This window comes from Pinus tabuliformis, chromosome 8 (genome assembly GCF_031772625.1).
Source record: "Pinus tabuliformis cultivar Carrire ecotype Pingquan chromosome 8, CPIR1, whole genome shotgun sequence".
In the NCBI taxonomy this organism is placed as follows: Eukaryota; Viridiplantae; Streptophyta; class Pinopsida; order Pinales; family Pinaceae; genus Pinus; species Pinus tabuliformis.
Window position 1 is genome coordinate 434,162,627 of NC_142294.1, and position 72,089 is coordinate 434,234,715.

The 72,089-nt window shown below is 37.1% G+C and overlaps 1 protein-coding gene across 1 annotated transcript; it reads right to left on the reverse strand.

The window, feature by feature from the left end:
• Positions 1-26,586: 26,586 nt before the first annotated feature.
• LOC149235918 (uncharacterized) lies at positions 26,587-57,926 on the reverse strand. Its single transcript, XM_089368712.1, has 2 exons — positions 56,819-57,926; positions 26,587-26,699 (listed from the first exon to the last, which is right to left on the reverse strand). Exons 1-2 carry the CDS (start codon positions 57,924-57,926, stop codon positions 26,587-26,589), a joined length of 1,221 nt encoding a protein of 406 aa, XP_089224838.1.
• Between the last annotated feature and the right edge of the window lie 14,163 nt (positions 57,927-72,089).

Below are 72,089 nucleotides of genomic sequence, written 5' to 3' on the forward strand. Positions count from 1 at the left end.
TACTTGCTTACAATTCAAACATCATAGAAATTGGAACGAGGAACGCTAGGTTTGTTGCTCTTGCTCTTGCATTTGAAGGAACGAGGAACGAGGCTGTGATATGGTTGAATGTTTTTAATAAAAAAAAATGTATGTGCGTTTCAGACTCACTGACTGATTTCTTGAACGTTGCCCATATATATTGAAGTCTGTTGTACATTGAATGCTACCCATATGTTGAATGTTGCCCATATACATTGAAGTATGTTGTACATTAAATGCTACCCATATGTTGAACGATGCCCATATATATTGAAGTTTGTTGTATTTATGCTGCCTTAATACACAGTCTTGTTGTATTACAGTGTTGGTGTTGTACATTTGCTATCCAGTTGAATTTTCTATCCAGTCATATCAGAATTATATTTTTTCCCATTAAGAGTAAAATTTTGCAGCAGAAGTTTTTGTTACAGTATGCATTTAATCATATCCATTGTGGGAATAGTTCTCACTGGCAAAGAGAACTATCCTGAGTGGTCCCAAATGATAAAACAAACCCTCATTTTCAATGATTTGTGGAAAGGAGTGTGCATTGGAGACAGAGACAAACAACCAGAACAGCCTACATTAGACAAAGAGATTGCCATTTGGGAAAACAAGAACAACAAATCCTATGCATTAATTGCAGCATCTGTAAGTGAAGAGGTGAGTTGCCATATTACACCATTTTCAACTACTTTCGAAGCCTTACAAAAGCTTAAAGAACTCTATGACTCACATTCTGCACTTGAAGTTGTTGAACTCATGATTAAACTCTTCACTCTTGAACTGCAAAATAATGATCCTCTTACTCTTACATCTGAAGTAAAGTCTATAATGCATGATATCCAAGCCACTAAAATTGATTTGTATATTCCTCTTATCACTTTTCTCAAGGCACTTTATCCTACTTACTCCAATTATCTTGAGTCATTGCAAGCAAATGGAAATATTAAAGACATTACCTTTGACTCTCTTGTGAAAAAAATTGTTGAAAGAGAGAAAGCTTTTGGAAAGAAGAAAACCCCTAAATCTTCTGAAGAGGTTGTGTGTCTTTCTCATAAAGAAAATCATCATAAAGAAAAGCATCCTACTCAAGATTCTTTCAGAGGAAGAGGTGGTCGAAGAGGAAGAGGAAGATATTTCAGAGGCAGGGGGGGCAGACACTCTCAAGGAGAAAAGGAAAATTTGCACTGCACACGCTGCAAAAGAAATGGATCACATGATTCCTCTACATGTAAGTTACCATGGGAAAAAATTGAGCAGCAAAGAAACCAACAGAAAGGTAAAACTGATGATACAGACAAAGGTAAAGCACCTGAATCCGCTCACTATGTTGTGGCACAATGTAATATTGGAGTAAATGAAGATTTATTTAATGCTTCACTTGCTTCTTGGAAAAATGATTGGTTGCTTGATTCAAGAGCAACCTGCCACATGACTCATAGAAAATATTTTTTTGAAGAATTTACTGACAATGTTGATGGAGTAGTATACTTTGCAAACCAATCAAAAATCAAGCCATCAGGGCTTGGCACAATCAAGGCTTAAACTACCTAGTCTTCCAGACTTTCTTCTACATCATGTTCTATATCTCCCATAGTTGAAGAGAAACTTGTTGTCCTTGGTCCACATCTGCTAGCAAGGTCACTCCATTCATATGTTTGATGGCAAGCTTGAGGTAAGAAAAGCATCTGACCACTCACTTGTCATGAGGGGAATAGAAGAAGAAAGGCTTGTCAAGCTGCAAGGTACCTTTGCTCATGCACAACATTTCTCATACAATTCTCATTATGAAGAAGGTACACTTCCATCAAGTTTATTATGGCATGCTAGATTTGGAAATTTGAACTATGACAGCCTCCGCTTGTTGAAGAAAAATGGTGTTGTTGGTTTGCCTACAATTCCTAGGAAGCTTAAGCAATGTGATGCTTGCATTCTAGGAAAGCATAGCAAACAGTCTTTTCATGATTCACATTCAAGAGCACATAGAAAACTTGAACTCATTCATTCAGATTTATGTGGTCCAATGCTTTTTCCTTCTACAAATGGAAATAAATATATGATGACATTTATTGATGACTACACCAAAATGTGTTGGGTTTATTTATTGAAGAACAAATCTGATGCTTTTCAAACATTCAAGAAATTTCATAAATGGATTGAAAATTATGCACAATATCATATTGGGTCTATTCACACTGATAATGGAAAAGAATACACATCAAATGAATTTGAAACTTATCTTCACCAACATGGGATAAAACATCAAACAACTGAACCTTATAATCCCCAACAGAATGGTGTAGCTGAAAGAATGAATGCGACAATCTTAAATATGGTACGATCCATGCTCTTCTTCAAAAATGTAAAGATAATTTTTTGGGTTGATGTTGTTCTATGTGTTGCATATATAAAGAATAGATGTCCTTCTAATGCTATTAGAAACAAGACTCCATATGAAATGTGGTATGGGCATATTCCTTCGGTAAAGCATCTCAGGGTCTTTGGTTCCACCTGTTATGACTTGATACCAAAGGTACATAGAAACAAACTTGGTGCAAGAAGTCGTAAGTATATCTTCCTGGGGTATTCAAACACCTCCAAAGCATACCATCTCTATGAGGAAGTCAATAAAAAGTTTTTTGTATCTAGAGATGTAATTTTTCTTGAATCATCCAAAACTGAAAATGTTGTTGAGCAGCAACTTGATCACTTGGATAGATTCACAAATGCAAAATCATTTCAAGAATTTGATAATCAGATTCCACATATTGAAGGGGGGATTCCTATACTAGATCAACATGTGGAATCTTCTTTTGAAGAACACTCTCCCCCACATGAAACTCCAACAACGGATGATGCTTTAAGTGATGTGATTGATAGAATTGGGAGACTCAATATTGATTCAATCCCAACTCAATCAACGAAGCATCCTGGACCATCTGAGAAAGGTTCCCCAAAGTGGCTGACAAAGACACTTGAAATTGTTCATCCTGATGAGGTTGGAAAGATAAGAACTAGAAATTAAAACTGGCAAAATGGAGGTGATGTAGATGACTCTAATTCACCTATTGATATGGATGTTTCTTATGATTTTGAATTGAATTTGTCTACATATTTTGAACCAACTTCCTTCAAAGAAGTTGCTTCTCATGATGAATTGAAAGAAGCGATGCAAAAGGAGTATGATGCCCTCATAAAGAAGGACACTTGGAAGCTGGTTGATCATCCATTAGGAACCAAACCAATTGGCTACAAGTGGGTCTACAAGAACAAGTATAAAGCTGATGGCTCACTTGACAAGCACAAATCTAGCTTGTGGAAAAAGGTTTTGAACAAAAAGAAGGGGTCGATTATGAGGAGACTTTTGTCCCCACAACAAATTGGGTTACCATCCGGACACTCTTTGCCCTAACAGCTCAGAACAGTTGGAAATTCCATCAAATGGATGTAAAAAATTCTTTCTTGAATGGAGATCTAAAAGATAATGCTTTTATGTCCCAGCCTGAAGGATTTGCTGTGAAAGGACATGAACATAAAGTATGCAAACTTGTGAAGTCCTTGTATGGCCTCAAACAAGCACCATGAGCCTGGTATGAAAAACTAACTGAGCATCTTTTGAAACTCAATTTCAAACATTATGATCTTGATGATGCAACTTTATTTGTCAAGAAAGTTGGAAAAACAGTTGTATATCTTGTGGTATATGTAGATGATCTTTTGATGATAGGGAACAATGAAAGCTACATTGCATCCATAAAGAAGGAAATGGGGAAATGTTTTGAAATGACTGATTTGGGCTATGTTCATTACTATCTTGGTATTGAAGTAACCCAACATCCGAAGTCCATATTTCTTTCTCAAAAGAAGTACATTGGAGATCTGTTGAACAGGTTTGGCATGATAGAATGCAATCCTCTTACTACTCCAATGGAACAAAACTTAAATCTCACATCTATTGAAGAAAAAGAATTTGAGGACGCAACAAAGTATAGACAGCTTGTAGGAAGTCTCAACTACCTAACTACTACTAGACCAGACATTTCGTTTGCTGTTGGAATCCTCTCCAGGTTTATGCAAAAGCCTTGTGAGGGACATTGGTCTGCTGCAAAAAGAGTTCTAAAGTACTTGAAGGGAACTCAAGACTTTGGAATCAAGTATACACAGGTGGACGACTTCAGCTTGATTGGATACTCTGATTCAAAATTTGATGGAGACAAATAAACTGGGGTATCTACTTCAAGATATGCTATGAGTCTTGGATCAGGAGTTGTCTCCTGGAGATCACGCAAACAATCAGTTCGAGTAGATTCCACAACAGAAGTAGAATACGTGGCAGCAGCTGAAGCAACAAAAGAAATTGTGTGGCTTAGGAAAATTCTTGAAGATTTGCAGGTAAAACAAGTACAATCAACTCCACTCATGATTGACAATACCTCTGCAATAAAGTTGGCCAAGAACCCAAAGTTTCATGATCGAACGAAGCACATCAATACTAAATATCATCTGATTCGACATCATGTTGAGGCCAAAACAATCCATCTCCGTCATTGTTCCACTAATGAGAAAATTGCAGACATCTTCACCAAAGCGCTTGGAAGAGAAAAGCTTGAATGATTCAAAATGATGCTTGGACTCACCAACATCCCTTCAGATTAAGGGGGGGAAAGTGGACACCTAATCATCAGGATTGGCTGAATATAATTAATGTAAATAAATAATAAGAAATATGAACAGCCATCGGGAGATGAAGTGAACAGTCTCTCCCTCATGTATATAATAAAGACCAACCTGAAGGAATAATATATGAATCAATTTTTTTTGAGGAGTTACTACCTGGCCTGATAGAGACAATCATATGATAAGACCAAGGAATTGTGCAATCCATTTCAAAGAAATTCCTAAATAATAGGGGCCTAATTTCTCAAGGAACAAGGCAAGGAAATAAGAGCTCAAGAAGAGGAAAAAATTTACTGATAATGGGTCAGAGATTCTCAATGAGCAGAGAGATAAGTTATTCAATTTCAGGTTGTGCTTAGTTGAGCAAGGATATTGTAATACATCTCTATTCATCATATTAATGCAAGCAAGAATTGGGTTTTTAGTAAATTTCTTTCCCTAAGAAAAATATTATTTTCATTTGTTTGATTTCTTATTACATGTCTACATTTTTTGTTCTAAATTGTGTTAATGTCCATAAAGCAGTAGAGTACATCTCTATCTTGTTATTTTGATTAAAATTTCATGAGAAATTACAAATCTACATCATAATTTCTACAGATTTTGTGTGGACACTTTGTGGCATAGTTCCTGAATTCATGACAATTGAAGCATTTTATTTTGGATAATTCTTTCTTCTGGCCCCCTCGGCTTGGTTTGGTTTGAGACTTCTTCCATTTTCCCTTCTTTACCTTTCAGACCAATAAAAATTTTCTTCATCCTCTCCCTTGGATGAAGTCCCATATCTGGTATTTCGCCTCAGCTCCTATTGTACCAAATCAGACCATAAGCATTACCAATTCAGAAATTTCTCCCTCTTGTTCATAAAGGCTTGGTAGTTATGCTGACTTTTCAGAAGGCCTAGAAGAGCTAGACTTACCAAGTCATATTCTGCAATATTTACACAAATCCCTCCAACCTCATCACGAACTTGTGAAAATATGCCTAGATACTGGAGAATAGTGTCATTCTTTTGCATTTTGATCTTTCGAAGTTTATCCTTGAGGGACACTTTCCTGTGATCACTACTATTCTTGAACAACTCTTTCACTGCCTTCCACATTGCGAAAGGAGTTTCTTTCTCATGGAGATTTGAGATAGTGTGATCCTGTACTCCCTCCAAGGTTATTCTTGTAGCCTTGGCTACATATTTCTTCCACTAAGCTAGGTTCTGGGCATCAAATGATCCTAGTTTTAGAATGTATAACTTGACATATTCCAACAATCCATTATCATCTAGCACTGCCTCCATGTGATCCTTCCATGCAATGAAATTAGAGTTTCCTTCCAAGGCATACTCTAGTCTCAGCCTGTTGAATGCCATCTTCCCAACTCTGAAGAGATCCTACTACACTGAATTGCAAATTTGAACCTCCTAAGAAAAAAATTCGAAATTATTATTCTAGTGTAATCCTCCTCTGATAATATGTAGAAATTATGGTGTAGAATTGTAACTGCTCATGAAATTTTAATCTAAATCACAAGATACAATCCTACTATACTTCTCTACGAATTTTAATTCACAATTTAGAACATTAATCACAAACATGCAATGAGAAATCACACACATGCACACAACATTCTTTAAGGGGAAAGAAACTGCTAAAAACCCCTTATTTATGCTTGCATTAATCTCATGAATAGATATGTATTACAATTGCTAACTCAATTTGAGCTCAACCTGCAAGTGAATAACCTCTCTCTCTGCTCACTCAGAAGCTCTAACCCATACTTTGTCAATTTATGCCTCTGATTGAGCCCCTATTTACTTGTGCAAATCCTAAGGAATTAGGACCCTATTATTTAGGAATTTTCCTCTAATTGATTGCACAATTCCCAAGGTTGATCATCTAACTGCATGCAACACCTATACACTCAAGACTAGTCTACAACTAATGTTACACTGCCTTGGAATCTCCACCATAGCTAGGGAGCTCAAATTCTCTACATGCACTAGCTATTTTGTGCTGACTGATCAGTTAATTGGATTATCACTAGTTCCTCCAATAGTTAGAACTAGTTTACCTAAAAACAACCTAAAATAATTGACCTTGATTGCTACAAATTAACAATCACACATGATTAACTGAACTCCAAGCCCTCTAACTTGAATTTGCTAAGCTAATTAAGTGAAAAGAGACATGTCACACAAGTTAATTGCATCGAAGTTGTTCTCTGATGTGGAAATTTGAATTTTCTCAATTTGACCAAGGCAAAATCAAATTGAGACTTTGTTGTTGCATTTTGCAATAGGGAATGAAACTCTCAGAGATGGTAGGTAGTTGAATACACCTGAAAAAAGGGTAATGACCATGGGTTCTATTCTATTTCTGGTTTAGAGAGATATCATCTTCATCACCACCACCATCCGTACAGGAGGAGTGAGAAGCAATACTTTCTAGAGGAGATCAAGAAAGAAAAGCCTCCTACATTTGGACAGAGAAATGAAGAAGTCATAAGATGAAAAAGCTTATTTACTTGCGATGAATAAGCTTTTCAGATTGCATGACTATTCCAAAAATATGAAATCCAAGATAGCTACTTTTAGTCTTAAACGAAAAGCAGACACTTCGTGGGAATATGTGAAGAATGTTAGAGGCATTGGAGAAAAGGAGTTGGCTTGGAGTTAGTTCAAGATACTTTTTAGGAAGAAGTATCTATCCGAAAGACACTATGATGACAAGGAAAGGGAGTTCTATGAGTTGAATATGGGATCTATGACCGATGAGGATTATACTAGCAGATTCTTGAAGGTGTTGAGATATGTGGCTTATCTTAAAGAGGAGAAAGAAATTATCCAGATATTCATCAGTGGGTTACCGGTATCACTCAAAGACAATATTGAGTTTTATGAGCCTAGAATGATGGAGGAAGCCACTAGAAATTTGAAGCACTGTTATGAGCAATAAAAAAAAAAGACTAAGTCTATGCAGGATTGGAAAGGTCATGAGAAGAATAAAGGAAAGTGGGCTAAGAAGAGAGGGGAACAAGACTAAATCTTGGATTTCAGAGATCTGTGGTTTGTGTTATTTGAATTTCTGATCGGAGAACCCACAGTAATGGAGTTTTTACACCAACGTTTCGAATCCCAAATGGGATCCATCATCAGGGAAAAGAGAAAGATGAAGAGAAAGATGATAAAAGAAGAGCCAGATGGAGGAAATAAATACTCATGAGGGTAGAATAATAGAGGCAAAGCACAGGTCGGCTGGAAATAAATAATGAAACCTAATTTTAATTTTAATTTTATTTATCGATTTTAATTTTAATAAATTAATCTTATTTATTTAATAACTTTAAGACAAAATCTTTAAACTAAACATTTTAAAATAATCTTAAAATAATATAATTATCTAGATACTAATATATATAATGATAATGATATCAAAAAATTTTAAAAAACCTGAAACCCTAATGGTAATAATATCTAAAAACTAGAATATATATTTTAATATTTTAATATTTAAATCATAAACCTAATAACATTAATATTTATATAACCTAAAGACATAACTAAATATTTATCTAACCTAAGTTCTATACAAATTCATATATATATATTAGAATTAATAACAATCAAGCCTACAACTTCATATATATATATTAGAAGAATTGAAAAGGTAATGAGAAGAATAAAGGAAAGTGGGCTAAGAAGAGAGGAAAAGCTTAGGATACAGATGACAATGAGAATGTAGTGTCGCATAAGACTTTCAATGCAACTAATAGAGGACATGGATTTTAGTCTGAGGGGAAGAATAAGGGTGATGGTAGGAAGCCTTTGCAATGTTGTACCTGTGGAAAAGATCATTCAAGGAGAGAGTTTCTACAACATTAGGGTGGAAAACCATAGATTTATAGTGCTCAGGAGACACATACAGTTGGGAATGTTGGACAAAATATCCCTCAAATTTATGCAAAATTGGATGATAGGCAAGTTGATCTTCATGCATATATTATCGAGATGGAAGGTAAGCTTTGTGATCAAGTTGTTTCTATTTTTATTGACCTTATATCTAAATTAGTTATATCAATCTTGACCTAGTGGATAAGCATTTCATGAATAAAGAAGTGCATGCAGAATCTTGGTTGCTGCAGTTGCCTACATGTATTAAGAAAAGATTTCATCATTGGGTAAGATCTTGTGCATTTGATTTGAAAGTTATGTCTACATCAACACATCTAAATGTGCTTCCACTGTGAGCATACAATATGTTTTTGGGCATTGATTAATTATACATTCACATGACTAAGATAGATTGCTATGATAAGGCTATTGAGTGTTTGGATGATGACATAGAGAAGAGAATCTTGTAGGGTAAGAAGAATCCTACATAACTGATAATGGTTACAACTATGAAGGAAAAGCGTAGTAGTATGAAAGGATGTGTATCATTTGCAGTTCATATTTCTAGTGACAAAGGGAAGAATGTTGAGGATGCTAAAGTCTTGAAGAGATATCCGGTTTTGTAGTAGTTTCGGGATGTATTTTGAGCAGATATCTCAGAGTTACCGCCAAATAGGGAAGTGGAATTTTCTATTGAGATGATGTTGGGAGCAAAACCAACATCGAAGTCACTTTATAGGATAAGCACTCCAGAGTTATTGGAATTGAAGTTGCAACTTAAGGAAATTCTTAACGAGGGAAAAATTAGGCCGAGTGTATCACCTTGGGGTGCACCACTAATGTTTGTGAAGAAGAAGGATGGCACTCTCAGGTTGTGTATTAACTACAAGTAGTTGAACAAGGTGACAATTAAGAACAGGTACCCTTTGACGTGAATTGATGACTTGTTTGACTTGTTAAAGGGGGAAACAATGTTGTAAAAGATTTATTTGAGATCAATGTATTATTAGATACACATCAAAGAAGAGGACATCTACAAAACCACATTCCATACCAGGTATGGTCATTATGAGTTTGTATTATTTCCTTTTGGTCTTACTAATGCTCTAGTGTCTTTCAAGTGTTTGATGAATAGTGTGTTGTGCCCTTATATGGAAAAGTTTGTGATAGTATTCATTGATGAGATATCGATATATTATAAGAATGAGGAAGATTCATACATAACACCTAGGATAAATGTTAATATTGTTGAGAGAACATTAGTTGTATTCCAAGCTTAGTAAGTGAAACTTCTTTCAGACAAAATCTCATTACTTGGGAAATGTGATTTCCGAGGAAGGTCTAGCAGTGGGCACGAAAAAGATGAGAGCTATCATGGAGTGGGAAACTCCTAGAAATGTGGATAAGGTCAGATCATTTATGGGACTAGTATGTTATTAAAGGAATTTCATGAGGAAATTCTCATGGATTTCATATCCTATTACATGTAGCAAAAATCAAAGAAGTTTGAATGGACTGAATAATGTTTAGCTAGTTTTGTGCAGTTGAAGAAGTTACTTACAAAATGCTCCTGTCTTGAAGATTGCAGATCTAGATAAAGAGTTTGTGGTGTGTACAGATGCTTGCAAGAGAGGACTTGGTGGAGTCCTGATGCAAGAAGGACATGTGGTATGATATGAGTCAAGGAAACTGAATGAGCATGAGCGAATTATGTGAGTCATAACCTTGACTTGGAAGTTATCATTCATGCATTGAGGATGTGGAGACACTATCTTCTTTGCGGGAGGTTTATTCTAATGAGTGATCTTAATGTACTGAGGTACTTGTTTGACTAACCTAATCTGAATTCAGGAAAGCTAGGTGGTTTTCATTTTCCAACGAGTTTGACTTTGATACCATGTACATTAAGGGTAAAGAGAACATGGTTGTAGATGCTCTTAGTAGAAGAGTACACGTAAATCATATTGCATCTGTGAGATCTTATGGGATATACTTGCAGTAGTATATCATACAGGCAGGACAATAGGATGAAAGGTACCAACAACTTAAGCACAGGTCGCATAAGCAAGGTATAGGTGATCGGGATGTGGATTATCATCTCATGACATATGGTTTGGTTATATTGAGGGACAAGATCTATGTGTAAGACAACATCGAGCTTAAGAAGCTTATATTGAGGGAATTTCATGTCAATCCATATTCAGGTCACGCGAGATATCATAATACATTGACATCGGTTAAGAAGTTATATCATTGTCCGAACTTGAAGAAAGAGTGGTTGAGTATGTTAAGAAATTTTTGGATTGTTAGTAGGTCAAAGTAGAGTGTAAGCATCTAGGTGGTTTATTGCAGCTGATTCTGATTCAATAGTGGAAATGGGAGGTCATTTCCATGGACTTTATTATAGGCTTGCCGAGGACATCCAGACAACATGATTCCATAACAGTTGTGGTTGACAGGTTAACCAAGGTAGCTCATTTCATTCCAGTGAAGTCTACTAATTTAGCTAGTGAGGTAGCTCAGGTCTTCATTAGGGATATAGTGAGGTTGTATGGTATTCCTAAGAAGATTGTGTTAGACAGAGATGCCAAATTCACTTCCAGGTTTTGGAAAGAGTTGTTTGTAGGTTTGGGTACAAAGTTGGATTTGAGTACAATTTATCATTTGTATACATATGGATAGAAAAATAGGATTAGCAGGAATCTTGAGGACATGTTGAGGATGTATGCCATGCATCAACAAAAAAAGTGGGAAGAATATATTCCATTGGTAGAGTTTGCATACAATAATGGGTATCAGGAGTCCTTGAAGATGATTCCAGTGAGGCACTTTATGGGAAGGGTTGTAATACTCCTATTAGTTGGAGTGATCCAATGAACATGGTACTGATTGGGATAGACATGTTGACAAAGATGTAACAGGAAATGAAGGTTATAAAAAATAATCTAAAGGAAATAGGATAGGTAGAAGTGTTATGCAAATCAGCACATGGTATTTAGTGAGTTTTAGCTTTGGGAGCATGTATACTTGCACATCAAGCCCGAGAGGATATCCTTGAGGATTGGATAATGTACCAATTTGGCACCTTAGTATTGTGGCCGTTTCGATATCCTTGAGAGGCTTGGACTAGTGGCCTACCAACTTCGAATGCCTTTGATTGTGAAATTCCAAGATGTTTTCCATGTTTCATTACTTAAGAAGTAAGTAAAGGATGTTGATGATGTGATTTACTGGCATGTATTACAAGTGCAACTAGAAGGAGAATTATAGTCAAAACCTCAATGCAGTTTGCAGTGAAAGACGCTCATGCTCTGGAATCGAGAAATCAAGCAAGTTGAAGTGTAGTGGAAGCACTTTGGGCCTAATGAAGCTACATGGGAGATGGATAATAAAATGTGGGCTATGTATCCTTCTCTATTCATCAAGTTGTCCTATAAAGCTCCAATAAGTGATATGGTGTTCATGGTATGATGGTCATTATCTCAGCAACATGATATGTTGTAAATGTTGCATCGAGCTATGTTATAAAGATCCATGGGAAGCATGTGTTTTTCTGGTTTATAAGTGTCATTAAAAAATGAGGACAGTGTTCCCCTAAGGGGGAGGGGTTTGTAACAACCACTGATTGATTTCCTATGTCACAAGACACATATTCCAAGCTGAATGTTAGGAAAAACATAGTAATGGGTATCACTGGTGATTAATTAATGGCTATGGAAACTGGAAAATACATAAGCAAAGGAAAAGTGGCATTAATTGACATTTATTTATTAAAATAAAGGAAAAGAGGAGAAAAGGGAGATGAAAGATCAAAAAATTGCATGAGAGGGAAATTGAAAGAAAAATGAAGAAAATAGAGGCCTCAATAATAAAAGGTCTTGTGAGGATCAATTCACAACGTTTTGTCAGTTCAATTTTGGAGCCCTCTTTTATTCACTCATTCTCTCATACTCTTGCACACTTAGAGAGTTCTTGGAGCATGCTTGGAGCACTTTAGTTTTCACTTGGATTGGAGAAATAAGGTAAAGGAAAGTAAGAAAGCACAAGGGAATAGGTGGATCAACAAATACGACTAGATTGCTCGGTAGGTAACAGGTTGGATTTGTGATTTCCTTACTAATTTCTAGATTCATGGTATATGCATGTGAGTTTCTGGTTATGTGTTGCCATTAGCATGAAGATTTGTGTAGATTGATTGTGGTTTTAGCCTTGCCTTTCCATTTCCTCAATAACCATGGTGTTGTGGGTGTTTCCATTTATTGATTTTCTGATTGGTGCTCATAATTCCTTATGGTTGTGGGTTGGAACAACCGCTCTAGAATCCCTAGAACAACTTGGGTTGAGTTACTAATCATGGAGCCTAGGTTGGAACAAGTGCTCTGGAACCCTTGATGGGTTGAGTTACTAGTCCCCAGATCCAGGTGTGACAAATGCTCTAGATTCCTGAAAGGTTGTGGGTTGAGTTACTAATTCCTTGAGCCCTAGAAAATTTGGGTAGAGACTGATCTGGTTGGTGTTAATGATGTTTGAGCATGGATTTCGAATCACTATGGATGAGGGTTGATGTGGTTTAGCCTTTGGAAGTCTCGCTTTGGTTTTGTTAGGTTTATACCATGAGATCCCACATTCATGCTTGGAATATGGTGTAGGGGTGATTGGCTGAAAGAAGGATTTGTCTCAACCCAATCTATAGTCGGGTGTTATGTGGAAGTCCCTTGGTTGGTATTTCATATGTTAATAAGAGTTATTATTTTATTATGATTCATGTATATTTGTAGCGATTATGTTGGCAATATTATAGATAAGTTGAGATGGTTTCTATGTTGTTTATGTGATGTATATTACTTATGGCTCTTGACATGTTTTCATGAGTGTATGAATGGTTGATGAATGCATGAACTAAAAAATGTTATTGCAGTTAATATTAGAGGGAATTAGACCTTATTGGTGATTCTCAGATAAGTTTCAGTCTCCTATGATTGGATATGCATTCATGACCTGTAGCTTACATGTTCGCCATATGTTTGATGAAATGACTGTCATGGTTAGGCCTGGTTAGGTCAATTTATTTTTCAATTTTTGCATGTTTAGTATTGTCCTTATGTCATTTATCATTCTGAGAAGTATTAGAATTTTTTTGGAAGTGATGGAGGCTAACCTAGAATTTTGGCTCAGATCTTGGGACCACACCCTATGAACTCAGAAAGTTTTGTCACAACTTCACTCAGGTAGTGTCGTGCATGTGATTGAATACCTTCAACTATACCTAGGCATCTTCATGCATGCAGTTGGGAGCCTAGGTCAATGAAAAAATCCCCAGCTTAGGGTTTGGTCACCTACGGTGGTTCTTTTGACCTTGAGTGTCTTGTATCCTTGAGGGATGTTTTGAGCCATCCGTTTTTGGTCAGTTGTAGGCCCCACTTCCTTAAATAGAGCTCGAGGGTGGATTCATGTCATAGTAAGTCTTCGTTCTAATGTTTACCCTGGCAAGCTGGTGAACTAGGGTAAATGTGGGAGGGGGTTGTTACAAGAACTGGGTTGTTGAAGTTGGGCTTTATTCTTGGAAATTTCTACAGGGCACTTACAAGAATGACTTGAATGCTGAGACAAAAGTCAACATTGTTACAATAAGTAGAATTTGTTGTTACTATGACATTGGTTGTGTTCTTAATTGATAAGATCCTCCATGCACTAGATATCAAAGACATGACAAGGAATTGTTGTGGTGCCCTTCTGTTCAAATCGATATTCCTCTTCAGGCTCCTTAAGGAGTTTCAAGTCCAGGAAATAACAGACCATCCGAGGCTGTTATTAGCCCATCCGTGTCCCAATTGAAATTAGTCTGACATCTGGTCAGACTAATAACCTCTTCCCTCTAACCCTAACCCTACAGAACCCATATTCCACCCTTATCCTAAAAGTTTTGCCCACAATATTTCACCTGCTCGCATATAACCATATAAAACCCACAAACCCAAAGTTTAAGCCCCGCTGCATTATATAACAATTTAAATATTCGAGAGGGCCCCGTACACTACTGTCGCTGCAGCTTTCCATTCCGTCCACTGTCGGATTGGGCCCTTTCCATCCGACGGCTCTCGGCGATTTCGGAAGCACCCCGCTGCTCGGACGTTAGCTTCCGATGGTGAAGCGGTTTCTCCGCCGTACAAAAGACACCCGTCTGCTTTCTATTGCATCGGAAGGGCTCTGACGGATACCACTCCCGTACAAAAAGTGGTCCGATGAAACTGCTTTCCACTTTCTGTATGCGCGCCCCATGTCACCTATCCCATTCTACGTGTTTGCCTCGTCACCATGCCATGTCAGCACCCACGTCTGCTGCCACATCACTATACCGTACCCTGCTACAGTGCCCAATGACATCATGCTGACGTCATATCTAAAAAAAAGCGGCAAAATGCCGTAAAAGCCCGAATTTGCGTTAAGACTTGCGAAAATGTCGTTTTCGTTTGTTTTTTATGCAAATGAACAACGCAAGCTCCTGCATGAAACTCATGTCCAGTTCGCATTCGACGTTCCCGTCAACCACCAGAGTGTACTCGACCTGTAACCCGATCTTTTAGCCTTCCACCTGCGGCAATTTATCACAACAACCTCACCAAGTAACAGGTATTTACCCGAAATCCACCAGTAACCCTGTTTTTTATCATTTCTCTACAAAACTTGCCAATACGCCAAAAATTCACCTGAAAGACATTGGCATTCGCAGGCTTCTCCTCTCTGCCCCACTATATAACTTAATTTGTGGCCAAAACCCGGCATCTCTGTCCCCTCTGTTAAAACTGCCATTTCTAGATCAAATACAGCTCTCGTTTGTCTGCAAAACCACTGAAGGCAGTCTGCTAAAGCCCTCTATTTTTCTCCCCTTCCAGTATACTTATTGCAGAGCCTTGCACAGTCATAATTTCATTGAGTTTTACTCATCAAAACGTCTCTGCACAGAACTTTAGAATATAAGTTCCTGGCCCAGAAGATTACTCCCAGAACTCTGTTCCTTGCTGAAATACAGGCCTAAAGCAAACTGTAATCATATCCAAAACACGTAAGGCCCAGTTTCCCTCAATATTGCACCATTGAATGCACCACATAGGTACCTGGAATGGCTGCCACTTGCTGACAGGGATTACCAAATGAAAGAAACAATTGAAATGGATGAGAAGTATCATATTGAAACCTTTTGTGAGATAAGGAAAAGATATAGAAGCAATGCTGATAACCTTGGTATCTGGGAGTCCAATCTGCCAATTTATTATCTTCCACAAGTAAATGTATTCCCTCACCTTATCCATCAATGTTGTGCGAATTATGAGCCCACTCAAAGAGCAGTTTTGGCTCCATCTGGGTCTATTTTGTTTTACATTACCCCTCAAGCTATAAACAAGATGCTAAACTTTGAGCCAACAAAGCCTCTGGTCCCTCTCTCCATGAATTTGCTGCTTGACCAAGGAGCCAAGCTGCCCAGCTCAGAGATCACAAGAATTGGCCAGTTGTTCATGCTCCCAAATTTTTAGCCCCAGCAGCCTCCTCCTTATTTACATGTGTGGTTCAATGAAACAGGGAGAATGCTGGTAAACATCATATCTTGCATCGTAGGATTCAATACCATTGAGTATGTTGATGAGACCGTTCTGGTAATGATGTCCATGTTTGTTCCAGAAAAGCCCCCTGGTGTCCTATATGATTATGCTACTTTCATTGCTGATAAGATTCATGAGCAATTCATGAACCTGGAGAGAGAAAGGGTGTTCAAACATACCTCCTACATATATCACTTGTTGTTGTATTATCAGCCTGATAGTTTCCTAGTCTTCCTCAGAAAATTAGATGCTAAGGGGAAGCAAAGATCTGTAATATTTTGTTCACCAGTCTGCCACCATGTTTATTACTCTCCATATACCTACTGCGAGTTCATTGATCTATTTATATACCCAGCTTCCTCCTTACTGGTGAGCACTCCTCTCCCTAGACTCATTGATGAAATGCAAAAGATCCTGCAACTTTCCAAAAGCTATAGCATTGGTGACTGGTACTTTTACCAAAACCACACAGTGATAAGGATTTATGGCTGTGAATTAGCCCCTTACAGATTGCCCAAATATGTCCCCATGAGAATTTTTGCCTTAGAATACTTCCGGCAATTTGGTAATGCAGACATGCTTCACTTCTATGGCAAAAGCAAAAAGGCACAACCGAAAATCAGAAATCAATTGGGCCCATTTATTCTCAATAAGAGAGAAGAAGCATGGAAAGAGGTAGAGAAGATTTTGAAAGATTACCTGTTGTTAAAAACAAGCTTTTATTGGGCACCATATGACCCCAATCACTTTATAAGCCTTAGAAGAGTCAAGTACAGGCTTGCAGCATATGAACACTATGATATCCCTCAAATTGAACAATTTTCCAACCAACAAGAATGGGTAGAGGGCACACTAGTTGAAGAACTTTCTGAGGAAGAGATAGCAGAAAAAGCAATCAAAAACCTTGAAAAAGCAGTTGACTTGGAATCTTTTGGACAGGCGTTTTTTACAGCTCCTCGGCACCTTGGAGAAAGCGCCTCATCTGCCACGGCCTCCCAGCAAACTGCCCAAGTGAGTGCTCCACCAGCAGCAACAAATAAAGGCAAAGAAGTGTAGCATTCAGAAGAGCAAGTGCACAGTTTACAGCAGCAAGAAACAATGACAGACCAGCCTACTTCTATTGATGAACAAAGTCAAGGGCAAGACCCTTCTGCTCAAGAAAAGACAACTGAAACTCCAGTGCTACAGACACCTCTTAATGAAGAAAGGGCAAAGAAAAGAGATAGACAAGAAGAAACCCCTCCAGGCACATCCACAGAGTAGCAAGGAGAGAAGAGACAAAGGTTAAATCCTTTTTCAGAAGAAGAAATGCCAGAGGTGCCCACACAACAACAAGTTCCTCCCAGCATGGAGACATCGGCCAGCTCATTTCAGCAGGAGCATGAGAGACAACATGGTGTGGAAGTATCATCCACCAGGCAACAGAGCCGACAAGGCTCTGACATCAAAAAATAATTTACTGATATCAAGGCTAGGAATGAGCCAGTGAGAATACAACTATATAATCAGTTAATAAGGATGGCTCCAACCAATTAGCAAAGACTAATAGCAGCCTATGACATTCAAGAAGGGAAGATGTCCCTTGGTCACTTCAGACCTACAACTCAGCAACCCCAATCAGATGTTGATTACATTAGAACCAATCAGGAAGTGTTTGCCAAGGATATACATCCGATGGACCAGATTGAATTGCACAAGCAGATAGGGGAAATGCTATATTCTACTCTAGCAGATAAGACATTGTTAGCCCACAAATTGCAAAACTCTTTGCACAACACTGCTACCCAACTTGAGTTGGAGAAAGCTTCGTCACAGGCCAAGGACAATAGAATCAAGTCCTTGGAGGATATTATCATAGATATAGGACATGATCCCTCTAATCCCAAGGGCATGCAAGCTCTGTTAAAAAACAGGGATGAAGACATAGCCGCCCTTAGGAAACAAATCAAGCTGTCATCTACATTGCATCCTCAAGCTACATACGTAGCACAACAAAAAGAAGAAAAGGATGTAGTATCTTTGCTCATGACCTTGCATAAAAGGTTGATAGAGACAGAGGGTGCTTTGGAGGCAACGTTACAGGGAAAACAGGGAGAGTTGGCCTCTCAGCCAATTCAAACAGCTCAGATTCTTATAGTTACTCCTCCCATGGCCAGCACAACAGTCCCTCCTACTACTCCAGCAGCAGAAGCAGGTACCTCAAGTTCAGCACCAACTACAGCAATTACTACAGCACCTACAGAGAAAAACACCAGCTTGAAAATTGAGAATATGATGAAGGAAATAGAAGCTCTGGAATTTCAAATGACAGAATTGAAACAAACCAAGGAAAATCTGGCTAAAATTGAGGAAAAATATGACAAGTCAAAGCAGGAGGTAGCTGAGAAAACAAGGGAAATGAAAGCTCTGGAAAAAAGGATAAAGGAGCTAGAGAAAGAGCTCGCTTTTGATAGAACTCTAGCTGATAGAAAGAAAATTCTGTGGACCAAAATCGGCCAATCCATTACAGACCAATGGAAATTCATTAAAACCATGCATGAGCAAATGGATTTGATAGCCATAGCCCAATTGGAAAATCAAAAGGCTAGAGCATATTTGGGAAATATGCCTGAGCAGGCTAATAGGATGATCCAATTCCTGAATACTCACACCAAAGGGCAGTTGGCAGCAATAGGAATCAAGAACAGGACTGATACTATTTTATTAATAAAAAGAGTGTTGACACTTAGGAATTTTGTGCAAACCTTGGAAAGGAAATGCCAAGAAATGCAAGCAGAGGTGAATGAGTTCGTAGAAAAGATAACAGGATTACATAGCAGAGGGCTACCAAGTTTATTAACTAGTGCCGGAAGACTGCTGTCACACGACCTTTATGCTAAGAGAGTGAGTAATTTTGCTGCCAACCAAATCACAGCCTCCTCTAGTACTTCAGAAGGTACAGGGCCTCCATAAGGACAGAGTGTCTTTGATAAATCTGAAAATCTACTCTACATCGCACATGAGATAAATCACCTGTTCGAATTCCAGCCCACTTTTCAAAGATACACAGAAGCCGATGAAACGTTGGTAAAAATACAAAAGCATCAGCTACCTACAGAGGATTGGAGGAAGGGGATGATAGAGACATTGCTCAGGTGATTTTGATTATTAATCCTTTTTGTAAGCTACAGGTCAGCATATACAAATGGCACGTCCAGCAATGCAAAGAAAAAACAGAAAGGTCACTACGGCACAATGAATGTAAAGACAGCCGAGCACCGTCCATGAAGACAAAGACAACGACAAGCGGCAGGAGGACAACACACGCAGAATAAATGTGCAGCAAGCAGCTGACTCATTCAGCCCAAAAAGTCAAAGTTTCCTGACAAAATAGACAACTAGCGAGCCAATATTAACTGTAGTGTTTAATTCTTCATTTACTCCCATGCAAGAGTTGGTGATGTAATTTATTTCTTGAAGACTCATCACGTAGATATTTTGTAACTCATTTTGTATATATACCACCACATAGAATGCATTTGGGGTTGGTTGGTCGGCTAATGTAATTCAAGAGAGACTCGCACTGTATATCTGATATTTTCTATAATCAAAGACTGCTTACAAGCTTGGAGAATGGACTGTTTGATGTGTTGTTAATGGTTCTGAAGAATTGAATGTGGAATTCTTATGCTGCAATATGAATCAATAAGTGTTCCTTACCTCTGTTATTTCAATTTCGTATACGCTCAAGTTACAGAACAAAAGATTATATTAGAATTTGCTTAAATGCACTCTATGCCCAGGTTCTGTGGCTTCTTAATGTTTTCCTCTTGATATAGGCATAAATATGAATTCTGTTATGGCTCATGTTTGATCTATTTCACATATGAAGGACTGTTATCTAGAAATTATTAGCTGCTCCTAGATAGAGTTCATTCATCTTCCTTCTGCTAACCTGATTGAGAGATTCTTTGTTGCCTCTCATTCCTTAGCATTCATTCCATCCTTTTAAGCTTAAATGTTGTTTCATGAGCAGCTACCTTGCTCCTCATTCCTCTTGTGACCAAGAAATGCACCAGCAATCTTGCTCCATGACTCCATGCCCAATGGTTTGAAACTTACCAGACTATGCTTTTCCTCTCTACTTGAAAGCATCACCCTTCCCACCAAACTTAAACAAAACCCCTGAACTCAATAGCTAGCATAAAATCATCATCAACAAAGCTAAATCAGAAAGAGAGAGCCCTCTCTGATTGGAGGTGGGCTAGAACCTGCATTCCAAAGATTGGTTTGTGGTTACCTTGGCCGCATCCCTTCAGGAGCTTAAGGACAACCTGAGTGATAACATAATGGCGATTCCACTGGTGAAAATCCTCAGATAATTTCATAAATCAAGTTGGAAATCTCCACCGGGAAAGAACCAGACCTTCAAAAGTTTCTTTCTCATTTTCTGAAGAAGGAAATTTTTTCCTTCAGAACGATTTTACAAGTTTAGTTCTGATCTTTGATGGTGGACAAAGATCAGGCACTTCAGAGCTAAATCATCCACTTGGCGACTCCACTTTATTTTCAAACAAGACTCCACTAGAGGAACGAACCTGAAAAGGGAATGTCAGAATATTTTTGTTCAAAGACCCAAGGCTTCAAGTTTTAGAGCACCCCTACAGTCAAGTAATCCCATTTCAAAGTGTTAATAGTCAGACAGGATGACCGGGTGTGTGGAAGATGAAGTTGAACAAGCTGTAAATGAATTCAGGAAGTTGTTATCAGAATATGAGCTTGATGAAATTTTTTTTAGACTGTTGTTGTTAAAGATCAAAGCAATACAACAGCCCTAAATCAAAATGTGTCTTCTTGATTTAATTTTGGAAGAACATGAAAATGAGATTGAACTGTTGCACTCTCAAATTCAGTTATTTTTTTTTTGTGATCCTAAAGAATTCTTCCAAAGTCTTCCTTCTCCGAGCCATGTGGAAATTGTACTACCCTCTGACTTACAGATTGAGGATAAACTTGCTTTCAAGACAAAGACTGAAGTATTGGCTTCAGGGTTTGTTACTAAGGCTATAGTTGTTTCATCAGACCAAGAATATTCAGAAGAAACTATCCCACATGATGCTTTTGTTGATCCTGTAGCAGATTACATGGAGGCTTTTCTAAACTCAAAATTTGTAACATATTTTCTCTATGAGGACCAGCTAGTTCAGCAGTGGCCTTTATATGTCACAATTTTGATTATGGGGGCACATGACCGAATAATGTGTCTGATTTCACCAACTGTCAGTCAAGCAGTTCGTCTCTTTCTACAATTGCTTAAATGGTTGCACTGGCTGTTTCATTTTACCTAACCAGCAAATAGGTGCTAATTAGGGTAGGTAGGTAGGATTTTAGTTTTCTGTTTGGATAGCATCTTGATGAAGTTGAAGCCCGAAGTGAAGGCCCTAAGCTCTTCGAGTCTGCTGTCATATATAAATAAAACAGCCAGCAAAGGGAAAGTTTTTTGGAGTACAGAAACAGATGAAAACTAAGGCAGTCTGACCTGCTATTTTTAACTTTTCACAAGGAAAATCCATCCCCAAGTGGAGCCACTGTTAGCCTCCTATTGCAATAAGTTTCATATTTCATGATTGACAGTGGAAGTGCCAAAAATGTTCATCTTTTTCATGCTGCAAAAGTTCCATTTTTGAAATATTTCACAGTTAAAGGAAAGCCAAACAGCTTAAGCTTGGCTTCCCTTGGTTTAAATTGCTGTTGTAGAATAGAGAAGGAAAATTTGTCCAAACAATTTAAGCTTGGCAGATTAGTAGCTAGGTAGAGAATGAAGGTGCCCAACTGCTTAATCTGGGCCCTTGGAAGCAATAAGGATAGTTTTAGATAGGAGGGCAGTTAAAAAAAAAAAAAAAAAAAAAAAACAATTAGGGTTTGCAAGTCTAAGTGCACCCTCCTGAAGTAACAAAAAATTCTAGGTGTACTAGGTTGGGTAGGTAGCCTGGGGTTGCAGAAACTAGATCATCTTCAGTTTTGACCTTGGCAAAGAGGGTTTATCTCTTCAGTGGCAGAGGTACCAATGCAATGTTTTGATGGCAAATTTTGGAAGCCTGTCTTACTCCCCTTACTCCCCCCTAAAAATCCTTTACTAACATTCCCCTAAAAGGACCTTGGGATCTGCCCAACAAGTTCTGATTCCATTTCATTTTGTGAAACATTAAGTCAAAGTTTTGGCTTTCTCCATGAAAAGAAGCCACATTTCTTGTGTAAAAACCATTTTCTCATCTTCTATGCAATTCCTATGTCTATCAGCACTTCATAGACTTATCACTGTTTCCCTACACTTCACCTCACAAATCCATGTTAACTACTAACTCTATTATTTAGCTCCCTAAATCATTTCCCTATCCCCTACTATGTAAAAAGCTATATAAAAATCCCAAAAATATAATAATATCCCCCCCCATTGGCACTATAGCCATTTTTTTCCTAATTCCGGGAAATAACAGACCATCTGAGGCTGTTATTAGCCCATCTGTGTCCCAATTGAAATTAGTCTGACATCTGGTCAGACTAATAACCTCTTCCCCCTAACCCTAACCCTACAGAACCCATATTCCGCCCTTATCCTAAAAGTTTTGCCCACAATATTTCACCCGCTCGCATATAACCATATAAAACCCAAAAACCCAAAGTTTAAGCCCCGCTGCATTATATAACAATTTAAATATTCGAGCGGCCCCCGTACACTACTATCGCCGCAGCTTTCCATTCCGTCCACCGTCGGATTGGGCTCTTTCCATCCGATGGCTCTCAACGATTTCGGAAGCGCCCCGCTGCTCGGTCGTTAGCTTCCGATGGCGAAGCGGTTTCTCCGCCGTACAAAAGACACCCGTCCACTTTCTATTGCATCGGAAGGGCTCTGACGGATACCACTCCCGTACAAAAAGTGGTCCGATGAAACCGCTTTCCACTTTTTGTATGCGCGCCCCATGTCACCTATCCCATTCTACGTGTCTGCCTCGTCACCACGCCGTGTCAGTACCCACGTCTGCTGCCATATCACTATACCGTACCCTGCTACAGTGCCCAATTACATCATGCTGACGTCATATCTAAAAAAAAGCGACAAAATGTCGTAAAAGCCCGAATTTGCATTAAGACTTGTGAAAATGTCGTTTTTGTTTGTTTTTATGCAAATGAAAAACGCAAGCTCCTGCATGCAACTCACGTCCAGTTCGCATTCGACGTTCCCGTCAGCCACCAGAGTGTACTCGACCTGTAACTCGATCTCTTGGCCTTCCGCCTGCGGCAATTTATCACAGCAACCTCACCAAGTAACAGGTATTTACCCGAAATCCACCAGTAACCCTGTTTTTTATCATTTCTCTGCAAAACTCGCCAATACGCCAAAAATTCACCTGAAAGACATTGGCATTCGCGGGTTTCTCCTCTCTGCCCCACTATATAACTTAATTTGTGGCCAAAACCCGGCATCTCTGTCCCCTCTGTTAAAACTTCCATTTCTAGCTTCAAATATAGCTCACGTTTGTCCGTGAAACCACTGAAGGCAGTCTGCTAAAGCCCTCTATTTGTCTCCCCTTCCAATATACTTATTGCAGAGCCTTGCATAGTCATAATTTCATTGAGTTTTACTCATCAAAACATCTCTGCACAGAACTTTAGAATATAAGTTCCTGGCCCAGAAGATTACTCCCAGAACTCTGTTCCTTACTGAAATACAGGCCTAAAGCAAACTGTAATCACAGCCAAAACATGGAAGGCCCAGCTGCCCTCAATATTGCACCATTGAATGCACCACATAGGGACCTGGAATGGCTGCCTCTTACTGATAGGGATTACCAAATGAAAGAAACAGTTGAAATGGATGAGAAGTATCATATTGAAACCTTTTGTGAGATAAGGAAAAGATACATAAGCAATGCTGATAACCTTGGTATCTGGGAGTCCAATCTGCCAATTTATTATCTTCCACAAGTAAATGTATTCCCTGACCTTATCCATCAATGTTGTGCGAATTATGAGCCCACTCAAAGAGCAGTTTTGGCTCCATCTGGGTCTGTTTTGTTTTACATTACCCCTCAAGCCATAAACAAGATGCTAAACTTTGAGCCAACAAAGCCTCTGGTCCCTCTCTCCATGAATTTTCTGCTTGACCAAGGAGCCAAGCTGCCCAACTCAAAGATCACAAGAATTGGCCAGTTGTTCATGCTCCCAAATTTTTAGCCCCAGCAGCCTCCTCCTTATTTACATGTGTGGTTCAATGAAACAGGGAGAATGCTGGTAAACATCATATCTTGCATCTTAGGATTCAATACCAGTGAGTATGTTGATGAGAACGTTCTGGTAATGCAGTCCATGTTTGTTCCAGAAAAGCCCCCTGGTGTCCTGTATGATTATGCTACTTTCATTGCTGATAAGATTCATGAGCAATTCATGAACCTAGAGAGAGAAAGGGTGTTCAAACATACCTCCTACATATATCACTTGTTGTTGTATTATCAGCCTGATAGTTTCCCAGTCTTCCTCAGAAAATTAGATGCTAAGGGGAAGCAAAGATCTGTAATATTTTGGTCACCAGTCTGCCACCATGTTTATTACTCTCCATATACCTACTGCGAGTTCATTGACCTATTTATATACCCAGCTTCCTCCTTACTGGTGAGCACTCCTCTCCCTAGACTCACTGATGAAATGCAAAAGATCCTGCAACTTTCCAAAAGCTATAGCATTGGTGACTGGTACTTTTACCAAAACCACACAGTGATCAGGATTTATGGCTATGAATTAGCCCCTTATAGATTGCCCAAATATGTCCCCATGAGACTTTTTTCCTTAGAATACTTCCGGCAATTTGGTAATGCAGACATGCTTCACTTCTATGGCAAAAGCAAAAAGGCACAACTGAAAATCAGAAACCAATTGGGCCCATTTATTTTCAATAAGAGAGAAGAAGCATGGAAAGAGGTAGAGATGATTTTGAAAGATTACCTGTTGTTAAAAACAAACTTTTATTGGGCACCATATGACCCCAATCAATTTATAAGCCTTAGAAGAGTCAAGTATAGGCTTGCAGCATATGAACACTATGACATCCCTCAAATTGAACAATTTTCCAACCAACAAGAATGGGTAGAGGGCACACTAGTTGAAGAACTTTCTGAGGAAGAGATAGCAGAAAAAGCAATCAAAAACCTTGCAAAAGCAGTTGACTTGGAATCTTTTGGACAGGTGTTTTTCACAGCTCCTCGGCACCTTGGAGAAAGCACCTCATCTGTCACGGGCTCCCAGCAAATTGCCCAAGTGAGTGCTCCACCATCATCAACAGATAAAGGCAAAGAAGTGCAACATTCAGAAGAGCAAGTGCATAGTTTACAGCAGCAAGAAACAATGACAAACCGGCCTACTTCTATTGATGAACAAAGTCAAGGGCAAGACCCTTCTGCTCAAGAAAAGACAACTGAAACTCCAATGCTACAGACACCTCTTAATGAAGAAAGGGCAAAGAAAAGAGATATACAAGAAGAAACCCCTCCAGGCACATCCACAGAGAAGAAAGGAGAGAAGAGACAAAGGTTAAATCCTTTTTCAAAAGAAGAAATGCCAGAGGCGCCCACACAACAACAAATTCCTCCCAGCATGGAGACATCGGCCGGCTCATTTCAGCAGGAGCATGAGAGACAACATGGTGTGGAAGTATCATCCACCAAGCAACAGAGTCGACAGGGCTTTGACATCAAAAAAAGCATTTACTGATATCAAGGCTAGGAATGAGCCAGTGAGAATACAATTGTATAATCAGTTAATAAGGATGGCTCCCACCAATCAGCAAAGACTAATGGTAGCCTATGACATTCAAGAAGGGAAGATGTCCCTTGGTCACTTCAGACCTACAACTCAGCAACCCCAATCAACTGCTGATTACATTAGAACCCATATGGAAGTTTTTGCCAAGGATATACATCCGATGGACCAAATTGAATTGCACAAGCATAAAAGGGAAATGCTATATTCTACTCTAGCAGATAAGACATTGTTAGCCCACAAATTGCAAAACTCTTTGCACAACACTGCTGCCCAACTTGAGTTGGAGAAAGCTTCGTCACAGGCCAAGGACAATAGAATCAAGTCCTTGGAGGATATTATCATAGAGATGGGACATGATCCCTCTAATCCCAAGGGCGTGCAAGCTATGTTAAAAAACAGGGATGAAGACATAGCCACCCTTAGGAAAAAAATCAAGCTTTCATCTACATTTCATCCTCAAGCTACAGAGGTAGCACAACAAAAAGAAGAAAAAGATGTAGTAGCTTTGCTCATGACCTTGCATAAAAGGTTCATAGAGACAAAGGGTGCTTTGGAGGCAGCGTTATAGGGAAAACAGGGAGAGTTGGATTCTCAGCCAATTCAAACAGCTCAGATTCTTACAGCTGCTCCTCCCACGGCCAGCACAATAGTCTCTCCTACTACTCCAGCAGCAGAAGCAGGTACCTCAAGTTCAGCACCAACTACAGCAATTACTACAGCACCTACAGAGCAAAACACTAGCTTGAAAATGGAGAATATGATGAAGGAAATAGAATCTCTGGAATTGCAAATGACAGAATTGAAACAAACCAAGGAAAAGCTGGCTAAAATTGAGGAAAAATATGACAAGTCAAAGCAGGAGGTAGCTGAGAAAACAAGGGAAGTGAAAGCTTTGGAAAAAAGGATAAAGGAGCTAGAAAAAGAACTCACTTTTGATAGAACTCTAGCTGATATAAAGAAAATTCTGTGGGCCAAAATCAGCCAATCCATTACAGACCAATGGAAATCCATTGAAACCATGCATGAGCAAATGGATTTGATAGCCATAGACCAATTGGAAAATCAAAAGGCTAGAGCATATTTGGGAAATATGCCTGAGCAGGCTAATAGGATGATCCAATTCCTGAATACTCGCACCAAAGGGCAGTTGGCAGCAATAGGAATCAGGAACAGGACTGATACTGTTTTATTAATAAAAATAGTGTTGACACTTAGGAATTTTGTGCAAACCTTGGAAAGGAAATGCCAAGAAATGCAAGCAGAGGTGAACGAGTTCGTAGCAAAGATCACAGGATTACATAGCAGAGGGCTACCAAGTTTATTAACTAGTGCCGGAAGACTGCTGTCACACGACCTTTATGCTAACAGAGTGAATAATTTTGCTGCCAACCAAATCACAGCCTCCTCCAGTACTTCAGAAGGTACATGGCCTCCATCAGGATAGAGTGTCTTTGATAAATTAGAAAATCTACTCTACATCGCACATGAGATAAATCACCTGTTTGAATTCCAGCCCACTTTTCACAGATACACAGAAGCCAATGAAATGCTGGTAAAAATACAAAAGCATCAGCTACCTACAGAGGATTGGTGGAAGGGGATGATAGAGACATTGCTTAGGTGATTTTGATTATTAATCCTTTTTGCAAGCTATAGGTCAGCATATACAAATGGCACGTCCAGCAATGCAAGGCAGAAACAGAAAGGTCACTACAACCCAATGAATGTAAAGACAGCCGAGCACCGTCCATGAAGACAAAGACAATGACAAGCGGCAGGAGGACAACACACGTAGAATAAATGTGTAGCAAGCAGCTGACTCATTCAGCCCAGAAAGTCAAAGTTTCCTGGCAAAATAGACAGCTAGCGAGCCAATATTAACTGCAGTGTTTAATTCTTCATTTACTCCCATGCAAGAATTGGTGATGTAATTTATTTCTTGAAGACTCATCACCTAGATATTTTGTAACTCATTTTGTATATATACTACCCCATAGAACACATTTGGGGTTGGTTGGTTGGCTAATGTAATTCAAGAGAGACTCGCACTGTATATCTGATATTTTCTATAATCAAAGACTGCTTACAAGCTTGGAGAATGGACTGTTTGATGTGTTGTTAATGGTTATGAAGAATTGAATGTGGAATTCTTGTGCTGCAATATGAATCAATAAGTGTTCCTTACCTCTGTTATTTCAATTTCATATACGCTCAAGTTACAGAACAAAAGATTGGTTTAGAATTTGCTTAAATACACTCTATGCCCAGGTTCTGTGGCTTCTTAATGTTTTCCTCTTGATCTAGGCATAAATATGAATTCTGTTATGGCTCATGTTTGATCTATTTCACATATGAAGGACTGTTATCTAGAAATTCTTAGCTGCTCCTAGATAGAGTTCATTCATCTTCCTTCTGCTAACCTGATTGAGAGATTCTTTGTTGCCTCTCATTCCATAGCATTCATTCCATCCTTTTAAGCTTAAATGTTGTTTCATGAGCAGCTACCTTGCTCCTCATTCCTCTTGTGACCAAGAAATGCACCAGCAGTCTTGCTCCATGACTCCATGCCCAATGGTTTGAAACTTACCAAACTATGCTTTGCCTCTCTACTTGAAAGCATCACCCTTCCCACCAAACTTAAACAAAACCCCTAAACTCAATAGCTAGCCTAAAATCATCATCAACAAAGCTAAATCAGAAAGAGAGAGCCCTCTCTGATTGGAGGTGGGCTAGAACATGCATTCCAAAGATTGGTTTGTGGTTACCTCGGCCGTATCCTTTCAGGAGCTTAAGGACAACCTGAGTGATAACAACCTCGGCCATTATGTTATCACTCAGGTTGTCCTTAAGCTCCTGAAAGGATACGGCTGAGGTAACCACAAACCAATCTTTGGACTATAGGTTCTAGTCCACCTGCAATCAGAGAGGGCTCTCTCTTTCTAATTTAGCTTTGTTGATGATGATTTTAGGCTAGCTATTGAGTTCAGGGGTTTTGTTTAAGTTTGGTGGGAAGGGTGATGCTTTCAAGTAGAGAGGCAAAGCATAGTCTGGTAAGTTTCAAACCATTGGGCATGGAGTCATGGAGCAAGACTGCTGGTGCGTTTCTTGGTCACAAGAGGAATGAGGACAAGGTAGCTGCTCATGAAACAACATTTAAGCTTAAAAGGATGGAATGAATGCTAAGGAATGAGAGGCAACAAAGAATCTCTGAATCAGGTTAGTAGAAGGAAGATGAATGAACTCTATCTAGGAGCAGCTAAGAATTTCTAGATAATAGTCCTTCATATGTGAAATAGATCAAACATGAGCCATAACAGAATTCATATTTATGCCTAGATCAAGAGGAAAACATTAAGAAGCCATAGAACCTGGGCATAGATGATAGAGTGCATTTAAGCAAATTCTAATCCAATCTTTTGTTCTGTAACTTGAGCATAAAAGAAATTGAAATAACAGAGGTAAGGAACACTTATTGATTCATATTGCAGCACAAGAATTCCACATTCAATTCTTCAGAACCATTAACAACACATCAAACAGTCCATTCTCCAAGCTTGTAAGCAGTCTTTGATTATAGAAAATATCAAATATACAGTGCGAGTCTCTCTTGAATTACATTAGCCGACCAACCAACTTAAACAAAGCCCCTGAACTCAATAGCTAGCCTAAAATCATCATCAACAAAGCTAAATCAGAAAGAGAGAGCCCTCTCTGATTGCAGGTGGGCTAGAACCAGCAGTCCAAAGATTGGTTTGTGGTTACCTCGGCTGTATCCTTTCAGGAGCTTAAGGACAACCTGAGTGATAACAGGTTGTAGTGCCCAAAAATGTCTATAACAGTTGCCCCCTAAAGCATGAGTTCGTTAATCTTTTGATGTCGAGTGAAATGCTTTATCATGAGGATCCGAAGTTTTTTTGAGATGGAAGGTGACTTGTAATAAGATACAATACAATACATTATCTTCATAATATTTTTCATGATCTAGCTGAGGCGGGCATTCCCATGCTCAGCTTTATAAATTCATTTTCATGTACATAGGACAGACAACCGTCTATGTAGCAGACTGATGATTCGGACGGAGTCATCATCCTTTGATTCGGATGATCATTTTTTCGGCAATGATGTACATTTGATGTCTTTATATTCCTGAATATATCGCAGCCTGGATGGATGAAACTAGATCCGGGGTCTTCAAACTCATTCAATCTTCACTCGGAGTACAAGTTGATCCATGTGAAAGATGTTCTGGAGTCGAACATGGAAAGACATCGCCTAATTACCAGCCAGTGATGTAAGCTGTTAACAGGCGCGAGAGGAATCATCGATAATGATGATGACCCTTGAGGTACGACAGTACAATTCACGTGATATGAAAATGGGACTTGGCATCGAACACCACGTAAAATCTTTCGGTCGAAGGCCATTGATGTAAACCTGTCACCGGAAGTGAGAAACTTGCCATTGAGGCATGCAAGCTTCAAAGTACTGAAAGGGTTGTTCCTAGGTTGACTTCTTGGATAATGAGCTGATGTTGACAAGAAGCGACCCGTCGTAGGAGGGCCTTAATGAATCCCACATCTACGACACGAAACGGAGCAAATGACTTTGGAGGTGAAAATGATCTGATGATACAGGGTTTAGAGTGGCGGTCATGAAAGAACAGAGCGTGAATGTATTGCAGCGGATGAGACACAGGTGAATTCTCTGAGTGACTTCTCTTGAACATACCGTCGACACTGAAATGGATTGGTAGCATTAACCCCAAATATGGATGTTACGATGGACCAATGGTGATATGATCGATGAACAAAATAACCCAACCCGACTCGAACGTGGAGTGAAAGTGTCATGTTCATGAGCGACTTGCTACCAATAAAGTTTCTTCAAGTTTTCTTCCCAATTTTCCCCAGTCATTTCTGACCAGTACCTCTTTATTTTTATCAAGCTTGAGGAGGATAACATATGCTTGTTCTATAGTTCGCCCTTTGGGCGAACCCATCGCTATGTTTTAACGAGCCTAGTGACAGTGAAACTTGTTCTTGTCTATATGACAAGTTTGTCGCTATTGATTTTAACGAGTTTAATAACAATGATAACTCAATCCTTTTTCAATTTTAGAGAGTCTGAAAAGGGATGGAAAGGAAACTCCAATAATCCTTTTTCGTCATATAATCCCTTAAGTCCAAAAAAGTATAAAATAATACGAAAGGGATGAATTTTCGATAGTTTTAATGAGCCAAACAAGACAAGCGCTCGATCTTTTTGTGTAATAATCCCTCGGGTCCAAAAAAGATTAAAATCTAGAGGAGGGATAGCACTTCCGGTAGCTTTAACAAGCTGGAGAGGCCAATCGCTCGGCAATCTTTTCATATTTTACGAGTCAGATGAAAAGAGCTTAAAGGAGACTCATTTTTTTAGGAACACGTGATAATTTCAGGTAGCAGCTGATTACAGGTAAGGTTTGGAATTTTCCAATCATGGCAGTGTCACAAGGATGGCTAACAGAATCACCCGTCGCAGATGTTCCTCAAAAGGGTAAGCAATCAAATGGAGGCATACGATTAGTTAAAACAAAGCGGAGGTGATGATGAGAACACAACCAAGGCTCAAAAGCTTATTATAATGCGTTCATAATGGTTATTTACCGGAGATTGGTTCATTTTTTAAAGAGCTTAAACTCTAGGGGAAACATTTTCTCATTGCTTAGGTTTAATTTTTAACGAGCTTGAACTTCACATAAAAACTACTCGTGCCAGTCGTATAATAAGGATATCTCATTGATAGATTCCATTTTTTATAGAGCTTGCACCTTTCAAAGCTTTGCTCTGCATGCCTCTTGCATGCAAGCTAGGAATGACCAACTACTGTCCTAGGGGTTAGTTAACTACTAATGTCAGGTAGGAAATATTTTCCTTTACTTCGCCAGTGCCATTTGGCCCCTACGAAGGTGAACATTCAATTTGACCACTCACCCAACTTAATCAGTTGAAGTCAGCGGAACTACAGTTAGCGTTACGTTGGTCGCTTTTTACTTGCTCGCAAAAGGTTTGTATGCCCCGAGGCATAGCGAAGTAGAGTTTCTAGGTTACCCTTCAATTTTTAGACAAAACATTTGTTCTATCAGGAAAGGCCTACCTTCTAACGGAGGTATCTTATTCCAAACTAATTCCCTCTTCCTATACGGATGGGTATCGGACTAGTCATATATCCTTCGCAGAAACCTACTCTATGCCTAGAGTTTTCCTGCCGGAACAGGGCAGGGTGCATGCCCCCTGGGTTTCAGTCATGCCCACCCGAATTACTCGCGTTCTTCAGGTGGACGGACTGGAGATTGATGAGACATTCCTTGCATGAAAATACCATTTAGGGATGGTATTTGACTATTTGCCATATGTGAGCCGAGGAGCGAAAGCTGGTCTATGAGCTGGACCACTCTGCCTTCATGCGAAAAACACATTACTCGAAAGAGTGAGGAGACAATGGCTCCCATGCAATAAATATAGTCACATCCAAGGAGTAGATTATAATCTAGAGGCCCTTGGACTACCATTACGTTCATATAAACAGTTTTCCTTCTCAACGTTATAGGCACATTGGGAAGGATCCCTAATGGTCGACTAGTTCCTTTGTCAAAGCCTTTCAAATTTCTCATCTTAGGCATAAGCCATGGCGAACTAAGCTCTTTCCAAGCAGTCGAGGAAAGGATACTCATAGAAGCCCCTTCATCTATGATGGTACGGACCATGACCATTCTGTAAGTTTGTATAATGATTCGGAATGGTACACTAGCCGGTAAACGGGGTCTACCTAGTAGATTCCAATCGAAGGAAACGACTAGGTTGCTTGGAGGTGGGATCGAATAGACGGTCGGATATGACTCTGATGAACTTCCTTCCTGCAGTAAAGGAACGGGTAGATTTCCCCCATGTTCATCGGAGTCTGTGTTTACAAAAAGAATTTGAACGATGTTGTTCTCATTCTCTTCAGTGACTGTATCATCTAAAGATGGACCTTCTGACGGCAAGACCGGGTCAACTACCATCTCGACCTTTTGACTTTTGTTTGGTGTGGATTCAGAGGGTTTATCTTCAACGATATATGCTTCGACCGACCATAATGGCGTGTCAGTTGGATTTTCAACTAGTGATGGACTCGGCAAGAGTTTCTTGTATCCAGGAGGAAGCTGCAGCGGTGAAGCAGGATGGTTATCCAAAACTCTTTTAGCTTCATATAGGAAGGGACAACGGTGGACGACGTGATCACCTTCACATAGTTTACAAGGAAATTTACATTTCCTTTTCTGTCCAGATACTTCGCTTTCACTAGTTGACGGTGTGCTTTCAACATGATCATCAGAGGTCAATGACACTGGATTGTGCAAACGAGGATACTAGTCCCTTAAGATCCGAGGGATGCAAGGACAATCTCGATGATAGTGGTCTCCTTTGCAAATGACACATGGAGATTTAGGCTTGGATGGTGCAATGTGTGGATTTTTGCTAGACGATGCACGGCTACCCCTTTTTGCCTTTGGCTCCTTCTTCTTCTTTTCCTTCTTCTAATTCCCCTTCTTCTCCTTCTTAGTCAAATGTTTTACCAGCTTCATCAAGCGAAGAGGAAGGAGGAGAGGGAGAAACAGACGAAGTAGAAGGTTGGGGGGTAACTCTAGTATCATCTAGTTGCTGATTTGATTGTTCAAGAATCACGGTGTTCTGAATGACGGAGGTCGAGAAGAGCCATATTGGGAAGCCAATCATCAATCCTGGAAGTGACAATGTGGCCATATGAGGTGCGCCAACATCTCCCCAAGAGGAGAAGGGACTAGGATTTCCTCCAAGGGGAAATCCTTGGTTGGTGGACTCCATTTTCCTCAACCTAAGACCAACGCAGGAATAGTGATATTATTCTGATTAAAATAAATTTTAGACGCTTTGACACAACTTATTTTTTCAATTTTTAAGAGTCGAGAAAAAACAAAATATGGCTCTAGTCGCCTTCGATTTTTAATGAGCCTGAAGTGACAAGTGCTCAAATGGACCTTTTCCTTTAAGGAGTCTGAAAAGGAATGAAAGAGACTACTCTGGAAATCTAGACAGAGGGATTACCAAACTAATCACAAAATTGCAGAATACTTTTTATGGTACGGCAGTCAATCTTCCCGAATGTTTTGTTCAGTGCATTGCGATCGATAGGGCGGCAGACACGGCTTCCTAAGGATAAAGGATATAGCCTATTGTGGTCTCCCAATATATACTCGACGGTACGTGGGAGCACAAGTCCGTACTGGCACTTGTCATCTCAAAGTGGAGGAATCACCCAACCAGCAATGAAAGCGATAGTTACCAGGCTTTACGACGCCGAAATACGTCTCTAGCCTAGACTTCTAAATGTTGTGCGTTAGGTTCCAAAGCGTTTTTATGTTCATTGAATTTATTTTACAGTTGATCCTGCTTAAGAAATTTTCCTTTCAGGTTCACTGCGTGATGTAGATATATAATTCCTAAAATGAAATCTAAGATGATAAACAATCGTTTAATCTTCTTTTGCAATGAAAATCCTAGCTACTAAGGAAAGAGAAATGAGGTTCTTTCAACATAGAGCACAAAGCACACACTAGATGCACTGTCCTAAATCAAACCAACAAGCAGTATAAATGAAAATGCACATGCATGTATTTGTTTTCAGCCTTCTTAATGTGTGAATGACAAGAAGAATGCTAAGAACAAATCTGAATTATCTTTTCAAAGCGACAGTACTAACAATTTTTCTTCAAAATACGAAAGGAAGATAATGACGACACTTTGCGATTTTGAATTGAAAACTACTTTTGACACTTGAAAAACCACTAATTCAAATCAAATACAAGAGTAACAGTATAATCGACCATCAAGAACAATAGGATTATTTTCCTTGACTGAAAACGACACTTGCAACACTTCCAAATCAAAAGACGATAGTTTGATTACGCTACTTCTTTGTAAAAGAGAACTGTAAATGGTGCACAATACATAAAAACATTCACAGTTATTTGCATGATGGAGGTTGAATGATGGAAAGGAAGAGGGTTTCCACAGTGGTATACTGATCACAGACAGAAAAACTCCTAAATAAAGCTTAAGAGAGTGAACAAAAAACCAAAATCTGGAAGCATAAGAGGTCTTGTCTGATCAGCGCACCTGTAACACAGGGAAAGTGCAATGCAGCGCACCTACTGCACACAGGAGGTGTGATGCATCCAGATTCCCAAGAGGAGAAGGTGTGATGGTCCAGGAATGAGACTTCAACTTGGTTCTTGGTCACAGTTTGTAGCTTAGTTCAGGGATTTAGGCTGAGCTGATGATAGTCAGTAAATAGAAATCACAGGGGCTGATCTAATGAGGTTACTAAAGCCACCACCAGGGCAATTAGAATGTTTGCAAATCGATTGCTCAGTTTATAAACAAAAACCGGAGATAGACTGAAGCAGCATTGATCTACTTTGCACTTGCATAGCAAATGTAGTTCGAAGGCTAGCTGGCTTGACTTCAGGCTCCATCTATAAGTTTATAAAACAAACAAATATAGACAAGCAAACAAGCTTTCGTTCCCCAGTGGAGTCGCCATTTTGTTATCAGGAAATCTAGTGTCCACTTGGAGCTGCTAGTCCCACTAAGACGGGTAGATATCTTAGAAACAAACAAACTAAAACTACTTTCGCTTTCCTTTATGAGAGGTAGATAAGAGGGGAACAAAGGACACCAACCTCAGTCTTGCGCTTGGTTCCTTGCTTGGTTCCTCTCCCTTCTGACAGATCTTTGCTGCTCTTTCTTCGCTTACCCAGCTTCAAAGAGCACCTGTGGGATCAAAGCAGCATAATACTATCGAAGAACAGAGATCTACAATCATAAACAATATAGGACCAGATATATATTGACCACACAAATGCATATATTATCTAACATACAAGAATGTGGAGGAAAACTTGAATAGTTTTATTAATATCAAGAATAGCAAAGAGGATTACAACCAATTGTTCTGACCCAGTGTCATCCTCCCATCATGAAATCCCTTCTTCACCTCATGAAAAGCTTAGATCACCCAACACTATGATATTGCACCAGGAAACCAACAACACTTCCTTACAAGATACAAGATTTCAGCCTATGGATCTCTGTGATGAGGGATCCATATATAGATGATTGCAGGGGGGTGAGTCAGCTTCTGGGATTTTGATTAGTGTCCTCTCTCTGATAGTTCTTGATTCTACTTGGAGATTGATGATCTCTTACACATCCCTGGGCGAATTCAGAGAGGCAAGTGTCACAGGAGAAGTTTCTGGAAGATTCCATGATCATCCACCTTGCAAACTGTCTCTGCCATTTGTCTACTCTCGCCCATCACACCCTACAAAAGGGCTTTTTAGTATGCATCACACTTTTTGCACTGAGCAGGTGAGATGCATCGCACCCTCTGCACTGTGCAGTCTGTATGGTCTAGTTTTGACCAGTTTTGAGTAGTTTTCTGTGGAGAACTTCTGGGAGATGATGTAATCAGCTGACCTTGTTCCTTTAGGGCATGAAGCAACAGTTTTAGGGACTTAGAAGCCCTAGGTTTATGGACATATATGATTGGGGTTGCAGTGCCCAAAAATGTCTATAACAATTGGATACGCTTGTTAGTTCAGTTGGTAACTTGGTATCTACCTCAAAAATGACGACGTACTCAGATTCAATGGTACCTAGAGGATCATCAATTAAACAGATCATAAATGGAAAGGTGTAGTAGATGCAATGGTCATAGCGTCCTGAATCCCACCTTTAAAATCTTAAAAAATAGTTTTGATCTTGTGGGCCGCATCATCTAATTATAATCAATGTTATTTTATTATAACTTGAATATTTTATGAAACTATGGACTTTCATAAACTTAAAAAAATATTGACGGGTTATTAAAAATATTTTCCTTGTTTTCCAATATAAAAATTTAATCTAACCTTCTCGATTGACTAGTGATTTTGATATTTTAAGTTTTTTTTGAAGGGTTCATTTTTTATCCCTTTTGGGAAGATTCAATAGAAGCCCGAGGAAGGGCTAGGATAAGGTCAAATTTGAATGGTGAGTGCTATGTAATTGCATTATTCTTCAGCTCAATATCCTCTCCCAACACTAAATCTTGCACTTGTCACTCGAAGGCTTTCTTGTACTCAGTTAGATTATGCTCCAAGTAACTATGTTAAAATTTCCTTTCTTTTTATGAATTTTATATCATGAAGATCATGATATCTTTTGCATATAGGCATCAAATATATTTAATTGACAGAATATATAAAACATGTAAGGGAAAGGGGTAGAAGCTCAACATTACAAAGCCCGTAGTGCTTGATATGGTTGTAAGTGAAATATTCTACAGAGATACAAAACACTTCTATGGAAGAAATGCACATCCTGATTGGGGTGAAATATATCGTATCTATGCACATTCTCAGTTTGATGCACATGACGATGAATATGATACAATGTGCAACATCGTAAAGCCTGAAATCCATCATATTTCCATTGGGATGCCTGTGATGCCTTATAATGACATGGCTAGGTGGGCCATGGCATAGGTCGACCTGAAGAAAGTGGTCATCATCGATAGCCAGGGAACATTCATAACATCCCCAAAGGTTGATACATGTTGAACATACAAGTTTTGAATGGTTTCTTTCCAACCCATCCCAAATTCATCCAAACTGTAAAAGGATGGTGGTTGGATGATGAATCTTTCAGAAAACACACCAACAAGCAATATTTGTCTTAACACTTGAGGGAACCTTTCCGACACCTCACTGTGATGATCAATTGACTCTATGGTGAGTTTAATTCCTCCTACTTCAAGATAGAATGACTACCATTAATAGTCGAGATAATCTCCACAAATGATATATTTAATTGGTTTATCTTTTGTCAAGAAATATAGTTAGAGATGTTTTGAAAGTGAAGGATGTCTCTACGAATAAAAGCACCTCATTTCATATGTAAACTTACCTTATATATGCTTTATGTGTCGTAAATGAGTTCTCGGGAATCAATTGGAAATGGAATCCAACAATCCCCCTGTACATAATTAATGTCAAGAATTGTGGATTGATCACTACCACAAGTTCTTTAATCAAATTTGTGACTAGTTTATTGCCCAAGTCCATCAAATCCTCTTGATATTTGCAACACCTAGGATATATGAAGAGGCAAAGAATTCTATTAGGGGAATCAATACTTTGTATTGGTAGGAGAATTACACATGCATTAGGAAATTTAGCTATTTAGGTACTCTTCACTTGACACTGCATTTGGTCCCTGAAAAGATCATGATTTTAGAGATTTCATATCAGAGTATAGAAACTAGCGTAGCATCAACAATTGGAAATAACAGTAATAGGTCTTGGTTGGGTTTCCCTATAAGGATAGACTATTAAACTCTAATGAAATTCCCCTAAGAAATAAAATAGGCCAATGACGTCAAGGATCTCAAGCTCCTCACCAACATCTTCCAAAAGCATGATCCCCATAGCATGGTGAAAGAGAAATAAAAGCCCAAAAAGCTTAATTACCCTTATGAACATGAGTCTATCCTTAATGACTTAATATTCCAGGATGTGCTCACCTATGAGGAAGCAAAGCTAAGAATTAAATTAAGAGAATAGGAGGACCTGCCACCTCTCTAGTTTTTGAAAATAGAGAAAATAGAAAAATAAAGGGATAAACGTTCTTTTAAGATAGAGGTGCTCTGAGAGGCTTAAAATAAAGAAGAAAATCTTAAAGTTGAATCACTTGATAAGAAAATAATTGAGGTCGCGATTAGGCTAGAGAAGAAAAAGTTGGCCTTGACTGAAGCCCCTAATATTGAACATATAACCATTGATTATGATGAACCTTAGGTTGAGACAAGTGTACCAAGAAAAGATATTGGAAAGGGGAAGGAGGAAAAATATTCACAATAATATTTTTGGCAGAAATAAATCCTCGAGCTACATGTGTCGATGGTTACCCTATTATAAGGGCTCGTTATTATGCAAAGTTCATTTTCCTCCATCATTCTAATTAATAATAAAATCAGTGAAACACCTCCTTCAAGTCATCCTAGGGAGCTTGATGATGAAGTCATTAAGATATGTGTCTATTATTACAACATATCCAAGGGAGCATTATCTGTAGTTCCCCAAAGAGGATAAAGATAAGAACCACTATGGAAGAAGAAGTTGCTCAAGGAATCCCAAAGTAGAGGATAATCTAGAGTATAGCCAGGTAGAGAAACCAAAAGGCTACAATAGACATAACCTCAATACTACGAGATATAGTTACAACAAATAAATCTACCACCCATAGTTTGTCCCTATACATGGAGCAATTGAAGCAAAAGGTGTAGTTGCTACAACAACAATTCAAAGACCAGAGGCAACAAATTGATCCATATAGACAGAAAGGATTAGAAACACATGTATACAATTATCATAATATGTTAAGGATCAACAAGGAAAACAAATAGTGCAACTCAAGGAAGCTCATCTTAATGAGCTAAAGAAGTTGAATTAAATTCATTCATAGGAAATGAATGAAGGGATTGAAAAAACACAAAGGAGTCAAATTAACCTCCATGTACTAAAAAACCAGGTGATTATAATCAATACTATAGTTTAAATAACACAAATTTCCTTTATAGAAAAAATGCAACAAGTTCAAGGCTCCTTATCATAGATGGAATAAGTAACCCGCTAGATCGATGTTGAATCATAAGCCCATAGGAAAGGCATCAAATCCCTTGAATAAATTATTGAGTGGAAAAAAGAGCACGTGGATGCTCTAGATTCATTTCCATGATTAAGCAAGGAGTAGAAAATGGGGGATTGATCTTTGATTAATGTTTGGAAATCAGAACATGAAGAAATCAAAGAAATGTTGACCAAAACCATGGAATTAGGTAGAAGGATGTGGGATGTGGCCATGAAAATGATAAATGAATGGGAATTTGAAGCTATGGGAATCTTATCTAGCTTCACCTCCATCATACCTATACTTCATGAAATATCTAAAGTCCAAGCCACGACAATTCCCGATATTGAACAAATCCAAACAATGAGTGAAGAATCAACTGAAAATTTCATTGTCATTCCCGCCATAGAGGCTACACAACTCCACTGCTACAATATCGGAAAAAAGAAATACATGCAGAGATTAGTAGACCAAACATTGAAGGGAAGGCGACAATTACAGAAGATGGAGGACCTTAGAATTTCTAAAATCCTAGACATCCACATTGCCTAGAATATGCTCTGACAACAATATTTGTTAAAGAAGTCATAACATTTCCACTATACTTAATGCGTTGCTGGCTAAAGGCCCTTTTGTAACTATTTTGAAAAAACATAAATAGAAAATCCTTCCTGAGGTAAAGAGAAGAAGGGAGAGGGGATAAAATTGTAAGACTAAAAGCCTCTATTGAAGGCCCCTTTTTGCAATATTTTGTAATGAAGGCCTTGTTCTACTAATTAATATAATTCACTTGTCCAAGAGATATGTATATCATTCATGCATGGTAAATTATTTATATTGCATTGCTTGAGTCCTTTATATTGACATAAATTTATGAGAATGTTGGGGCTCATATAAAATTTATTAATCAGTATTGTTACCTTTTGTTTTCCCATGTTGTAGATTAGATAGATATTTTGACAAGCCTATAATAATTTTCTACTTTGGTTATATTTAATCAATTTTTTTTTTTTTGTATAATAACGAATCTCCTAAATCCTTACTGAATCTTCATTAGAATTAAATCAAATAAGTAAATAAATAAGCATTGCTAATAGTAGATAGAATAAAAAGGCCATAAAACGATTCATCACCATCAAAGTGGCAATTATGCCCACATGCCAGTCAAAGGTTACTATCCCAAACAAAAACAAGTATAATTTAGGCTTATGATTCAGTTTCCTATGTTCGTCGATGACATCCTAACCACAATAAGGTTTTACTCGTCAACAAAAACCGATAAAGACCTATTAAAACATAAAGAAATGTAATAATTCACCTACAACAATTAGATTATATATATATATATATATATATATATATATATATATATATATATATATATATATATATATATATATATATATATGGAATATATATATATATGGAATATATATATATATATGGAAAAGTGAAACTACTAGTTTGGAAACCTATAATGACTTATTAAAAGCATAAAACAATGTAACAACTCACCTCCAACAATTAGATGTGAAGATTTATTTTATACATGGGTTGGGGATGACCCATAATGTATTTAGTGCATTTTGAGTTAACATAAGTTTGTTGAATTGGCGAATGTAAATGATATTATCATTATTATGATTTGATAAAAAAATTAATAATATATTTATTTAACTAGAATTTTTTTGTTAGAATTTTTTTTTATGATTTAAAAAATTGAATTTTATGCTCTTTTGACATTAAAAAAATTTCTATCAAAAATTGGTGAAGGGTATGTGTTTTATGTAATAAAATAATGAAATTATCACCACGTAGCCACAAGTTATATGCTTTGGTCACCTTGCTTATGTTTTTAATTGAAGGTGATAGAGTCATAAATCCTAATTCAATGTTATGAGTATGAAGTGACAAATTATAGTTTAATTATAATTTTCTAATACATTTGTTCCTTTGTTTCCATTCATTAGAGCTAATGCAATTCGGGATATTAGATTATGAATATTTTGTGAACTTTCTAATTGATGGTTTAAAAGTAGCAGGAGGAATAAACTACATAGATAAAATAAATATTCACATAACATCCATATCAAACATGGTCGTGTCATTGTGAATTCTATTAATATTTTTAATTGAATGATTCCATTCGATCATGCATCAAGAAGAGTAGAGAAATTGTCAAAGGCATAAAGTACCTCCAATTAATGGGATGTGTCATATGTTGTTAACCATAATGGGCACTCCATATGGCCTTATGATAATGCTCAAATAGACACCTTGATGAATTATGAACCACATGAGTAGATCAATGGTGTTGAATCTAATAATGGGTTTAAAAATATTTCACAAGAATCTAGGTCAACATTCATTCTTAGGAATGTTAGTATATTACAAAGATCTTCAAATAAAAGTAATTGCATAGCCGTAATCTCGTGTCAAATGTAAATGGGTGTAATTTTTTTGAAAGAAAGAGTGTAGAAATTGGTCATTTGGTGCACTAGTGAATGAGCTATTATTTTGTTATGGAATTTACTCATTTGAGTTGAAGCTTAGAAATTTAGTGTTTTGTCCAATAGACAAAATGGTGGATTTAAAACTAGTTCTATCATAATAGTTGAATGTATTAATAAATTTGAAGGTTTTCCAACACAAATGAAACAAAATCACAACATTAATACCTTGGGTATAATGGTGAATTTGGTTGATCAATGTTCTCAAGAGTCAAATTATATTGCCATGGTATCGATTTCAAATGTTCTAGAAGGAGAGATACTACACTTTGCACCGCTATATGTTAATGAATTTGGAGATTCAATTGAGAAAGTCTTCATTTAATGTGATATATGTTACATATTAGAAGGTTCTATATAGAAATAGCCCGGGAATCATGCAACTTAACCTTAGTGGAAAGCCTTAGATATCATATTTGATAGTTATTTCAATCATTTTTATATTGTAGAATATATAATTAAAGTACCTATCCATTTAATATGTCAATCCAAGACTCAAATTCTAGTAAGATATCATTGTATTATATATAGACATTATAGGTGATATGCACTCGTTCACTAGTCCAAGAAAGAAAATTGCAATGCTAAATGATGTTCACACTTTGATGAATTATAGGACTCAACCTTAGAGAATGGAATGGAAATCACATATGTTAAATTTAACAGAATTTTAACCATTAAGCAATTAGGATAGCTTAAATTGAACGAAATTTTATATTTTAATTGAAAATGTTTTGAAATCAATTAACTCATATGGTCACAATGACCTTTATGAACTGAAAAATGAAAAAGAAAAGTAATTGGAAATGCAATTATTATGTTTGGGTGGGCCCTACCTTGACAGAATAACTTTTTTTGGAAACTAACTGCAAAGCCCTAAAATAATCAGACACTATTTTCTTCATACTTATATAAGATATTGAACATGTTGTAATCTAACCTCAATTATACATTAAATCACAATAGCCATTATTAACATAATTATAATTATGTAATTCTATCTTTTAGTTCCCTACTCAATAATGGTAGGGGCTATGTATACTAAGAACTTGTACACTAATCATTACATGATGACAACGATATATGTAACGAGTTAACAATTTTTTTTTGAATCAAACCAAGTTGAGAATCAAATACTCTTAAGTGGGTTACACAATGTTGTCTTATTCTCATGTATAAAACAAAACATTAAGCACTCTCTCAAGTAAAGGAGTAGAAAAAAACTTCTTGATTAATCAACACCACTTATCATCATTCAATCATGCTCACAAGGAGACAAGATTGCATCCCATAAAATCCTTTTAGGACTTCTTCTCATAGGGATCTACAACATAGTGATTTATACTTCAACTTTGCTTCATGCCATGCATGACTTGCTAATCAAGAACGAAACAACTTATGGGGTTTTATATATCATCTAACAATGGTTTTGTTGCACCATATATTTATCATAAACATTATGTTACCACAATTGACCAAAATTTATCCAACATCTTGTATCAGATCCTTGTTTCTTTTTCTTCCACGCTTCTTTTCTTCCTTTTGCTGTCTAGGTGAATCCTTAAAAGAATGTGTGTGGATCCTTAAGTTGGAAGACCCTGAGCTTTGATGCAAATTTCCCTTGCAATTTATTACCTTTGGGCATGCTTGGTGAAGCAGATGGACATGATAATCTAAAATGGTTTGAGCATCTATTCCTTTTAATTTCCCCATAATGGAATAAATGGTTTTATCATCAAGATCCATGTCTTTAAGTGCATGTTGAACAATAAATTCATTTACATATGATATTTCTTATTCCTTTGGTTGTGACTTTTATTATGGATTTTCTAAGGGCTTTCTCTTCCGTGTTGCCAAATTTTGATGTATTTCCACATTTTTTCAATGTCTGCTTGATTGTTTGTTATTTTGGCAACACTTTGAATAGATTCAAACTTGTTTATGGACTGAACGTTTTCCTTAGATTACATTGTTGTTGATGGAAACTTGTTCCTTCTTCTTGAGGTAACTTTTTCAAAATCCCAATCATCCTTTTAGCCAAAGTATTCTAATGGTACCTCTTTCTGCATTAAATGGAAATCATGAAATAAGTGGTCATATTCATAACAATGCCTGCAATGAATGGTACATTCTCACAATCTAATGGTTGATTCTAGATATTATCTTGATAATATATGTCAACCAAGTTAGGAAGAAAATAATAAATGTTCATATAGACACAAATACATGTGTCAAAATCATGTTTTCCCCTACTTGTTTCTTATGATATCTTGACAATACTACCAATTGAATTACCATGAATTCCCTCTAGGGTTTCCTCCTACCAAAATCTCATGGGAGAGGGAAAAAACGAGTTAATATTACAGCAGCAAGGAAATATTGTTTCTTTAGGTTGTATTTCTCTTTCAAAAACCAGATGAATAACAATGCATTATTGAAGAAATAAGGCCCATCAAATACTTTGGTTCTTTCCTCCATATTTTCAAAGAAAATAATGAATAAGATTTTAGATCCTAGATTGAGATTTATCTATCCTTTGTGTTTCCATTTATTTTTAATCCACCAAAATAGAGATTTTTCAAAAGGCCACATGCCAATAAATTTGGAGATAGAGGATGATTTTTCATGAACGAAATGTATTTAGCAATTTTGTTGTATTTCACTTTGAATTCAAGATCCTAAATATATTTTGGAAGGCTAGGTTCCCACTCTACCAAAAACCACCCAAAGTTGGCTTCTCCCTTGTAGGGGCTTCATTTATGATAGCATGATTGGATTCCCTTGATGATAATTGATGAAGTGTATTTGTGTGATTCTTGTAGGCCCCAAATCATGTCGTATCAAATGAGACCACATTAAGGTATGAGGTGATTTCAACCCTCCCTAAATAATTCACCATTGCAGTATAGAATCACAAGATGCATAAGCACTAGATGCTAAAGCCTAAATCCTCACCTTTTATCAAAAAGTAGACATTGAGAGCTTTCCTCTAATTTTATCTTCAAGTGTGAGAATTCGATTTGCATTATTGTCTTTTTTCGAAGGACATGGGGGTGAACCGAATGTGAGTGTTTGATCTATGGTCATGTTATGCCATGAAGCCAGGTAAGTAGTTCATTAAAGTTGTTTCAAATTTGGCAGGGAGAGGATCAATGAACAATCAATGTTGTATAATTAGGAATATTTTCCATTCGACTAGATTAATGATAACAACTTGCTCAACCAGTGGGATATATCGGACATTTATTATCGTAATATTTCAGTTTGGAATTGGGAATTTCAATCTTAGGCTCAAAGTGAAAGGGTACTTTCGAGTGCGTGATGATATGAGTGTTCCAATAATCTTGGTATTTTGAGTCATAAAATATCCCTACATAACACTCTTTCCCTTGGAATATTCACTTGTTAAGGTAACTCATTATTTTTATGGTTTCTTGGTGTCCTCTTAGGGTGGTGGCCTCATGTATAGGGTCTTTAAGTGTCTCAGTCTAGAATTTACGTACTCACTCATGGCTATCAATGCACGATTGTTTTAACTCCAACATTCTTTCACTCTGAAGATGTTTTCCTTTTTGGATTTGACTTGGAGGGAGTGGTGAAGGGCAACTGCAACATCACAGAGTCTATCCAAATGCCATTATAGTGAGAAATGGTGAGGGAAATGATGCACACCTGAGTTTGTAGAGGCACTATAGGAAGAGGGGGCTCATGGACTAGGCATCTTTAGCATATTTTGAGGTATGGTCAAGGATTTTCTTGAGACATCCCCTAGCACATAGTAAGCTCCACCCATAATGCTAAAGCCGAGGAGATTTGGGGAAACTTGGCAAGTGGTGGCTTTGACACCTCAGAAGTACATGCCATTCCTCAAGTATATATGCACACTCTATTAGGCATCTTGGGCTATATTGTGTTGTAGGAAATGAGAGAAACTAGGATGAAACTATTAGCAAGAATGGATAGGCTCGAAGAAAGGTCTCAACCCTGAGCAAGAAGCATGATTTGTGCCTATCACCACTCCAGGCACTAGCCCAAGAGGTAGAGGAAAATGTTGAGGTAGAAGAAAATCTTGAACCACATGCTACATTTCAAGGCAGTCCTAATCAGCCTAAAGGGATGTAGAAAATGACATCCAATTTGTGTTTTTTACATTTTTGTGACATGCCATGTCAAATTGGCCAAGAGGTAAGTAGGTCGAGTCTCCTTGATATCATCTATAATTTATTTACAATAATGTAGGAAAATGATTACTTTTGGAATGTTGGACCAAGGATTTAAGCCATGCTTCTCCTAACATGGGGCATACCTAGCTGTTATGATTGTACACTGTGTATATTGTATTTAATAATTAATATAGTGACAACTTTGCAAAGCAAAAAAGACATAAAGATGAGCTTATTTTTAATATAATATCTTTGGGTGCAAACAAAAAGTATCACATGATACTTGCCAAATAATGAAAAAACCTTTGCTCTTCATCATTAGATCCACCACCTATAAGTCTGTTAATGTTATTAATGATGTTGCTTGTTATTACTTTTATTAATAACATTAATAATAATAATAACATTATTACTTTATAATAAAATGAATTATTACAATAATGAAACATTTTTATTAATATTAATCCTATTAATTTTAATATAATATTTTCCATATTATTAATATTAACCCTAATAATAATGCGTATAGGGTAAATGTTAATAATGTTATTGATCAATAATATTATTTTTGTTATGATTGTCCTGTCAACAGGATAATTTATATTGACATATCTTTGTAACATTTATGGAAAATTGAATAACAAAAAGTTGTCCAAAGAAATTCTATCTTTATCTCTCTATCAATGGTATCTGCCATCCGGTTGAAAATTTCTTTTTTCTTCTCTATAACTCAAAAGTAAACGTTTTGTGGAAATAAATATGGGTGAAAATTTTACATCAATATAAATATGCTCCGACCTCCATTTTGACCGTAAAAAGCAAGATACAGAATGAATTTATTTTTGTGGAAGGTACGAGAGATAACTCTTCCCATAGATAACGAGATGGATAAATTGGCCACCAGCTGTAAATGAATAATGGGGAAGTGAAAAAGTAGCACCAGCTGTAAATGAATAATGGGGAAGTGAAAAAGTAGCACTGGTATGACCAAAGTTGTACACTGAGCATTTTGAAATTAGAATCTTGCCTATTCATTAACTTTTCTTTTAGTCTTTATATTCTTCACCACTATTTCGGATTACAGACATATCGCTCGGATCATTTTTTTTTTAATATTTATATTCTTCACCATTATTTCTGATTACAGATAATTTAGGGAGACCCATTATAGTTATTGTAGTCAAATCACTTTTTACTTTAATATGTAGCCGATATTATGATTTTAATATTAAATTATTTATGAACTCTCGCTCGGCAAAATTAACATAGCCACACTCAAATATCATCAAGGATTTGACATCTATATATGTTAAAGTTAGTGCTAGATAAGAAGGTGAGAAATATCTAACAAAGGGAAACTCAATTTTATTTTTGGATATGCAAAAGTGAAACCTATAAAGACTTATTGAAAGCCTAGAACAATGTACCAGTTGACCTCGATTAAATCTTCATATTTATTTTAGGCATGATCCATAATTTATTTAGTGCATTTTATGTTTTAATTTAATGAGTTGGTGAATATAAAAGTTGTTGTTGTTGTTGTTGTTGGATTTAAAAGTGTTTATTGATTTAGTGAAGGTAAAAGATATTATTATTGTTTTTTTAAAATTTAAAAGTAAAAGTATTATAATGGAATTTTTGTTTTATTGTTTTTGTTTATATTTGAAGAAAAAATAAATTTTATATAGATATTAACTTTTTTATTATTGAAAATTGGTGAAGAATATGCCATTTATGTAATAAAATAATAAAGATAAGATAATGAAATTATCAATGTCTAATCACAAGTTTTCTGCTTGCATCACCTTATTTCATAGTCATAAATCCTAATTCATTTTTTTTTTTTGAGAAAAATCTAACTTTTTATTAAGTCAATAAAAAGTTACAAATGTAGATGCCATAAGCATTTCTGAACCTGTGAGTCCACAAAAAGTAAAAGCATAGAGGACCTGAGTAACACTGTCGGACCATGCAAATTACCAAAAATCAAATTGGGCCTCCCATAAACCGGAGAAAACATCCCACAAAAAATAATTATTTATATGTAGCTATAGCCAATATGTCCACAAAAAATAAGTGTACCAATAGTGACAATACATCTATAAAGAAACAACTGATAATGCTGCATCAAAAGTAAACTGAAAAAGTAGAGAAAGATTGCCTCGTATGTTAAAAAACAAGCATCATATGATATACAACTGCTGATCTTACTCACAAATCCTCCCATCTTCTAACTCTGTTATGTGCCACGTGCCTGAAAGATGCCTATCCTCCCATCTTCTGACTCTGTTATGTGCCATGTGCCCGAAATATGCCTTTGTTCCTTGCCAACCATATGCCCCATGTAATTACTGGTGGAGCACTTCTCAAATTTTCATCTCTTATTGAGTTCCACCAATTCTTCCAAGCCTCAATAATACTAGAACTTCTCTAGATTTTTTTAATTCCCAGTAGACTCAAAGAGTCCTCCCATATTTTTTATAATGAAAGGACAATTTAAGGACATATGGTATTCTGATTCTTCTGAGCTTTTACAAAGGATGCACCATCCAAGTCCATGTTTGTTCCTTTTCTGAACAAAATTCTTGACTTTGCAAGCCAATTTAATTTCCATAGTGGTTTTCACCACCATTGATGCACCCCTTGAAATCTCCCACCCATTTGATAATTGTAACTACATTTTGGAGAGTAATGACTTGAGGGCACATGAACCCATCTGAGTTCATCTGGGTGATCCCTTATCCTTATATTTGTGCATTGCAATTCTCTAGTATAGATCTCCAATTAGCTCCCAATTGGGGCTCTAAGTGGAGACCATTATCAGATTTCTAGCCCTGTTGCCAAATCGAAGAACCTTTAGTATCTGCAACCTAATTCAGAAAGATAATACCTTGATTATTGAGAAATTTTGTTAGCTCCCTTGGAAGAAAAAAATCTTCGCTGCAACCCACCCACAAATGAATAGCTAATATAAAATTCTCCGCATTTCCAATATGCCACACAAGGCCGTCTTCTATAATGCTAAAAGATTCCACAGTGGCCTTCCAGATAACAAATAAGTTTTGATTTTTTTTGTCTATCCTACGTATCCATTTATTAATGGAATAAGGGTCAATATATTTCCTCTTCACCACAACAATCCATAGGTTATCCATTGATTATATGCGTGATCCGGATTTTTCTGCAAAAGTTGATGAAAAAAGGGGCAGGTCCTTTATTCCCCATCCACCCATGGCCTTTTGGAGGGAAACTTTATCCCAAGCTACCCAAGGAAGCACCGCTTCCTACTTAGATCCAACCCATAAAAATCGACCACACCATTTCCTAATCTAGGCTAGGATTCCTTTGGGGACCTAGGTGAGGGAAGTCCAGTAAACCAATATTGCAATTAGAACAGATTTTATCAATGCCAGTCTTCCCACCCTCAATAGCCACCTAAAATTGTAGTGTTTTATGTGTTTTTCAATTTTGGCCAGCAGCCACTTCCAATCATTCTTTCTGTGAGAATTAGGCTTGAGGTGGAAACCTATATATTTAAAATTATCCATCATAGTATTTTCTTCAAAAGGGAGAACCATAAGTACTCTGTTGACTTCAGCCATAAATAAACCTTCATGAACTAAATAGGACTTTTAAACATTAATACACATACCAGTAGCTTTAAGGAAAACATTGAGCAAGGACTTTAGATGTTGAATATCACCTTTGGATCCGTCACTGAAAAGGAGGATGTCGTCTACAAATAGGAGGTGGGTGACAAACATATTTTTGGCTACCTCGATCCCTTTTACCTCTCTTCTTTGTTTATATGCAAGAATCAACTGGCTCAGTCCTTCAGCCACTAGTAAGAAAAGTATCGGGGACAAACGACACCCCTATTTGAGTCCCCTCTAATTGTGGAAAGAAAAGGGGATGGTGTGCCATTAATTAAGACTACAAATATCACATTTGTTATGCATCCCATGACCCAATTGATAAAACCATTTATGAATCCCACATGAGTAAGAAAGAGGTGGCAGATATAACTAGTTGATTCTGTCTTAGACCTTTGAAAGATCAATTTTTATTATCAGACCTTTTCTTTTGCTCTTTTTGATGTTGTGCATAGATTCTTGGGAAATGCCTATGGCTTCACTGATTTGTTTGCCATCAAGAAATCCAAATTGTTCACTGGAAATAGTTTTAGAGCGGATTGGATTTAGGAGGAGAGAAATGGTCTTGGTCATGATTTTATAGAGGCAATTACAAAGCGAGATGGGCATGAAATCGTCAAAACTTTTTGGATCATTGATTTTGGGTGTTAGAGCCAAGAAAGTGGAGTTGAATGACTCATATACATACCCTTTGGTTCTGAATTCCTCCGCCACCCCTATAAGTTCATCCCCTACAAGCTCATAAAAATTTTGAAAAATTTTGACAATCCAACCATTCAGTCCTGGGATCTTATCTTTTTTCATTCACTTAATAACTCCTTCGAATTCTCCTTTTGAAACATGGGCCATTCGTATTTCGTTTCCTTCTTCCTACATATATCTAGGGAATATTTTAGCAACCTGGATTGCTTCTACAATTGAAACTTCTTCTAGGGCTCTAAATAGGCCTTTGAAATGATCTCTCCCCAAAGATGCAATCTCATAAAAATATTTAGTTGTACCCCCATATGACTCCTGCATTTCGCATATTGTATTTATATTCTTTCTACCTCTTACATAATTTTGAAAGAACCTATAATTTGCATCCCCAGATGCAAGTCATATAGCTCTACTTTTAAGTCTCCATTTTTCTTTTATATCATTAAGGATCTTTCCTTTTAAGGTTTCCAACTGTTTTATCCTCTTCTTTTTCTCTTCTATCTCATATCCATCCCCCTTCAAGATTTCCAGGTTTTCAAGGGATTCTTCAATAAATTTTAGCTCGACCCTTTCCCCTAAGCCTTTTTTCTTTTGCCCAAGTAATTGTAGCCTATTTCGTTCTTTTTAGATTTTCCATAAATAACTGAGCTAAGGAGGAGCCCTAGACAAGGACTTGAGGAATCCATTTAGCTTTAACAAAGTTGTTGTAGATGAGTTCTTTGAGCTAGGATGGGTTAAATTTAAAAGGGGAACTAGGCTTCCTACTGGTCCCTTTAATTTCTAAGATGATTAGGAAGTGGTCATAGTCACCTCTCGTCCCTACCCACTTCCTAAAGAGGGAGATTTATTTTACTAGATCTTCCTTCATCAAGAAACAATCTAGTATCTTAGCCACCCTTGCCTGACTCGAGCACCTGTTCCTCCAGATCGGTTCGATTTTAATCAAATTAACATCAATAAGCTTACCAACCATATACTTGTTAGAAAAGAACTCTGCCAAGGGGTTGGCTTGAGCCATTGGCCCCCAGGTTTCAAACATTCCTAGGGAGAAATTGAAGTCACCTTCTAGCATGAGATTTGAGGCCTTTAAACAATATTTAGATAAAATAGAATTCCAGAAAGAGGACCTGTCATGGCACAAACCGTAAATGTTGATAAGGGAGAGATCCATGCATAGATCTGATGAATATACCTCTGCACCCAGAATCATATCCAATACCCAAGAGTTCAAAATATTGATACTGCTATCTTTAAAACCTAAAGTTAAGCCCCCAGATCTTCCTTCTACATAAGATGTCACAAATGACTAGCTTGGCATCATTTTACAAAGAGATGCCCCCACAATCTCTCCAGATCCAAGGGTTTCTTGAAGCATGATAACATCAAGACAATAATTTTTGAAAAGATCTTTTAGAGCTAGCTTCTTATGGGCGTTAGCAAAACCTTTGCAATTGAAGGAAAGAGCTATCATTTGGTAACCACCATAAATGATTTCATTGCTCTAACCTCCCCTTTCAGAGAAAGTTGTTTCCCATCCACTATGTCTAGATTAGATTTCAGTTAAGCCTTAGATTAGTTAGATTTCCTACCTTTGGGATTTCAAGATAGAAGAGGCTCCTAGATTCCACCTAGCCCTCCTATGGATGCTTAAGGGGAGTCCTTCTTGTCTCGAGGATGAAAGTTATAGTTGGGGGGGGGGGGGGGGGGGGGGGGGGGGGTAGAGAGGAGGAAGAAGGGAAGGATAACACCTCAGGGCCAAATGAGGAATACACAGACAAGTTGAGGGTTAGAATAGAAGTAATGATATTGTCCAAAGAAAACTACGAGCTACAACGCTATAGATAAAATTAAGACAACAACCTGGAGGGACCAATTCTTGGTTGAACATCAAATAAAGAGAACAACGATGCAGATAAAGAGGAAAGGGGAGGAAAAAATTACCTGCAGATTGGGGATCATGGTCGATGATTTCTATTTCATCCTGAGCCTCTAAATGCTAAACATACTCTTGAATATCTTGGCATCCCCGTACCAAATTATGGACTTCTTCAACCTCCATAGGTTTGAGGTCACCAACCCACTGCTCGTCTATCTCTGTATCTTGGACATTAACTTCCCCCATTGAATTTTCCTGAGCTTCCTCCCTTAGGGCACCCCTTTTTCGTCTTCTTATACGAAAACCCAGAGGAAAATCACATGCAAAAGGATCATGTTTATGGCATCGATGGTATCAAAAAGGAAGCTCCTCATAATCAATAATATGAGAATGTGAATTACCTATAATTGAAGTTTAATTTTTTCTGCCAAACCCTCCCTTGGATCTAATTTTACTAAGATTCGAGCCACAATCCTACTCTTGGTCTCTGAGAAAGACATATCTTCTTCAAGGAAAATCGCTAGCGTATTCCCAATTTCCTTAAAAATTTCCTCCATCCATAACTACGGGTTAAATATTGGGAGTTGGACCCAAACAGGTATCTCCTCCAGTTTTTCCCTCTAAGCATTGAAAAGTGGCGTCCATTTCTTGAAAATAATGGGTTATATCCTAAAACACAAATTCTGCCCGAGAACCCATTCAAGTGCCTCACATTTATTGAATCTAACCATAAACCACCCCAGCACTAGAGTAATCACCTTTACCAGAGATTCCGGGGCCCTCTTTCATGTATTAGAAATCCATTCTATAATGTAATTTGTTGAATAATTCCTTCCCCTAGCTTTCCCCACCAAGATGACGTCAAAGGCTTCCATTTCCTTATCGATTTGAATGTTAACCCCAAGGAAAATATTTGGAAATTCCACTTTATTTTTTATACATCTCCCTTTCTTTCTCTTGAAACCAATGGTCTAGCCATTTCCTTTCTCAAAAAACACTGGCTGAATCTTCCCTTCCTGACCTGGAACCCGTTCCTCAATATTGTGCCCTACATGTTCCCCAATCTACATATTATGAATAAAATACTCCCCAATTCTATGGGCTACACCTCCTCATGTAGCCTAAAAATTGAAACCCCGCCACTGCCCCCAAAAAGACCGAGACCCAATCCTTCACCATAATTGAAACCATGAAAATATTGGGTGAAAACATGGCCTCGAGCCTTATCTATTTCCACAAAAAAATCTTGAGATTCACTTGCCTTTAGCGACTGGTTGTCCAGTAAAAACCCTTCCCCTCACAAGATTGTTTGACTACAATTTTGCTGGGTTTTGATTACCTCTTTCTCCCTCTGCTTTAGAGTGATTTTACATGCAAGGGGTTTTCTCACTCTTTGGGTTGATCCCTTTTCTTGTAACTGCAGATCCTTGACCAGACAGGACTTGAGTACCTCATTCCCCCATAAGCCACAGGTCTTGACTACATCTTCAAGCCCTCCCATGAGATCGAGCAACTCTGGAAATACCAGAGAGGTCATAGGACTTACCTTAACCTCCACCGACACCCCTGAAGAAAGATCCGTCGATTTCTCTAGAGTTACGTCACCATCGTGAAATCCATCATTAGAAACCTAGCACATCGTGTTGGAAGAGATGGATATGCTCTCCTGCAGGAACCCTAAACTACTTGCAGAGTTCAACTCTAACCCAATTATCCCCATTTTTCTCGTTAGGGATCTAGCGGGGTGCCTAACCTTTTCCAAGTTCTACTAGGTTAACTCTAGGCTCCAGACTAATAGGATATCTTCCACCTCGGGCTCCAGGTCAACACAATCCCTCAGGCTGACCAGTTCTTCTGCCTGAAAGTGAAAGTAAAGAATAAAGCCTCCTACACTAGTTTTTCCCTTGTAAAAATCCAAGGTAGTTGTGATTTAGCCTACAGTGACACCTTGAAATCTTGTCTCCTTTGCAACTATGAAGTTTAAGCTCCACCGACTCCAGAAAAAACTGAATCCCCATAAGAAACCCCTACTGCCAAGTATATAACAGATGTTGACCTAGACCTGCCTACAGACGCCATCTGTGCAGCCAGGGCTTCCTTCCATCACCAAAACCTATGGACTCAGGGACATAAAACCTCAATCCCAATTTAATGTTATATGTGTGTTGTGGAAAATTATAGCTTGATAACGAAAACTATTTTTACATCTATATTTTGATTCACACTATTCTCTTTTATCATATTAGGTTACAAATACTTTGTGAACTTGTTATTGGATGGTTTAAAAGTAGTAAAGGGAATAGGCTATTGAGATAAAATACATTTTCGTAACATCAATATCAAACTTGGTTGTGACATTGTAAATGTTATTAATGTTTTTAATTGAGTGCTTTATTCCCGTGACATCCCCTGAAGGTTAATTCCCCTTGTAAAACATTTTCCTTGTAATTATATATCTATAAAATTTAAGATGGATAAGAGAGGGACACATATTCCATTGCTTAAGGAGGAATATTTATTGAGGAGTTGGTTGTTTTAAATATCAGTTACGGGAAAACTGAGTGGGTTTAATGGGTTGATTGTGTTTAGCGGGTTTAAGTTATAGGTGATTCACTACACATAAGCGTAAAAGAGGGGGACATGAAAAAGGGGAGGCCAATAATCTCCTGGTGAGAAAGATTATTGCTAAGAGGGAAGGAAAAGATATGAGGCCTGAGAGAATTCAGGGAGAAAAGAAGCCCTGGTGATATCCCAACTGAGAAACCCATGAGGCTTGCTAATTTATAATCACAAAGTAAGTTCTAATTATAGCACAGTTGAGAAATCCATGAGGCTTTCTGACTAATAATGACAAAACACAACTCTGATGATAGCCCAACTAAAAAACCCATGAGGCTTGCTGACTGATAATCACAAAACAATGGTTGTGATTTACAAGGTTGATAAATTCTGAGAGGTGGATACCCAAGGCTAGTGGATTGATAACACCCAATGGTAGTTCCATGGGGTTGGGCTGAGAAAACTGGTGTAAGTTTCAATAAGAAGTTGCTAGAGAAGTGCACTTTTATTCCTTGAAAGGTAACATAGCTGATAAACCCTCCATGTTATTAACTATATATATCTCTCTCTCCACATCTAAATTGAGACATCTAGGTCCAAGTCCCTAGAGATGTTGGGATGTTGTATTACAAGTCCCTCTAGATAAAAGAAATTGTTCTCTTCCTGATGTGAAATTGTTGAATAGCTTGTGGGAGAAGGCAATATGGCCTTGAAACATCCTATTTCAGCTGATGATATTGGTTTAATCCCCTGAGTGGATGATGGTAGTATGTGAGTGAAGTGATTCATTGTGTTTATGTCATCTTTATAGCTGGTGGGTGGAGGTGAGGCAACCCCAATACACCCTACTTTAGTTGATAATATTGGTTTAAAAATCCTATGGAAGCACTCTACCTCAAGCTTTGCAATCTGGCTCGGGGGTGACAACTACTAGAATGGCTTGGCTACAACTTCTTTGTGGTTGGGTGGAGAGTTGAAGTCCCAATATCAATTGTTGAGCACATTTTAATAAGATAAGTATTCTAAAGCCTTTGTGCATATGTTTAATGTGTTGGGTTTAATGCCTATGGTGATATTGTTTCATTGTGCTCATTTAATTCTTGTGATATAATGAGCAATGTGAATTCATATACAATGTTAATGTTTTGTGTTTTTTTTTTTCCAAGGAAAAAAACCGAGCTTTTCTATTATAAAAAATAAAAGAGCTACAAACCGATGAGTTAACATCCAGCAGTTTGGAAAAAACTGCCTGAAACCGGGGAGGTAGAGAGACCTCACCCAAGCTGTCATCAAGGATGACTGAAATATCCAAGTGATACAAAATACACCAAGTTCGTTAAGTAAACTCGGCCTGTAACGCAGCCGCCCCAAAAATATCAGAGACAGTCACAGTCCCACCGGGCCTCCATACAGGAAAACGACCCACGACATATAACAGTATGAAAAATCATAGAGTTTTATCCGAGTTACTCCAATACAGGAGCTGTTTAAATAATAAAGTTTTAAAGATCAAAATCAGAACCGCCAAAAAACATGTTTAAGACTATTGTTTCTGGCGCCTTTCCAACTTGCAGCAAAAAACATTATGCATATGGGGCCAAATCCGTCTCACGGATCTGGTCCTGGACCTGTTCCTTTATCCTCCACGTACCCATAGCCTGTTGTAGACCAGTCTTAGAATATTCGTCTGCTTCAACATTTCTGTCCCTGTATATGTGTGCAAGAGAGAAAACAGTGAAAGATGATTTTAGATTTTGTATTTCTTCAAGCAAAGGCATTAATAAATAATTTCTGCATCTAAATTTCCCATTGACCCAATTCACAACATTTGATGAATCTCCAAAAATCTGAACTGTGAGGATTTGTCTATGGATAAGCCAACAGAGGAGCAGTTTTAAGGCGGATAGTTCGGCAAAATTGTTTGTGCCCATCCCTAACCCCACTGAGGCTTTTAGAGAGTGAGAATTGCTAAGATGAATAATAATTCCTGCCCCAGTAATATTATTTTGTGCTGCCCCGTCGAAAAAAGCCCAAGGGATGCCATCTTTGATCTGAATTTCTGCCCTCTGGGGTGTGCCTGAAGGGGTCTCAGGTTCAGGAATGCTGGATAAGATAGCTGAGCTCTGAATAGCTATTGCTTCCGCTGGGATTGTTTTTTCATTGAATATGCTGCGGTTTCTGGCTATCCATATGCCCCAACAGAGAATAGGAGGAAGATTCCTCAGATTCTTCTCAGGGTGATTGGTCCACCAACCCTCCCAAGCCACATTTAGATCAACCCCTTCCCATCTGGCATTGATCTGAAGTAGCCTTTTCGTTGCCTCCCATACTTGGATTGTGAATGAGCATTCCACGAAAAGATGATTAATGGATTCTGAGGCTACTTTACATAGAGCACATCGGCTCGGTCCCTCCTTATAGTGAGCTATCAGTACATCCCACGTAGGTATCTTCCTTTTGAGGGCACACCATAGGAAAAGTCTGGCTTTTTTGGGGCATTTCAGCTTGAAAAGGGGTTTTGCCCACCAGATAGGGGGATCCCAGCCCTTTCTGTTCATCAGGAAATTATAGCCAGCCTTTGGGGAATATAAGCCCGTCTCCGCATGTGCCCAAACAAGTGTATCTGGACGGTCCTTTATTCTGACACTAGATCGCTTGAGTTCGTGGATGAAACTCTGCCATTCATTTCTCCAAACGTTATCAATACCGAGCTCCTCTACCGATTTCCATTCCTGACCCCAAATGGACTGCAACGCCATATTTGTTATCTGGCTTAAACTGTGAATCCCTCTTGAATCTAAATGTGCAAGGAGACCTGGGGGGAGAGCAAATAGATCGCTGCAACCAACCCACGGATCCCTGCCTATCCGAATGCTTTCTCCATTTCCCACTTGCCAAGCAAGGCCTTGTTCAATTATGGAGAAAGCCTCTGTAGTAGCCTTCCATACTACCGAGTTAACGTTTTGTGTTATGGATGACATATGGTTCATTATTTTATGATTGATTTATCTTTTTTTACTTGTATTTCGTACGTGATTGTTATATGTTGGAACAAAACTGTTGCCTAGATTAATGGCCAGGGATGTGACTCTAGCATGAAAATATCTTGCAGGTGTTCTGAATATCTTTATAAGAATATGCTTATTCCTGTGTTCATTTTGGGCTCAAAAGTTGGATTCAAAGTATGTTGGTAGAGATGGGAATACCTATGGTAATCAAAAGAAGGTTTGGGTTATACATGAATTACCTATCTGACCCTAGTTCTAGAACCTATAAGCTCAAGAGAAATATCATTGTGTGCATATACACACACAATTAGTCTAGTAAACACTCAAAAGCTCAAGAGGGATAGCCTTGGAAAGACCTACTTATACCCTGGTATATCTATAGACCATGCATTGGAGGCCTTAGTGAAGGCCCTTATACGTGCAATAATAGATATTAAGCATAGTGATGGAATTCTTAAGTACAAAGCATAGGAATTTGGAAGGAAATGGATCAACCCTCTTTGATCCTGTGACTAGGCGTAGTGATAGAGCGCTTAAACAACAGGAAATTTGGGCCTTCAAAGAGTTGAACACTTACAGTCGTCTGCATAGTGATTGTACATTAAATATGTTAAATCAAATTTTAATTTAATAAGTGGCTGACATCATTCTTTTAATAATAATTTATTTATTAAATTTGGCTCAGCAAAATTAACATGGCAACACTCAAGGATTTGACATCTATATATATTAGAATTAGTGCTAGATAAAAAGGTGAGAAATATATAACAAAGGGAAACTCAATTATATTTGTGGATATGCTAAAGTGAAACCTATAAATACTTATTGAAAGTCTAGAACAATGTAACAATTCACCTCCAATGATTAGATATATCTTAAGATTTATTTTCGACATGGTTTGAGACCCATAATTTATTTAGTGCATTTTATGTTTTAACTTAACATAAGTTTAATGAGTTGGTGATTGTAAAAGATATTAATAATATTATTTTAAAATTTAAAAGTGTTTATTGAGTTGGAGAATGTAAAAGATATTATTATTATTATTTTAAAATTTAAAAGTGTTTATTTATAATGGAATTTTTGTTTTAGTGCTTTTGTTTATAATTAAAGAAAAAATAAATTTTATATTGATATCAATTTTATTATTATTGAAAATTGTTGAAGAGCATGTGATTTATGTAATAAAATAATAAAGATAAGATAATGAATTATCAGTATCTAATCACAAGTTGTATATCTTGATCACCTCATTTCATAGTCATAAATTCTAATTCAATGTTATATGTGTGTTGTGAAAAATTATAGCTTGATAACGATTTTTTTTTTACATCTATATGTTGATTCACATTAATATCTTTTATGATATTAGGTTATGAAGACTTTCTGAACTTGTTGTTGGATGGTTTAAACATAGCAAAGGGAATAGGCTATTGAGATGAAATACATTTGCATAACATCAATATCAAACTTGGTTGTGACATTGTAAATGTTATTAATGTTTTTAATTGAGTGTTTTCATTCCCGTGACATCCCCTCAGGGGTAATTCCCCTTGTAAAACAGTTTCCTTGTAATTATGTAACTGTAGAATTTAAGTTGGTTGAGAGAGGGACATATATTTCATTGCTTGAGGAGGTAGATTGCTTCAGGAGTTGGTTGTTTTAAATATTAGTCATGGGCTCACTGAGTGGGTTTAATGGGCAGAATACATTTAATGGGTTTAGGTTATAGACAATTCACTACGGACAAGTGTAAAAGTGGGGAACATGAAAAAGAGGAGGTCGATAGGCTCCTGGTGAGCAAGATGATTGCTGAGAGGGAAGGAAAAGACATGAGGACTAAGAGAATTTAGGGAGAGAATAAGCTCTCGTGATAGCCCAACTAAGAAACCCATGAATATTTCTAATTGATAATCACAAAGTAAGCTCTAATGATAGCCCAACTCAGAAACCCATGAGTCTTGTTGAATGATAATGAGAGAGCACGACTCTGATGATAACCCAGCTAAAAAACCCATAAGGCTTGCTGACTGATAATCATAAAACAATGGTTGCGCCTTACAAGGATGATAAATTCTCTAGAGACTATGTTGGTTGATAACTTATGAGAGGTTGAGGCACCCATGAACACAAGTGTAAGTTTCATTGAGACGTTGATGGAGAAATGCATTCTTATTCCTTCAGAGGTAACATAGTTGATAAACCCTCCATGTTATTAACTATATCACTCTCTCTCCACATCTGAATTGAGAATCTTTGTTTCCAAGTCCGTAGATATGTTGGGATGTTGTATTATAAGTCTCTCCGGATAAAATAAAATGTTCCCTGCTTGATGTGAAATCATTGAATAACTAGTGAGAGAAGGCAATGCGGCCTTGAAACACCCTATTTCAGCTGATGATGATTTTTAATCCCCCGAGTTGATGATGGTAGTATGTGAGTGAAGTGATTCACCGTGTTTATTTGATCTTGATAGCTGATGGGTGGAGGTGAGGCAAACTCAAGACACCCTATTTTAGTTGATCATATTGGTTTAAAACTCCTCTGGAAGCACTCCACCTCAAGCTCTAGAATTTGGCTTGGGGGTGAAAACTGCAGGAAATACTTGGCTACAACTTCTTTACAGTTGGATGGAGAGTTGAAGTCCCAATCTCAATTTTTGAACACATTTTAATAAGATAAGTATTCTAAAGCCTTTTTGCATTGATTTTTATGCATATGTTTAATGTGTTAGGTTTTATGTCTGTGATGATATTGGTTCACTGTGCTAGTTTAATGTTTGTGATATAATGAGGAATGTGAATTCCCATACAATGTTAAAATTATGTGCTATGGATGAGTGATGATTCATTCTGGTAAGACTAATGTATATTTGTTTAATTATATTTCATGTGTGATTATGATATGTTGGCACAAAGTTATTAATTGCCTAGATTAATAGCGAGGGATGTGAATCTGGCATGAAAATGTATTGCAGGTGCTTTGAATGTCTTTATAGGAATATTCTTATTCCTTTGTTCATTATAGGAGGATTTCTCAAGGAGAAAGTTTGATGCGTCTCACTTCAGGATTTTTGGAGCCCTTATTTACTACCATGTCTCAAAAGGATCAAGGAAGAAGCTAGTGTTGGCAACATAATTGGGGGTATTTTTGGGTTAGGCAGAAACTCCCCATAACTATCGTGTGTACTTTCCATCCCTCAAAATGACAGTTGTGCAGAGGGATGTAAAATTTGATGAGGACAAAGTGATGTGGTGCTCTCTTGAGAGGGAGATTTAGATCGAAACAGAAGAGGAGATGTTAGCTCCAAAGGAGGAGCCTCAAGAAGTTGTGGAGGAGTCACAAATTGAGGAGAAAAGAGTGAAGACTATAGAATTCCTGCAGAAACTCCAATAGATCTAGAATTCTAGTTAAATTAAACACAAGTAATTTTCCGATATTCAAGAGAGGAGAGAAAGAATTTTCTCCATAAAATAAATGTCTTAAATTAATGAAAAATAGTAATACATGAGCAACCAAACCTCTAATCCAAACGGGAGGTGTTTATATAAAAAATTTTGAATCTAGAAAACTAGGAAAAAACTAGTAAAAAACTAGAAAAGGCTAAGAAAAGCTAAAGGGAGGCCTAAAATAGCAACAATGACTCAAGACAACATATGCCAACTATCAGCGACGAGGAAAGCATGAGGAGGGGTGCATTTCCCAAGGAAGGCAACTTTAAAACATGCTAAAATGGTCTAGGGGATGAAATCCCTTCATTTAAGGGGGAATCTTCATGTGGGGTGCCAATCCTCAAATAACTCAAGTGGATGAGGTGTGGTTAGGTGTGAAAATGAACTTGGATGTCTAAATGGTTTTGGAAAGTGGTTGGACCAATATTTCCATAATATTAAGCCTTTAAAGGAAAAAAACAAGGGAAAGTTAGTCCACCATGCTAGTTTACCAAAAACCAAGTGTGAACATGATTTTTAGTGCATGTGGCTAAGTCAAGGATACTTAGGCTAAAAAATAAATGTAGATGTTAGGATTATATTCCAACACCCCCCCTTCATCCTAACTCACTTATCTAAACTGAGTCCCGAGCAAGATGCCATGTTAGGTACTCAGGTACAATAAATAAAAGATCCTCATAAAATTAAGAAAGAGGGAAAACCTTGTGGGAAAAACCCCCCAAAAGAGGAAAAAAGCGATAAATGGCCAGAAAGGCCTACTTAGCTGCCTCCACCACTCCAAGCATAGTTCTCAATTCTGAAAATTTATTTTCAGTGAAAGACTTGGTGAAGATGTCTGCAACCTACTGCTCAGTGGGGCAGTACTGGAGTGATATGACTCGGTCATAGATCAACTCGCGGATGTAATGCATGTGAATCTCGATGTGCTTTATCCTCTAACTTTGAACTAGATCAATTGATATCTGAATGGATACCACAAAATATGGTCCAGTCGGAATTCGATACTGAATACCAAACTTGGAGAGAAGGCCCTGCAACCAAACAGCCTGTGTAGCTACATTCACTGCACCTCTATACTCTGCCTCGGCTGTAGATAAAGAAATCGTGGATTGCTTCTTACTAGACCAGAAAAAAGGCCCTAAACCAAAGTTGAAAACATAACCAGAGGTAGACTTGCAGTCTGTACCATCACCAGCCCAATCAGAATCTGTGTACCCAATTAGTGAAAGTGGGCAATCTGCAGCATAAAAGATACCAAAACTGGAAGTACCTTTCACATATCTAAGGATTCTCTTTGCAACTTTCTAGTGAAACTCATGGTGCTTCTACATATATCTGGAACAAACTCATACTGCAAAATATATATCAGGTCGAGTGTGAGTAAGATACAACAAACTCCTAACCAACTGTCAATACAGTGTACTGTCCACCAGAGGTGTAGTACCTACATCCTCAAATCTGATCCCCGAAAGAAAGGGAGATGTTGTTGGCTTGCATTCTGTCATTTGAAAGCGGACAAGTAGATCTAATGCATACTTAGACTGTGCCATCTTGATCCCTGAAGTAGACTAAGAAACTTCAAGACCAATAAAGTAGTGCAACAGTCTCAAATATATCATGGAAAATCGATCATGCAATGTTGATTTTTCCGAATCAATAGTTGAGGTAAGGTTCCCTGTCATCAGTAAATCATCTACATAAATTATTATCAGCAAAAGGGAATCATCATGTTGTAGCAAATAAACATTCAGATCAGATTTTCATCGAATGAATCCAATGGAATGCAAGAAAGAATCCATCTTTGCATACCAGGGTCTGGGAGCCTGTTTTAGGCCATACAAATATTTCTTTAATCTGCAAATGAGGGAAGAGTTCTGAATGTATACCTGTAGTTGCTCCATATATATCTCGTCCTTGAGATATCCATGAAGAAATTCACTCTTCACATCCATGTGATGAACTTCCCATCTACAAGAAGCAGAAATGGCTAAAACTAGTCGAATGGAGTCCATTTTTGCAACAGGTGCAAATGTCTCTATGTAGTCTATGCCATGTACCTGTGAGTATCCTTTTGCAACAAGTTGAGCTTTGTACTTTCTGATCTCTCCATCTGCAACAATCCTTGTTCGATAGATCCATCGGCATCGAACAAGCTTTCTTCCTTTTAGAAGTGGAACCAAGTCCCAAGTGTTGTTTTCCATGAGAGCAGAGTACTCTTCATCCATGGGAGCCTCCCAAAGTGGGTTTCCAGCAGCCTCAAAGTGTGAATGTGGATCTAAACCAAGTGTCATATAGAAATGTATGGGAAGCAATGGTTTGATGGCAACCAGGGATTGAGGAGCCCCAAAAAACTGTGATCTAGTCCTTCTCACATCTGTAAGATCCTCGACTAGTTCACCCGCATCTTGCAAGTTTTCTCTGCTCAAGTTGGCAGGTGAGTTGGAGTAGCCATGACGTACTCCTCATCCTATGAATAAGACCCAAAAGACTTCTTTGATGGTTGCTCTTAAGTGCTTGAAGAATTTTCGGACTCCTCCTCATCAGTGGCAACAAGCGGTTCCTTAGCATGGTCGGCTGAAAAATCATGCAATGATTCTTCTTCAAACTTCACACTTCGAGCTACAAGGAACTTTTCAGTGTGAGATTCCAACAATCTATATCCTTTAAAACTGTCAAGATATCCAAGAAAGATACATTCAACACTTTAAGGCTCCAAAGGCTTCCTCTTATCTGTCAAAATGTGAGCCCATGCTTATGAACCAAAAATGCGAAAGTGCGACACTTTCGGTTTCTTACCGGTCCAACACTCAAATGGAGTGGTGTCTTTGAGTGCTTTGTAAGGAATGCGGTTCTGAATGTATGCTGCACAATTAATAGCTTTAGCCTATATCTTAGGAGCTAATGATTTGGGCTATAGCATACAATTGGCCATCTCTTTTAACGACTGGTTTTTCCTCTCCACGACACCATTCCGTTGTGGTGTATGTGGCACTTTGTGTTGTAGTTGTATACCTGCATCAATACAAAGTTGTTGCACATCTTTGTTGACATACTCCCCCACATTATCAATACAGAGTATCTTAATATTACACCTAGACTCATTCTCAGCAAGTGCTTTAAATTCTATAAGGCATTCAAATACTTCTGATTTTAATTTCAGAAAAAATACCGAAGTAAAGCGAGAGAAATCATCTATGAAGGTGTGTACATATCGAGCCTTACTGATTGAAGGCTGCAGGAATGGGCCCGTGATGTCACTGTGAATCAGCCCAAGAGGTGAAGAAGCTCTCTATGCCTTCCCTTTGTTAAACTTTTGCTCCAGATGCTTGCCAAGAATGCATCCTTGACCTACACCGCTTGTGAATTTAATAGTGGGTAACCCTTCTACCATGTTTTCCTTGCTGAGTTGATGCAAGTACTTATAGTTTAGATAGCCAAATATTTCATGCCATAACCTGTTGATATCATTAGATTGTGACATAAATACAATGCTAATAGATTTAGGAACAAAGTGGGACAAGAAATACAAACAAGAATCATGATCTGCAATTCCATGTGCAAGTTGTGAACCCATGGAAATGTTGGTAATCACTACGGAGTCCAGAGTGAACTCCACCTTCCTTCCAGAGCTAGAATGAGTGAGCTAGAATGAGTGAAACAGGTAGGTCTCTTAATGTTAGAATTAAAGAACACACTGCTGACTTAAGAAGAGAAAGAATTTCTAAATCAGCCCTAGCAGAATATGTTCACTCTTCCTCTCATTACATCTGCATGGAAGAAGCCAAACTTGTTATAAAAGAAGAACACTATCTTAAAAGGAAAATTAAAGAAGCCATTGAAATAGAAAAAAAGAAAAACAACTTTAACCGGGATGATGGATTAAAACCAAGTAACACTTGGAAACCTTTACCTGAAATCTTAAAAAAACAATAATCGGCTCTTACCCCTTATATTAACCTATTCCCTCCTCTCTTAAAAATCAGTGTAAAATTTACCTTAATCATCCTCCTTAAACATTAAATCATTTGACTAATCTAATCATAAATTAGTAATAGATAACTTCTCATATAACTTGATAACATTAAAACACAACTAATAAAATACATATAGCTATAAATTTAAACAATTAAAAATTAACCATAGGAATTATAGATAATACTATAAAAATATCTGACCAATCCTGTAAGATTAATTATTTATTGAGATTAAGTAATTGAATATGTAAATTAAATAAAACCAGCTAACCAAATATAAATACTTTAATTGGTAAGAAAATAAATAAATATTATTAAATATTAAAATTAAGTTAATTTTTATTAATTAAATCAAATAAAGTAGTTAAGTGATTGATAATTTTTATACAAAAGTAATAAATATAATAATTAAATCAATAAATAACAAAATTAAGTAATTAATTTATATCTCATCAATTAATCAGCTAATTAATCAAATTAATAAATCAATAAACATATTAAATAAATAATATATAGAGTATTTAATCAACTATTTTAATAAAAAAATATAGAATTAAATTAAAAATTAAAAAATAAAAAATAAAAAATAAAAATAAAATAAAGTAATAAAATAAATAATTAATTAATAATTAATAATAATAATAAATAAATAAAACAAATAAATAATTAAATAATTAATTTAAACACATTAATAAATTAAGTAAATCATTATTCAAAATAATTAATTTTATATATAAATTAATTAGTAAACATAATAATTAAACCTATAAAATATAAAATTAATTAACATATTTATCCCTTTAACCTATTTATTAAATTAATTAATTAATCCACTTATCTAACTTAATAATTAGCTAATTAAACACAATAATAAATAAATCAATTAATTAAATAATAAATTAAAAATAATAAATTAATTAATTACTAATAATAATATTAATAGAAATAATAATACATGATATTAAAAAAAAAAAATTATATAAAATAAAATAAAAAATGGCCGACCTAATTTCTCACATCATTCCTTAATAACCTATATATACACCCTAAACATAGCTCATGGATAAATCATTAAGGTTGAAAAAAATCTCTTGTCGCATCCCCTGACGATGGACTCACGTGGCAGTCCGAAACGTTGGGTTCACAAAACTCTATAACAGGTCATTCCTCCTCTATCTAAAACCATCATCACTTGTATGGATTCATTATTTAATAACTTGGATGATGTTAACTTATGTGACATGGCTTGTGTCACCAGGTTTACAAAGTAAATTCAAGTTGGAGGAGTTAGAGTTTAGTTAAGCATGTGTGATTTATAATTTGTAGCAATCAAATTCAGTTATCTAAGGTTGTTTTTAGTTAAACTAGTTCTAAGTATTGAAGGAACTAGTGGAGGGTCATTTAAGTAGTGGGACTTTAGTCAAACTCAATGATCATCTAGTTAACTAATCAATCAACCCATAGCTAGAGCATGCAGATATTTCGAGTTCCCTAGGCTTGATGGAGATTCCAAGGCAGCATAACATCATTTGTAGACAAGTCTTGAGTGTATAGGTGTTGCATGTAATCAGATGATCAACCTAAGGAATTTCTCAATCCATATTGGAGAAATTCCTAAATAATAGGGTCCTAATTTCTCAAGGAACAACACAAGGAAATACGAGCTCAAGCAGATGAATTTTTTTATTAAGTATGGGTCAGACCTTGTCAGTGAGTAGAGAGATAGGTTATTCACTTGCATGTTGTGCTCAGTTGAGAAAATAAATTGCAATACATCTCTATTCATCAGATTAATGCAAGCTGAAATTGGGGTTTTTAGCACAAGAAAAATACCATTTGCATGTGTGTGATTTCTTATTACATGTCTAAAATTTTTGGTCTAAATGTTGAATTAATGTCCATAGAGAAATAGAGTAGGTTTGTGTCTTGTGATTTTGATTAAAACTTCATGAGCAATTGCGAATCTACATCATAATTTCTACAAAAAATTTGTGTGGACACTTCATGGAATAGTTCCCAAATTCATGACAATTGAAGCATTTTATTTTGGGAAATTCTTTATTCTTGCCCCCTTGGCTAGATTTTTGTTTTGTTTTAGATTTATTTACTTTGCCCTTCTTTTCCTTTCCAAATAATGGAATTTTTTCTTCATCCTCACCCTTAGATGAAGTCCCATCTCTGGTATTCCATCTCATATCATCTTGTACCAAATTGGATCATAAGAATTACCTATTCAGAAATTTCTCCCTCTCATTCACTGAATCTTGGTAGATATGCTATCTTTTCATAAGGCTTAAAAGAGCTAGGCTTACCAAGTCATCTTCTACAACATTTGCACCAACCCTTCCAACCTCATCACGAACTTGTGTAAATATGCTTAGATACTTCTGAATAGTTTCATTCTTTTGCATATTGATCTTTCAAAGTTTATCCTTGAGTGCCAGTTTCTTGTGATCACTATTGTTCTTGAACATCTTTGTCAATTTCTTCCGCATTGCGGAAGGAGTTTCTTTCCCATGGAGATTTGAGACAATGTGATTAGGTACTCCCTCCAAGATTATTCTCCTCATCTTGGATACATCTTTCTTCCACTAAGCTAGGTTCTAGGCATCAACTGATCCTAGTTTTGGAATGTATGACTTGACATATTCCAATAATCTATTGTCATCTATCACCCCCTCCATGTGATCCATCCATGTAATGAAATTAGAGCTACCTTCCAAGGCATACGCTAGTCCTAGCATGTTGAAGGTCATCTTCCCAATATTGAAGAGATCCTGCTACATTGAACTGCAAATTTGAACCTCCTAAGAAACAACTTCGAAATTCTTGTTCTAATGTGAATCCTTCTCTGATACCAAGTATAAATTGTGGTGTATAATGGTAACTACTCATGAAATTTTAGTCTAAATCACAAGACACAATCCTACTCTACTTCTCTACGAATTTCAATTCACAATTTAGAACATTAATGACAAACATGCAATGATAAATAACATACATGCACATATTATTTTTCTAGGGGAAAGAAACTTCTAAAAACCCCTTATTCCTCACTTTCATTAATCTCATGAATAGAGATGTACTACAATTTCTAACTCAATCTAAGCTCAACCTACAAGTGAATAAACTATCTCTCTTCTCACTAAGAAGCTCTGACCCATTCTTAGTCAATTTATGCCTCTACATGAGTCCCTATTTCCTTGTGAAAATCCTGAAGAATTAGACCCCTATTATTTAGGAATTTTCCTCCAATTGATTACACAATTCCCAAGGTTTAACATATGATTACAAGCAGCACCTGTACACTCAAGACTAGTCTACAACTAATGTTACATTGCCTTGGAATCTCCAACACAACTGGGGAACCTGAATCTCTGCATGCACTAGCTATTTTGGGATGATTGATCAGTTAACTAGATGATCACTAAGTTAGACTATTGTCCCACTGCATAACTGACCTTCCACTAGTTCCTCGAACAAATAGAACTAGTTTAACTGAAAACAACCTAAAATAATTGACCTTGATTGCTACAAATTAGTAATCACACATGCTTAAATGAACTCCAAGCCCTCTACTCGAATTTACTGAGCTAACTAGGTGAAAAGAGACATGTCACACAAGTTAACTAAATCCAAGTTGTTTGCTGACGTGGACATTCAAATTTTCTCAATTTGACCAAGGAGAAATCAAATTGAGACTTTCTTGCTAAATTTATCAACAAGGGATAACACAATCATAAATGGTAGGTTCTTAGATACACCTGAAAGGAGGGGTAATTACCATGGGTTCTGTTCTAGTTCTATTTCATAGAAACATCATCATCATCACCGCCACCATCCTTATAGGAGGAATGAGAAGCAATACATTATAGAGGAGTTCAAGAAAGCAAAGCCTCCTACATTTGATGGAGAAATAAATAAGTCATAGCACACAAAAGATTATTTACTTGGGATGAATAAGATTTTCATATTGCATGATTTAAAAGTGTTTATTGAGTTGGTGAATGCAAAAATTATTATTATTTTAAAATTTAAAAGTGTGTTTATAATGGAATTTTTGTTTTTGTTTATAATTAAAGAAAAATTAAATTTTATATGATTTTTACATTAATTTTTATTATTATTATTAAAAATTGGTGAAGGGCATGTGATTTATGTAATAAAATAATAAAGATAAGATAATGAAATTATAAATATCTAATCACAATTTGTATGCCTTGATCACCTTATTTCACAGTCATAAACCCTAATTCAATGTTATATGTGTGTTGTGAAAAATTATAGCTTGATAATGAAAACTAGTTTTACATATATATGTTGATTCACACTAATCTCTTTTATGATATTAGGTTGTGGAGACTTTGTGAAAATGGACAGTTTAAAAATAGGAAAGGGAATAGGCTATTGAGATAAAAGACATTTTCATAACATCAATATCAAACTTGGTTGTGACATTGTAAATGTTATTAATGTTTTTAATTGAATGATTTCATTCGCGTGACATCCCCTACAGGGTAATTCCCCTTGTAAAATATTTTACTTGTAATTGTGTAACTATAAAATTTAAGATGGCTAAGAGAGGGACACATATTGCATTGCTTTAGGAGGTAGATTTCTTCAAGAGTTGGTTGTTTTAAATATCAGACATGGGATGACCGAGTGGGTTTAATGGGCTCACTGCATTTAGTGGGTTTAAGTTATTGACAATTCACTATGCATAAGCGTAAAAGAGGGGAACATGAAAAAGGGGAGGCTGATAGGCTCTTGGTGAGGAAGATGATTACTGAGAGGGAAGGAAAAGATATGAGGACAAAGAGAATTCAGGGAGAAAAAAACCTATGGTGATAGCCCAACTGAGAAACCCATGAGGCTTGTTAATTGATAATCACAAAGAAAGCTCTAATGATAGCCCAACTGAGAAACCCATGACATTTGCTGAATGATAATGACAAAGCACAAATAGGATGATAACCCAGCTAAAAAAGCCATGAGGCTTTCTCACTAATAATCATAGAACAATGGTTGTGCCTTACAAGGCTAATAAATCCACTAGAGACTATGTTGGTTGATAACTTCTGAGAGGTGGAGGCACGCAGGGCTAGTGGACTGATAAAACCTAGTGGTAGTTCCATGGGATTGGGTTGAGAACACAGGTGTAAGTTTCACTAAGAAGCTTCTAGAGAAGTACACTCTTATTCCCTCATAGGTAACATAGTTGATAAAACCTCCATGTTATTAACTATATATCTCTCTCTCCATATATGAATTGAGCCTCTCTATGTCCAAGTCCCTAGATATGTTGGGATGTTGTATTATAAGTCCCTCTGGATAAAAGAAAGCGTTCCATGCCTGATGTGAAATCATTGAATAACTAGTGGGAGAAGGAAGTGTGGCCTTGAAACACCCTATTTCAACTGATGATATTGGTTTAATCCCCTAAGTGGATGGTGATAGTATGTGAGTGAAGTGATTCATTATGTTTATTTGATCTTGATAACTAGTGGGTGGAGGTGAGGCAAACTTAAGACACCCTACTTCAGTTGATAATATTAGTTCAAAAACCCTCTAGAATCACTCTACCTCAAGCTCTGGAATCTGGCTCAGGGGTGGCAACTGCTAGAAAGACTTCGATGAAACTTCTTTATGGTTGGGTGGAGATTTGAAGTCAAAATCTCAATTGTTGAGCACATTTTAATACGATAAGTATTCTAAAGCCTTTGTGCATTCATTGTTATGCATATGTTTAATGTGTTGGGTTTAATGTCTATGATGACATTGGTTCACTGTGTTGGTTTAATGCTTGTGATATAATGAGGAATGTGAACTCCTATACAATGTTAAAGTTTTGTGCTATGGAGTAGTGATGGTTCATTCCTTTAATATTCATGTATATTTGTTTAATTTTATTTCACGTGTGATTATTATATGTTGGCACAAAGCTATTAAATTCCTAGATTAATGGCCAGGGATTCAGATCTGGCATGAAAATGTATTGCATGTGTTTTGAATATATTTATAGGAATAGCCTTATTCCTATGTTCATTCATTCTAGGCTCAAAGTTGGCTTAAAATTCTGTGTGTAGAGATGGGAATATCTATGGGAATTAAAAGAAGGTTTGGGTTGTAAATGAATTAACTATCTGACGCTAGTTCTAGAACCTATAAGCTCATGAGAGATATTAGTATCTATGTATATATACACACACATAAACACAAACTTGTATGGCTAAGTTAGGCTAATAAACACTCAAAATCTCAGGAGGGATAGCCCTGGAAAGACCTACTTATACCCTGCTATATTTATAGACCATGAATTGGAGGCCTTAGGGAAGGCACTTATACATGAAATAATAGATACTAAGCGCAGTGATGGAATTCTTAAGTTCGAAGCATAGGACTTTGGAAGAAAATGGCTTAACCCTCTTTTATCATGTGATTGGAGCATGATGATTGTGCGCTTAAACAAGGAGAAATATGGGCATTCG

Excerpts from the sequence above, each read along its gene's own strand:
- LOC149235918 (XM_089368712.1), bottom strand. The coding sequence starts at position 57,926 with ATGGCGTTGCAGTCCATTTGGGGTCAGGAATGGAAATCGGTAGAGGAG. Across the intron at positions 26,700-56,818 it reads TGGTCTACAACAGGCTATGG|GTGCTGTAGTAATTGCTGTA; the intron begins GTACGTGGAGGA and ends TTTGCTCTGTAG.